The sequence below is a fragment of the Eptesicus fuscus genome, chromosome 21, assembly GCF_027574615.1.
Source record: "Eptesicus fuscus isolate TK198812 chromosome 21, DD_ASM_mEF_20220401, whole genome shotgun sequence".
Classification (NCBI taxonomy): domain Eukaryota; kingdom Metazoa; phylum Chordata; class Mammalia; order Chiroptera; family Vespertilionidae; genus Eptesicus; species Eptesicus fuscus.
Window position 1 is genome coordinate 5890145 of NC_072493.1, and position 61090 is coordinate 5951234.

General features: G+C 56.5%; 2 protein-coding genes across 3 annotated transcripts; one reads left to right on the forward strand and one right to left on the reverse strand.

The window, feature by feature from the left end:
* Positions 1-16344: 16344 nt before the first annotated feature.
* DNAJA2 (DnaJ heat shock protein family (Hsp40) member A2) lies at positions 16345-29749 on the forward strand. Its single transcript, XM_054710494.1, has 9 exons — positions 16345-16530; positions 17963-18022; positions 18315-18538; positions 21238-21318; positions 21555-21688; positions 23699-23895; positions 28027-28171; positions 28315-28442; positions 28977-29749. The coding sequence occupies exons 1-9, from the start codon at positions 16453-16455 to the stop codon at positions 29166-29168; spliced, it is 1239 nt and encodes a 412-aa protein (XP_054566469.1). The 5' UTR covers positions 16345-16452; the 3' UTR covers positions 29169-29749.
* A 7476-nt stretch (positions 29750-37225) lies between these two features.
* GPT2 (glutamic--pyruvic transaminase 2) lies at positions 37226-58784 on the reverse strand. Of its 2 annotated transcripts, XM_008152351.3 has the most exons (12): positions 58694-58784; positions 58214-58477; positions 52368-52457; positions 50573-50681; positions 47875-48008; positions 47088-47331; positions 45104-45183; positions 43415-43551; positions 42023-42197; positions 41237-41392; positions 40569-40681; positions 37226-39321 (listed from the first exon to the last, which is right to left on the reverse strand). In XM_008152351.3, exons 2-12 carry the CDS (start codon positions 58454-58456, stop codon positions 39231-39233), a joined length of 1572 nt encoding a protein of 523 aa, XP_008150573.2. In that variant the 5' UTR covers positions 58457-58477; positions 58694-58784; the 3' UTR covers positions 37226-39230. The 2 variants fall into 2 exon arrangements, with proteins under 2 accessions (XP_008150573.2, XP_054566466.1); XM_054710491.1 differs by lacking the exons at positions 58214-58477; positions 58694-58784 and adding an exon at positions 56570-56612.
* Positions 58785-61090: the final 2306 nt, after the last annotated feature.

Below are 61090 nucleotides of genomic sequence, written 5' to 3' on the forward strand. Positions count from 1 at the left end.
TTTCTCAGAACTGTGATCTTACGTGACACCTATGTAATGCACCTTCATAATAAGTCTTGTATCGCTTTTTTTTAAGTATGTAACATGTAGAAGATAGAAGAACCTGCACATGGTATATACTCATGATGTCACTGCTGTAAGTCAGCGTAAGTCCCTGTCTTACAAATGCAGCCCGGGCCCTGGCCGCTGTGGCTTAGCTCGTTGGAGCGTCGTCCCCCAAGGTGGTGGGTTTGATTCCTGGTCGGGGCGCGCACCCAGGCTGCAGGATCGATCCCCAGTTGGGCAGGTTCAGGAGGCAACTGATGGGTGATTCTCTCTCTCTCTCTCTCTCTCTCTCTCTCTTTTTCTCTCTCTCCATCCCTCCCTCTCTCTCCCTTCCTCTCTCTAAAATCAGTTTTTAAAAAAATGCAACTGGGGAAAGTAAGAAGACCTAGTGAATGTAGTACTCCGTGAACTAAGGAACCGGAGCCAGACCGAATGGCTCAATTCTTTCCATCGCGATGTTGAATACGCCTCTCCACGGGTCACTTTGCAGCCAGCGTTTGAACAACACAGAAACCGCTTCGTGTCATAAACGCTGGTCTCGGTCTTGACGATGCTGAAAGGAAAGCCTGCGTTTTCCGTGTGAAATCCTGCCCTTGAGGAGGCGGCGTTGGCGTCGTTGACGTCTGAGCGGTAGTGGAAGCAGTACGGGTGCTGGGCCACACTGGCCGCTGTCCCTCTTACTTGTGAAACGTGTCCTTCTCGAAGGGCAGGAGGGGCCGGTAAGGTACAATCTGTGAAGAGCACAGCGGCCGTTAAACAGCACAGCGCAGCCCGGACAGCAGGCTGGCTTCTGATTGGCTGGCTGCTGGGGCCCCTGAAACCATGTTTGTGTTTCACAGTGAAAAACCCAACACCTGTAGGGTCTGGTTTTCTCTCTTCTTCTTTTTTAATTTACCTTTATGTTGAAAGGATGACAGGGCCCCAGGCTGACGTTCTTCCCGTCTAAAGAAAGGGGTGCCTGTCCAGGGTGGCATTTCCTCAACTTCAAAAAGCATCGTCGCGCGTGGCGGCTCCGGCTTGTGGTCAGTCTGTCTTCAGGGACAGAACTGGGGGGCCAGGTGGCTGACCACTGAGCCAGCTTGAGACCCCACCCCCACCCCCTTGTTCGTTGAACTACAGACAGGTATTTTTTTTATTTTTTTAAATATATTTTTATTGATTTCAGAAAGGAAGGGAGAGGGAGAGAGAGAAACATCAATGAGGAGAGAATCATTGATTGGCTGCCTCTTGCACGCCCCCCACAGGGATCATGCCCACAACCCAGGCATGGGCCCTGACCGGGAATCGAACCGGTGACCTCTTGGTTCATAGGTTCAGTGCTCAATGACTGAGCCAAGCCAGCTGGGCGAGACAGATGTTTTTTGGTTTTTTTTTAGACAGAGAGAGAGAGAGACAGAGGGAGAAACATCCATGATGAGAGAGAATCATGGATCGGCTGCCTCCTGCACGCCCCCCACTGGGGACGTGCCCGCAACCCAGGTTCGATTCCCTTGACCGGGAATCGAACCCGGGACCCTTCAGTCCGCAGGCCGACGCTCTATCCACTGAGCCACACCGGCCAGGGCGAGACAGATGTTTTTAATAATTCCTTATTGTTGAAAGTATTACATATGCCCCCTTTCTCCCCCATTGACCCCCTCCAGCGGCCCCGGCCCTCCCCGCCCCGCCATCTGGCCATGGGCCATGCATATACGCATAGGAGGCTCTCGGTCCCTTCCCTCCGAGCCCCGCACTCTGTTCCGTGCCTCCACGTAGAGACGGGATCCGACATCACTCACTCCTCAGCCACCTGGCAGTCCGCGGGGAGGGAGGGGACAGATGTAACCAGTTAAGGATTCTTACAGCCAAGGCCAATCACTGCAGGTGGAGTCTCATCGCTGAGGTCAGTGAGAAACGTTACAGATTCTTCACTCAAGTCAAAGCCATACACGTTAGTGTGGGAGACGGAATGCAGCCCCCTGGGGGTTACTGGCCCTTCGCAGAGAACACAGTACCCAGAGAAGATGCGGGGCGGGGGTAGGGGGAACCCTTCCGTGCGGGAGCTGCGGGAACAGCCACACGGCGGTGCCCTCACGTCTTCCTGTGGGACATGTGGACCCCACGTCGTCGCAGGCGACAGCCATCCCGGCACCCAGTGTGGACGCAGCGGGAGGGGCCTCTTGTGGGAACATCAACCTAACGGGTCAACGGAAAGCAGAGGCTCCCCCGTTTCCCGTCCCGAAAGGCTCCGTGGGCGTGTCTCCGGCTCTGTGGCGGGTCTGTCCTGTGTCACATGGTTATGGCAGTGAGGGGGCCTCCGTGTCTGCTGAGCAGGGACCGCCCGTCTTGGGATGAGTCGGAGGAGCGGGAGAGGACCAGCCCCGGGGGAGTGAGTCCCGTCGCAGGAAGGACGCGCTCTCGCCAGATGGTGTCTGCCGGCTCCGTGTTCCTGTATTTCAAGTATTAAACACAATACGCCGTGAATCCGACGCAGGAGACTGGTCAGAAGGAACCTGGAGTTCTCGGATTTTTTTTTAAGACTCAGAAAGGTGATGTGGTCCAACTTCATTCATGAGAAAACCGAAGGCAGAGAAGAGAAGCGAGCGCCGCGCCTCGGAGCGCGTCCCGGGCGGGTGCGCTCTGTGGTCCCGGCCCTCAGCTCTGAGCCGGGCGGTTGGGCACAGCATCCCGTGGTCCAGGAAGCTGGGCCGTGATCCTGGCTGTAAATGCGATGGATCTTGTAACCGTTTTTTCCTTCAAAGCATTACGTTTTACTCTTTTGTCTCTAACTATGTTAACTATGTCATTCCACAACTTTGTTGCCATCATTTCTTGGCAAGACAATTACTGTGAATTCTCAATAAACAATATTTGTTAACAATGTGTAGGCTTGACGGAAAGCTTCAGTGTTTTGCTTTTGTGATTTTTTAAAATATATATTTTATTGATTTTTTTACAGAGAGGAAGGGAGAGGGATAGAGAGTTAGAAACATCGATGAGAGAAACATCGATCAGCTGCCTCCTGCACACCTCCCACTGGGGATGTGCCCGCAACCAAGGTACATGCCCTTGACCATAATCAAACCTGGGACCCTTCAGTCCGCAGGCCGACGCTCTATCCACTGAGCCAAACCGGCCAGGGCGATTGTGATTTTTTTTTTAATCACCCGAAGATATGTTTCCATTATTATTTTTTTTTTTTTTTTAGAGAGAGGGAAAGACAGAAATACTGATGTGAGAGAAACACATCGATTGGCTGCCTCCTGCATGAGCCCCGGCCGGTTTGGCTCAGTGGATAGAGCATCGGCCTGCAGACTGAAGGGTCCCAGGTTCAATTCCAGTCAAGGACACATGCCTGGGTCACAGGCTCGATCCCCAGTGTGGGGCGTGCAGGAGGCAGCCGATCAGTGATTCTCATCATTGGTGTTTCTCTCCCTTCCTCTCTGAACTCAATAAAATGTATACATACTAGTACATATATATTCTTTTAAAGTGTCCACTGAGGAGGAAGCAAAGGAAGGCAAGCGCCCCACCCCCGAGACTTAGACTCATAGACACGGTCACGGGGCAAAGGAAGAAGGAAAAGGCAGCGAGCACGGGTCTGTCTGAAAAGGTTGCAGAGCGGTTGGACCTGGCGTGACTTCGGATGAAGACAGAGCTCTCTCCCAGCGAGTTCCCGCCATCCGCCGTGTCAGACAGGCCTGGCGCCCATGGGCCGCTGAGCCCGCGCTGTCCTCACCGAAACATCCGAGGAGCTGTGGCTGCGGGAAGGATCAGCTCCTTCCTTCCATCGGCCACTGGCTCTGGTGAACTGGGTGGCGTAGCTCAGAAGAGTCTCAAATTCTGAACCAAGACATACTCGTGTGAATCGTGGGGGAGGGAGTTGTTGCTGTACCCGAGTGGTTTCTCCCTGTTCCGGGTAAGGTCTCCCAGGACCATTCAGCTCAGAAGCCGCGCACAAGTAACAGACCTGCGCCTGCTGCCGGGGCCGGCCTGTCCTCAGGACAAGCCTCTGCCTCCTCACAGCCACTGGCAACCTCACCTCCTCAGGCGGTAAATTTTTAAAAAATATATTTTTACTGATTTCAGAGAAGAAGGGAGAGGGAGAGAGAGAGAAACATCCGTGATGAGCGAGAAGCATGGATCGCTGCCTCCTGCACGCCCCACACTGGGGATCGAGCCCACACCCCAGCATGTGCCCTGACTGGGAATTGAACCCTAACCTCCTGGTTCATAGGTCGGCACTCAAGCACTGAGCCACGCTGGCTGGGCCTCGTTGGTTAATTTTCAATATAAAAGAAAGACTAAAGCTGTGGCATGAGGCTCCTGCAATGGTCCCCTACTCCTGCCGCCTCCTCGTCACAATCCTGGGTCCGGCCCTCCCCCTGGACCTAGTGACCTGCGTCTAATGAGTGGAAATACGGCCAGAATGTCCCGTCACTTCCCCGGGGAGGTGACGAAGGCCCAGCTGCCGTCCGGCCTGCCCGCTGGTCCCCACGCTTTCCTGGGAGGGAAACCAACCACGGGTCTGAGATGCACGGGTCTGAGATGCTCCGCGGACAGCCCCGAGCGACAAGACACGGACGTTCCCACCCAGCAGGCAACGTGGCCCCGGGCGCTCGGCCCACCAGACAGACTTGTTTTTCCTTTTCCTCTTAACTTGTTTTGAAAAGCTTCACAACTGCAGTAAGTTGAAGGAATAGAAGGAGCACCTGTAAACATCTCACCTAGATTCACACACATTGCGTCATTTTGCAGGTTTATTTTGTCTGCCGCCAACACACGTGGATTTCTGTTCACAGACGGAGACACGTCGTAGCTGCCTGCAGACACGGGGTCTATGGAGAGGCGCACAGACACACAGCAACAATGTTACCTCATGAAGTGCCCTCACTGTCCTTCACGGGCTGCGGCGGCTAGGGGAGCACGCGTGGAGGTGGGGCGCATCTGCCCCTGGGAACCGGGAACGTGAGGGGAACCGTGGTCTGGTCCCGGCATTGCTGCTGCTGGGAGTCCTCGCGGGACGCCGCTGGCCGCCAGCCCGCGTTTGCCTCGCGTTTTCTCTAACGGCCGTCGCAGCGAGCGATGCCAAGCAGACTTCCTCTGCTGATGCCAGAGACTCAATTAGGCAAAGCAGAGCCGCTAATGACTGTCTCCCTCTGGCTGCGGGCGATGATCAGTTTCCCGGGGGCCCGGGAGGGACAGGGAAGGCGCCTGGGTGCTCCCGGTCCCCCACACCCCACCATCCTGAGAGGCATCGAGTCCGGACTGAAATAGGGCTGGGACCCGGCTGGCGTGGCTCAGGGGTTGAGCATTGACCTATGAACCAGGAGGGCACAGTTTGATTCCCAGGTGCAGGCTCCATCCCCAGTGTGGGGCGTGCAGGAGGCAGCCAATCATGATTCTCTCTCATCATCGATGTTTCTCTCTCCCTCTCCCTTCCTCTCTGACATCAATAAAAATATATATGTTTGTTTTTAAAATAGGGCAGGGGAAGAGGTTTGCCTGCCAGTCCCACCCACGGCCCGTGAGACTGTCGTCAAAGGCACAGGGAGGAGGGGGGTCAGCAGTGCCCGCATCCCAGCGCCACCCCAGGGGACCGGGTGGTGGGCCGCTGTGGCCCCACTAGGACGTCCCCTCCCCTCCGGGCGGGGAGGGACTGGGGGCTCGGGTTACCTGTGGGATAATGAATAAACCCTCTCACCTGAAAATGAGAACATCAAAGCCCCAGGGTCTCCAGAGAGTTTAACAAGGGGAGAGGGCAGTGCTTGCTCCCCTGACTTCAGGCAGAACCCCACCCTCCGGGAGGAGGGGTGCCCGGGTGTCTCTCCTCTTTGACTTGGTTTCAGAGCAAAGAGGAAGGGGACCTCGCTCCAGCCCTCCTGAATCTCCCTCGGCCTCCTCCCCAGGAAGGAGAAAAACCATCCCACAGGCCCGCGCGCCCCCTGGCGGCCAGAGTTGGGGACCAGTTGCGTTGATTTCCACTCAAAACCCTTCCTGCCCAGCCCGGCCCAGGAATGAGCTGCTCAGGAGGCTGTGACTCTTTTTTTTTTTTTTTAATTGATTTCAGAGAGGAAGGGAGAGGGAGAGAGAAACAGAAACATCAATGATGAGAGAATCACTGATTGGCTGCCTCCTGCACACCCCCTGCCAGCATCAGACTGTGGACTGAAAGGTCCCAGGTTCAATTCTGGGCAAGGGTACATGCTCGGATTGGGGGCTCAATGATCCCCAGTGTGGGGCGTGCAGAAGGCAGATGATCAATGGTTCTCATCACTGATATTTCTATCTCTCTCCTTCTCCCTTTCTCTCTGAAATCAATAAAAATATATTTAAAAATATAAAAATAAATTAAGAAAAGCATGACCTCCTGGTTCATGGGTAGATGATGCTCAACCACTGAGCAACTGGCCGGGCTCAAAGCAATACATTTTTTAAAATATGCTTTTGTTGATTTCAGAGAGGAAGGGAGAGGGAGAGGGAGAGAGAGAGATACATCAATGGTGAGAGAGAATCACTGATCGGCTGCCTCCCGCACGCCCCCCACGGGGAAGCGAGCCCATAACCCGGGCATCACACCATGACCTCCTGGTTCATAGGTCGTCGCTCAACCCCTGAGCCACACGGGCTGGGCGAAGCCATACATTTTTTAAAATAAATCTTTAGCCGAAACTGGTTTGGCTTAGTGGATAGAGTGTTGGCCTGTGGACTGAAAGGTCCCAGGTTCGATTCCGGTCAAGGGCATGTACATTGGTTGCGGGCACATCCCCTGTGAGGGGTGTGCAGGAGGCAGCTGGTCGATGTTTCTCTCTCATCGATGTTTCTAGCTCTCTATCCCTCTCCCTTCCTCTCTGTAAAAAATCAATAAAATATATTTAAAAAAAAGAATGTATTTAAAATAAATCTTTATTGTCGAAAGTGTGACGTATGTTCCCATCCTCCCCCCCATTGCCCTCTCCCTGCAGTACATTGTTTAAATGTTTTTAAAAATAGAATCTCTCTATCTGTGACTTCACCGTGCCCAACAGCTGGGTGGCACATGTGACCATGGAGTGAAGGGCCAGACGTGTCATTTCCCAGGATGACGAGAGCACTTCCAGCTGCGTCCCTCCCTCTCTGCCGCCGGCTGCTCTCCCCCTCCCCCACGCCGACCCCACCCCGGAGAGGCTCCGAGGGGCCCTCCTGGTGCCCACAGAAAAGCAGGGAGATCCTACCCAGCAAGGCCTGGAGCCAGGCCACAGCCGGGCAACGTCGACCTGCCTGGGCCTGAGCCTGGGCGGCCTCCACCGTCCCCAGAGCCCTTCGGGGGGAGGGGGGTCCTCCCTCGGCAGCCGGCACGGTGGGTGCCACGTGCTCCCTGGCCCTCGGTGTTAACCAGTGAGCACAATAGGAAGCTGGTGGCTGAGGAGCCAGGGCTGGGGCCTGGCAGGTCCGATCCCCTGCCCCGCGTCTGTGCTGGAAGCGTGGCTGGGCAGTGACAGCAGGAAGGACACGTCTCCCCGCGGTGTCTCCACGCCAATGGAGCCCAGGGACTCGCTCTGAGTGGACGCCGAAATGGGCACGAACGGCCGAGTCGGCGGGCGCCCACCGCCAGCGGGTAAGCTCCTGGAACAGAGGCTAGCGCTCCAGCCCCTCGCTGCCTCCAGCTGGGAAACACTGTTCCCATAGCCCCCGGGAGCCCAGGGGTGCATCTGCACAGAGGAAACCCGGAAAGACAAACTGGAGGCAAGGCTGAAAAACGATCTCAGGTGCTTTTATCTTATTGCATTTTTTAATCCTCGACTGAGGATATTTTTCCATTGATTTTTAGAAAGAGGGAAAGACAGAGAGAAACATCGATGTGACAGAAACACAATGATGGGTTGCCTCCTGCATGTGCCCAACCAGGGCCCCGGGCCAGGGAGGAGCCTGCAACCGAGGTCCGTGCCCTTGACTGGAATCGAACCCGGGCCCTTTGGTCCACAGGCTGATGCTCTATCCACTGAGCCAAACCGGCCAGAGCTTAGGTGATTTTATTTTATTTTTTTTTTATTTTTTAAAAATATATTTTATTGCCCTAACCGGTTTGGCTCAGTGGATAGAGCGTCGGCCTGCGGACTCAAGGGTCCCAGGTTCGATTCCGGTCAAGGGTATGTACCTTGGTTGTGGGCACATCCCCAGTGGGGAGTGTGCAGGAGGCAGCTGATCGATGTTTCTCTCTCATCGATGTTTCTAACTCTCTATCCCTCTTCCCTTCCTCTCTGTAAAAAATCAATAAAATATATATATATTTTAAAATATATATAATCAATAAATCAATAAATTTATCAATAAATCAATATGTATAATCAATATATAATCAATAAAATATATATATACAGAGAGGAAGGGAGAGGATAGAGAGTTAGAAACATAGATGAAAGAGAAACATCGATCAGCTGCCTCCTGCACCCCCCCCCACTGGGGATGTGCCCGCAACCAAGGTACATGCCCTTGACCGGAATCGAACCTGGGACCCTTCAGTCCGCAGGCCGACGCTCTATCCACTGAGCAACACCAGCCAGAGCTGGGCTTTGGTGATTTTAGACTGTCCTTCTCCCTCTTTCCCTGCTTCGGATGGGGCTGGGGAGTGGGCTGGGGGAGTGTGCGGGAGGGTGTCAGGGGTCAGCCTGACATTGGGGTTTCAGACCATCTGCTGTCTGTTTCCTTCCCATCATGGCCAGGGCAGGGCGCTGGTCACTGAGCCCAGGAGGGGAGACGGCTCCTGCCTTCCCCCAGAGAGAAGGGGAGCCTTGGGCGGGGGGCGAGGGAGGGGCACCTGACTCCCCTGGTCCTGAGGCTGGGCCTGAGGAGCAGGGGGAGGGAGCAGCCATCTGCGTTGGTGAACTGAGTGGCCGGTGCTGGCCCATGGCCTGGCCCTGCCCTGGACGGGGCTTCCGGCATCCCAGAGCCTCCGCCCCCTCGGGGCTCTCCCATCCACACCCGGAGCCGGAGCCGGACAACTCCGAGCCTCGGAGCCAGAACTCCCACTGCTCTGGCTGTTCCCGGGGATGAGTCACGCTCAACACATCCAACCAGATCCCCCCGCGTCCCTCTCAGGGCGCCCTGTCCCGAGGGGGAACCCTCTGACCCTCCGATGCACCAGCCAGAAGCCTCCCCGTCCCCTGCGTCTCCTGGGACACACCCCTCACCCTCGGCCCTTCAGCGGGTGCTGCTGGTGTCCAGCTCATCCCCGCAGCTGCTCACAGCTGGCCAGGGGCACAGGGGCACGGCCAGCGGCCAGCATCTGCATGAAGCAGCGCGGGAGTCGCCTTCTGGCCAGGGCAGGAGCTCGGACTCTCCGGGGGCAGCCTGTGCGGGCAGCGCCTCCCTCGTCGCGGGACGTGGGATGCGTGTTTTACTCCATTTCACGGTTTCCTGCAGGGTCACGCCCAAGGGCAGGATGAGCTTCCTGGGCCTGCAGCCTGTGAGCAGCCGGGCGCCTGAGCTGAAGGGCTGAGCGAGGTGAGGAGAGGCCAACACTTTGAAATCCCTAATAATCTGTGAGCAAAGGCCCTCAGGGCGGCCTCGTGGGCGGGATGGGTGCCCCCTAACGGACGCCGGGACAGCTCCCCGGGCCCTTTGGCCCATGTGAGGGCACAGCAAGGAGACGACCGTCCATAAGCCAGGAAGAGGGCTCTCACCAAAAACCAAATCAGTGGTGAGCGTCGACCTATGACCCAGGAGGTCAGGGTTCAATTCCCAGTCAGGGCACAGGCCTGGGTTGAGGGCTCCATCCCCGGGGGGGGGGGGGGGGGGGTTGGGGGGGGGCGGGGGAGGGTACAGGAGGCAGCCGATCCATGATTCTCTCTCATCACTGATGTTTCTCTCTCTCTCCCTCTCCCTTCCTCTCTGAAGTCAATAAAAATAGAGTGATTAAAATTTTTAAAAATAAAGAAAGGAGATAAAAGAACTCAGGAAATGCCTGCAGGAGTTGAGAGCTGTGGCGCTGGCCCTCAGGTCACCATGGAAACGGTGGCTGTCCCATCAGGAGGGCCATGCATTCATGACGCTCCTTGGTCTGCCAGTCCACTCATCTGTCAGGGGACAAATACTTCCGTGGCTTGTGGGCTTTTTGGTGTGTTTTTGTCAATGTTTTTATTGATTTTTAGAGAGGAAGGGAGAGGGAGAGGGAGATAGAATCGTGGATCAGCTCCTGCACGCCCCACACTGGGGATGGAGCCCGCAACCCGGGCCTGTGCCCTGACCAGGAATCGCACCATGACCTCCTGATTCCTGGGTCGACGCTCAACCCCTGAGCCCCGCCGGCCGGGCCAGGGGCTTGCATTTGGTTTGCTGAAAGAAACGTTCAGAAGGGGACGCCTGCCCCAGGAGGCTGCCTCGAACGCCAGTCATTTTAGTGAACTTCCTCTCTCACGGAGATCCGACTGACTCCCCAGCGAGCATTTCACGGCCGTTTCCTCTAGAGGAGAAGAGGGCTTTGCGGCCCAGGCCAGCGGTCCTGCAAAAGTCTCCTGTTTTTCCGGCGGCCCGAGTAGCTTGTTTCTGTCGTGGGGAAGATCTGCTAGCCAAGTGCACAGCCAAACCGCCCGAGAGTAACGTCTCCATTACATTGACCTAGAAACCGTAATTCAAAGCTACTGTCCCTGGTGCCATTGGGAGGTATTGTCCCCTGGATCACAGGGAGAGCTCACGACTTCGTACTCAAGTGGTAAGTGCTGATGCTGATGGCTGCTGGCTTTCTTCTTTTCTTTTTCTTTATTGATTTCAGAGAGGAAGGGAGAGGGGGAGAGGGAGAAACATCCATGATGAGAGAGGATCCTTGATCGGCTGCCTCCTACACGCCCCACACGGGGGGATCAAACCCTCAACCCCGGCGTGTGCCCTGACCGGGAATTGAACCTTGACCTCCTGGTTCATAGGTCGATACTCAAAACACTGAGCCACGCCGGCTGGGCTGGCTGCTGGCTTTCTATAGTCCCCGGGGAGCTGTTTAATGTTAGGGAACGTAAAATGAATGCCCTCTGTGCTACAGAAAACGTAAATTTTTCTCTTGATTAAAGCAATATTCTTCAAAATTAAACTATCAAAAATAAATTCAGAACTTGACTCAGCCTTGTACAATGCCCTGAAGAATTAGGTCCTATTTCCTCATGGTTGGAAGTAAAGAATAATTTCTAAGGCATTTTCATTTCTGGCATAGATGCATATCTTATTGAGCAGATAACAAGTCAACTGCCCATCAAGAGAGAACTGATTCAATGAATTATGATGTATGTTGCTATATTTCAATAAAACTTTTACCAAGAGAGAGAGAGAGAGAGAGAGAGAGAGAGAGAGAAAAGAATGAGGAAAATCTATGTACTGATGCGGATTTTCAGGATTTATTAGATGACCAACGCCAGTACAGAGCAGTACATAGCGTATCCTACTTTTTCTATTAACAGAAAGTGGAGATAAGAATATAAATTTGGGGGACCCTTTTCCCCCTCCCTACTTGGGAGTCAGTTCTGTGGGACTCTTCCCTCTCTCCACGTGGGAGTCTGCACTTGTTCTTCAATAAATCTCGACCTTTGCTATACCAAATATATATATATATATATATATATATATATATATATAAATTTGGGGCCCGGCCAGCGTGGCTCAGGGGTTGAGCGCTGACCTATGAACCAGGAGGTCATGGTTCAATTCCTGGTCAGGCACATGCCTGGGTTGCGGGCTCGATCCCCAGTAGGGGGCATGCAGGAGGCAGTGGGTCCATGATTCTCTCTCATCATTGATGTTTCTCTTTCTCCCTCTCCCTTCCTCTCTGAAATCAATTTAAAAAAATAATATATATATATATATATATATGCATATATATAAATTTGTATTTGCATGACTTGCATAGAAAAAGAAAAGGGTAATAAAGAAATATGGGCAATGGAGTGAGGTAGGGAGGATGGGGTGGGAGCAAGATTTCTTTGTATAATTTTTAAATAAGTTAGACTTTTGAATAACATAAATGCATTAATAAAATTATTTTTCATCTTAGTTTCCTTGTAAGATGTCTAAAGTTCTCACAAACGTTCAGGAGAGATCGGTACAACCGTGAACAATAAGTTGCTGGTGAGTCACTTAGTGACATTTTTCTACGGTAGATTAAGCCACGTTCCTTTTCCCCTTTTTCATTTAGGAAACTGGTCAGCCCTGCCCAGCCGGTGTTGCTCAGTGGTTGAGCATCAACCCGTGAATCAGGAGGTCACGGTTCAATTCCCAGCGAGGGCACATGGGAACGCGCCGGAGGCAGCTGGCCAACGTGTCTATCTCTCTAGCTCTCTCCCTTTCTCTCTCTCTAAAATCAATAAAAAACGTATTTTAAAAAGTTTAGCGATATTAAAGGCAGGAAGCAAAACGCCTCTCTGACCCACCTGAGCCATACACACATGGCTGGCTAACGTGATGGGTCGCAGGGGTCTGTGTTGTTCCTGGTGAGCAGTAGCAACGTCCTTGACAATATTATTGTTCATCCACTCCCTCCCCAGTCCTTACCCCCCTCCTCCCCCCTCCCCCCCACCCCGCAGTTGCACAAGTACACCAAGCCGCTGAAGTACACCAAGCCGCTGAAGTACACCAAGGGGAATCGAACGCGGGAAGCCGGGCAGGAAGCTGACATCTCCCCAGCCTTGATTGCAGTCCCTGGCCTGCTGAGAGTAGCCGCGGACGCACTGACTCAGCACTTCTCGGTGCCTGACCACGCAAGGAGGTGCGGGGCTGGCCCCCTTCAAGGCCTGAGCTAAATCCGGAGCTCGGGACATGAGCTCCCTGCAGAACACCAAGTGGGTGGCTCAAGTATGGCAGGGCTCACACGGACATGGGTGTGACTCAGCATGTGAGGACGGGGAGCCGGCGTGTGTCACGGGAGTGCATGGAACTGTTCTGCAATCACTTGTTGACCTACGAGATCAGCCGGTAACAATGCTGATCACAGCAGCACTCGGAAATGGAGACCGTGTTGTAAATAAAGGAAAACACACACAAAATATGAGCTAGAATCAGGTCACAAATAACAGAGGGAGAGAGGAATTTAGGCTAGCAGAAGCCAAACATGAACCACCAGAGGGCCTTTCCCTTGAAAAAGAAAAAAGAAAAAAGAAGAAAAGAAGAAGAAAACTGAAACAAATTAGAAAAGTCCAGCTCTTCTGGACTCTTTAGAGCAGAAAGAAAATAAGATAAACGATGTGGCCCTAACTGGTTTGGCTCAGTGGATAGAGCGTCGGCCTGCGGACTGAAGGGTCCCAGGTTTGATTCCAGTCAAGGGCATGTACCTTGGTTGCGGGCACATCCCCAGTAGGAGGTGTGCAGGAGGCGGCTGATCGATGTTTCTCTCTCATCGATATTTCTAACTGTCTATCTCTCTCCCTCTCCCTTTCTCTCTGTAAAAAATCAGTAAAATATATTAAAATAAATAAATAAATAATAAATAAAAGAAAAAGAAAAAAACACAAAAAATTTTTTTAAAAAAACAATGTGAAGGCCACTGAAAGCCAGCGTGGTGGGAGAGGCTCTGAGGACCTGGCAGAGGAGGAGAACATGGTCATTGCTGAGCACGGAGGCCTGGAGAGGGGACACCATGAAAAAGGAACGGAGGGAGGGCAGTCCTCAGCCCACAGAGGGAAACCCCACTGGGGGGCCGGGGGCTGAAAGGGACAAAGACAAGGAGCAGAGAGGTGGAGACAGCCTGTAGGCAAATGGACCAAACATAACATTGCTCACGGCTGTTTGTTTTAGCTCCTGTTCCAAGTGCCCTCTCTGTGTTATTCGAACCCTCAAAACAAGCCAATGATCTAAATTCTGTGAAATCCCACTCGACACAGGAGGAACCCGCCTGGGAAACGTCGCTTGCTCACAGCCACGTTGTTAGTACACGGCTGAGCCAGGCCGCCACCCACACCCTCTGACTCCACCACGGCTTCATACCGCCTCTTGGGAACGTCTCAAAATGTGAAAAGGAAGTGGGGAAACGGAAATGATGGAGGCCTCCCCTGCATTCAGAGCCAGACCTTGTGGGGCACAGAATTTCCCCTAAGAAACCTGCAGCCTATTCGTGGAGCTCAGACTCACGCCAAAATCCCACTGAAATCCCACATCAGACCTTTCTCCAAAAGGCCCAGCCCAGGGCCGTGGGGCCTCCACGGAGACAGCCTGCCCCCAGGCTGTGGGATCCAGGAAGAGCAACGTTTTTATAGGATTTGTGGGAAAGGGGAGAGGTAGGTGGAAGGAGTGTCCGGGTTTCCAGGGATACGTTTGCAAATCCCTTGGCATGTACTCCAGGCCCTCCACAGCTAGGTCTTTAAAATGTGTGTATTTTTTGTTTGTTTAATATGTTATTATTCTTGATTTGAGAGAGAGAGGAAGGGAGAGGGGAAGAGAACCATAATGTGAGAAAGTAAGAAAGTAACATTGATGAGCCACCTCCTGCCTCCTGCACCCGGGCATGTGCCCTTGACCTGGAATCAAACCTGCGACCTTTCTGTGCAGGGAGAACGCCCAACCGCCTGGGCCACAGCGGCCATGGCCACGGCCACACTGGGTCTTAAGGAATGCCAAGGAAGAGAGATTATCTGGAGATGCGGATGCTGGGTCTTTACCAACTACCAGGGCGGGCTCCAAAGGAACAGACATCCTGTTTGTCTGTGTTCATAAATATGGCTTATTCTTTTGTAACATTTTTTCCCCAAATTTTATTTTTCTTTTTTTATCTTATTTTTAAAATTATTTTTTCATTTTTAATTTCTTTATTGATTGAGGTATTACATATTTGTCCTCATCCCCCCATTGCCCCCCCCCCTCACCCCCAATCATGCCCTCACCCCCCTGGTGTCTGTGTCCATTGGTTAGACTTACATGCATGCGTACAAGTCTTTTGGTTGATCTCTCCCCCTTAACCCCACCCTCCCCTACCTTCCTTCTGAGGTTTGACAGTCTGATCGATGCTTCCCTGTCTCTGGATCTGCTTTTGTTCATCAGTTTATGTTGTTCATTATTTCCAATAGATGAGTGAGATCATGTGGTATTTATCTTTCTCTGACTGGCTTATTTCACTTAGCATAATGCTCTCCAGTTCCATCCATGTTGCTGCAAATGATAAGAATTCCTTCTTTTTTAGTGCAGCATAGTATTCCATTGTGTAGATGTACCACAGTTTTCTAATCCACTCATCTGCTGACGGGCACCTAGGCTGTTTCCAAATCTTAGCTATGGTGAATTGTGCTGCTATGAACATAGGGGTGCATATGTCCTTTCTGATTGGTGTTTCTAGTTTCTTGGGATATATTCCTAGAAGTGGTATCACTGGGTCAAATGGGAGTTCCATTTTTAGTTTTTTGCGGAAACTCCATACTGTTCTCCACAGAGGCTGCACCAGTCTGCATTCCCACCAGCAGTGCACGAGGGTTCCTTTCTTTTGTAACACGTTTGTCTACACACCTTAAAACGTGGTAGGAGCACAGCAAAACATCTGATGCCAACTGTGTGCCCAGCCAGGCTGCCTCCTACAACCAAAACCTCCCCGTGTTAGACTGAAACACATGATCCCCACGGTTTGGATCTCGAGGCCGCAAACCAATCGTGGACAGGAGACAGTTGTGAAAATCTAAGTGTGGACTAAGGATTCGTTAAGTGTGATGCCGCCCTACAAAGTCATCTTTTATTATTATTATTATTATTGATCTCCAGAGATAGAAACAGCAATGATGAGAGAGCATCATGGATTGGCTGCCTCCTGCACGCCCGCCACTGGGGATCCAGCCCGCAACCCGGGCCTGTGCCCTGACTAGGAATCGAACCCGGGACCCTTCAGTCCGCAGGCCGCTGCTCTATCCACTGAGCAAGGCGGCCAGGGCCACAGTCGCCTATGAGATGCGCACGTGTTTAGGAAGCAGGGTGTTAGGAAATAAGTGGTTTCCCTTAAAACGCTGGAGGTTAGGAAATAGGGGGTGACACGTGACTGCGGTGCTCGTGGGTGTAATCTGCTACTTCTGGCGAACGTTTGGACAGGCCCGGAAGTGCAACACGCGAGACGCGCACCCCCAGGGGCCGTTTTCACCGTCAGCCCCGAGGGAGCCAGCCCCAGGGCAGTCGGCATCTGGGACGGAGGCTCCCAGCGCCCGGCTCGATGCTGACCGCCGGGCCGGCTCCGTGACCGCCTCTAACAGGGCGCCCCGGAGGCCGCGCGGGCCCCGGACACGGAGGAGGCAAGCGCACGCGCGCTGCGTTACACCCCCGACCCCAGCGGCCGCCGGCGCCGGGGACGGCTGCGCGCGGTGACGTCACGGCACGCCGTGCGCCGGGTCAAAGTGCAGCCCCGCCTCCGCTTTCCCCTCGCTGTCTCCTCGGCCTGCGCCGCCGCTCCGCCGCTCCGCCCGCTCGCCGCCTTCCTGCCCGAGCGCCGCCCGGCCGGCCGCCATGGCGAACGTGGTCGACACGAAGCTGTACGACATCCTGGGCGTGCCGCCCGGCGCCAGCGAGAACGAGCTGAAGAAGGTACCGGGAGCGGCCGGCGGCGGGGGTGGGGGCGCGGGCCTGCGCGGCGCCGGGGAGGCCAGGCCGCGCTCCCGGACGGCCCGCGAGCCGGTGCCGGGCCCAGGCCGGGGGGCGGCGCGGCGAGACCGGCCAGACGCGGGCCGCGGGCCGCGCGCTTCGGCCTCGCCTGACCTTGGCCGCCGGCCCCGCCCGCCCGCAGCTGCAGCAAACACAACCCACCGCTGCGCGCACGCCGGGCGCTTCCTTCCTCCCTCCCGCGGCGGGCGCCGGGGTCACCAGCCTGGAAAAACAGGTTGGACCGAGGCTCCCGGCCCCGGGAGAGACGTCCACGCCGCGGACGCCGGCGCCGCGTCGGGCGGGGCCCCGGACCCAGCGGGAGGGAGGGTCGCGGCCGCCGGCCGGTGCGGCGGGGCAGGTGGGCTGTTTCCTGGGGGCCGCGGCCGCTCCGCCCTTCCTTCCGCCCTTTCTCCCTCCCGCGTGGACTCGCGCGGCGGGGGCCTGTGTCTGGGCGCATGGTCCGGGCAGGTAACCTGGCGGTTCTGCCCCCGCTTCGGGAGGCAGCGTGGGTCCCAGCCAAACACCTGAGTGTCCACCGACTAAAAATAAATGGGAGGCCTCATTATCGCGCCGCGCAGGGCCGCGAGGCTGACAGCGCAGGATTGCACAGCACCCGAGGCGTCTGATGACACCCCACGGCATCTCCACGGGGCCCGCAGTCTCCGCACCCGCGAGCGGAGAAAACCCGCATCTGCTCCTTAGGCGGCGGGACGGGGACAGTTTGGAGGCAAAGGGACTTCCTGTTACCTTACCGGAAATGCCGGCCCATTATGTAATTCATGGGCCTGTGAATGAAGACTAAGGTGCAGGGGACCTCAGCCGCCTCCATCTAGTATGTACCTTCACTTAGACCGAGGCTCGCTCAGGTCCTAAGACCCCAGGTTAGTCCCCGGATGAAAATAAAACACGACCCGGAGCTCCTCTTGGTTTGCCCGGATGTTACAATTAGAGGATCCATCGTGAGCAGGAATTCTCACCTTGGCTTGGTTTTTAGTGACAATGTCTTGCAGTTTGTAAAGCTTTACAAACACTTCTTATCGAAGTCTTCTTGACCCTGACCCGGTTACTGCCCATCAAAGACATTGGGCAACAGCGAAGATAAGGAGTGTTTCAGTGTTTTGGGTTTTTTTTCCTGTGGCATTGTTTCATTGTTTGCATCTGGCTTCAAGCATAATTGCTGTCTGCTTTATTGTGTTAAATCAGTGAGTAAACAGTGTTAAGATGGAAAGCTGCAATGATACCAGTGAACACAAGCTCTTTTTGAAAGGTTATGATGCTTCTCAGGAAAGTGGTTAAGTTAGTACTCGCAAATCTTTAAACTGGTCTTTGTATATAACCCTCCCTTTTTTTGTTTGTTTTCTACCCCTTATTGAAGGCGTACAGAAAATTAGCCAAGGAATACCACCCTGATAAGAATCCAAATGCTGGTGACAAAGTAAGTAATTTGAGACTTTTCCCCCAAGGTTTCAGTCTTAAACTTAAGTTGCCCTCCTTGTAAAAGGAACGTAAGAAAAGTCCATTTATGCCCATGAGCCCAGTTTTTAGGTTCAGAGTATTTTGGTTTTGTAACAGGAATACTAACATTCTGGGCAGTGGTAGGTAATAAATAGGGCCAGGATCAAACCAAAGGCAGCTTGTACCTTCCAGAATTAAGTGGATTCTGGATTCCTGTAGCCTTTCTCCGCTCTTGTATTTAAAAATCTGATTGTTTTCCTTTTTCTTGATAGTTCAAAGAAATAAGCTTTGCGTATGAAGTACTATCAAACCCTGAGAAACGAGAGTTATATGACCGATATGGAGAACAAGGCCTTCGGGAAGGCAGCGGCGGCGGCGGTGGCATGGACGATATCTTCTCGCACATTTTCGGTGGGGGACTGTTCGGCTTCATGGGCAATCAGAGTAGAAGTCGGAATGGCAGAAGAAGAGGAGAAGATATGATGCATCCACTCAAGTGAATATCTCTTTTTCCTTTAAAAAAAAAAAAAGTGCTTTCCTCAAATAGTAATAGTAGAAGAGAACAGGTATCAAAAGTGTTTCATCTTTCATCAGAAAACAAACTTGTCCGTGGGCCTTACTGTCCGTATTGGGTGACAAGTTGAATTTGGTAACCTGGCTGTGTGCGTTTTGCTGCAAATCTTAAAGGGTGGTTGGTGTTGGCACTGAGTGGGAAGATGGTTTTGTTCATGTGCTCCCCAGGCAGAGTATATGATTGGCATTTCCAATGATGGAGGGTCTCCTTTTTGAAGTATTTAAATCTTCCAAGTCACTTTTTATTACAAACATCTAGCTGAGTGCCTGCCCGCCTAGTTTGTTTGCATGGTGTAGTCACTCATTGCTTGATCCTCAGTGAGAACTCTCCGAAATCGGTTTCCATGGAGCTTGCTGGCTTCAAGCCTGGCGTTAACCTGCCAACATATGAACGGGTCTGACCTTGATCTTAGACTCTGAGCTCATGAACCTGCTACAATTTGAAGCTAGCTTTTTTACTTTGCAAAATTTGTGAGGCCTTGGGTCCTGTCAGCTTTTCAAACTAATAATGGTTTTACAAGGAAATGCCAGGGACTGAATTTCCAGCACTTAAAATATTTCATATTATCTATTCATTTGAATAGATGAGAGGAAGTAAAATATAACCTGTTACATTGTTTGACTCTCATTCTTAAATTTGTATGTTGAAAGAATTTGTCCTTAGAAATGTTATCATTTGGATATTTTTCCAAGAGTAACACTTGTGCAGTATTGGTTAGTTGTTGTTTTTTCCCCCACATTTTTCTTTGACAAAGAAATGGTCTAAGGCCTGGCCAGTATGGCGCAGTGGTTGAGCATCAACCTATGAACCAGGAGGTCAGGGTTTGATTCCCAGTCAGGGCACATGCCTGGGTTGCGGGCTCTATCCCCAGTGGGGGGCATATAGGAGGCATCCGATCCATGATTCTCTCTCATCATTGATGTTTCTCTATCCCTCTCCCTTCTTCTTTGAAATCAGTAAAAACATTAAAAAAAGAAAAGAAAGAAATGGTCTGAGAAGTAAGTAAAATCAAGAGTGCTCGATTTCATGGTTCTTCAGACCTTTAAATTTTGGTTCCTAGTATGCAGCACATGCAGTTTTATTTCCTGCTGCGTTCTTTTCGCATTATTGAACATTTCCCTGTTGTGACGGCATTTCGTGTTGGGTGGCTTGATGCTCCCGCCGTGGCATTTAGTCGCTCCCCTTTCCCTGGAGGCTGCCAGTGTCTCCTGTGATCGCAGTGCTGTTGAGTATCTGTGCGCAGCGCTCCTCCTTGGCAGAGATTCCCAGGCAGGCGGCCGTGTTTGAGGCCGATAAATGCAGCCCCGTTTCCTGGTAGAAACTGCCGGTTTAGTCCCACTGGCGAGGAAGTCCAGCTTCGCAGACCATTGTCCACATTTTTCCTTTCTTGGCCACGTTTGTTGAAACGAGGACTTGTCTGGCCTCTTGGTGTGGTTTTGTGTGCTGACTGTAATGTAATAGCCACGGAGAAGCCCTACCTGTTGGTTTTCTGTCAGTGATTTGGTTCAAGGTTCTTAGGAAAAGTAAAAGGCGGATACAACCAGGGGCTTTTGTCCAGGTTGACGCTGTGGACATGGCATTACTCCGGTGCTGGGGATGTTCGGCCATCAGTGTTTCATTCTCATACTGCCTGGAACATGTCAAGTCTTAGCTTCAGATAGCAATTTTGGGAAAGTTTGAGTCCTGCAAGAGACTTACGTTCTTTGCAACATACTTCCAACTATTTTTTTGTTCCTCTATTTTATTTTTATTTTTAAAATATTTTTATTGATTTGGGAGAGGGGAAGAGATAGAAACATCAGTGATGAGAGAGAATCATTGATCAGCTGCCTCCTGCACGCCCCCCACTGGGGATTGAGCCTCCAACCCAGGCACATGCCCTGGACTGGAATCAAACCCAGGCCCCTTCAGTCCGCAGGCCGACGCTCTATCCACTGAGCCAAACCAGCTAGGGCTAAGTCATATATTTTTAATAGACTTTTTAACTCCACCCTTTTTCTGTCTTAAAACTCTGAAAATTTGGTAAAAGTTGATGCAGTTTTGCTTAGAATTCGCTGGGTTCTTTAGAGCTTTAAGACTTGTAGGCTCTCTGTTAAAAACCTGTTCCTCTCCTCCTCTCTGTCACTGTCACACGGTAGATAAGGCCACTTTTTTTCCCTTTCTCTTTTGAGACATGCACTCCGAGTGCCACCCTCAAGTTAAAATAGGACTTTATAGTCTTTCTGAATTGTCCTTGGAGGGTGCAGAGCCTTGTAGTGAAGTGAGGACTGACTGAGCCTCGCCGTGCCCGGTCTGTCCTAGAAAAGGGGGTTCCTGCCTGAGGCCAGGGGAAGGTTGTGCACTTGAGTTTGCGGTTATCAGCTTTATCAGAAAATGCAAGAGCACGCTGCTGGCCTGACCCTGGTGCTGGCTTTAGGCATATCTGTACTGTCTAGGACCATAAGACCTTTCTGATAATTCAGGCCTCCAAATAAAACCTCAGTCGGTGGCTTCATGAAAGATGTTTTTTAATTCTTTGTTTGAGAAGGTTATAGTGAAATTTGCTGTTTCGGCTGTCATTTATGCCTGTAATTTAAGAGAACTTGGCAACATTTGATTGAACCCAATTCTTTCCTCCCCAGAGTGTCTTTAGAAGATCTGTATAATGGCAAGACCACCAAACTACAGCTTAGCAAGAATGTGCTCTGCAGTGCGTGCAGTGGGTAAGTGTGTCCTGGCTTATGGCATCACTTTCATCTGTGCTCCATGGCACCCTGAGTGTCTGCCAGGTAAAAGTTGTTCTTGGTTTAAAACTCACCACCCAACACAGAACATTTCCTGATCCCTCTGAAGTCAGTTTAATTAGTCATTGAGGGGTTGGAGAGGAAGGTGAAAAGCACAGTTCCTACCTGTCTTGGTCTGTGGGCAAACATCTAATGGATGCCTTTGCTTGCTTTAGCCAAGGTGGAAAGTCAGGGGCTGTTCAGAAGTGCGCTGCCTGCCGGGGTCGCGGCGTCCGCATCATGATCCGACAGCTGGCCCCGGGGATGGTGCAGCAGATGCAGTCCGTGTGCTCCGACTGCAACGGAGAAGGTGCGTGCTGGGCTCTGCCTCCAGGCGGGGATGGGTGCGCAGCAATGGGGAGGCGCGCACTTTTTCTTTCTCAGCGTGGTTGTATCTTCCTGTTCAATAACGGAAAGCCACGGAGAGTTCTGGAAGGAAAATGTGAAAAGAATTATTCCTTCAGGCCTAGGCCCAGTGAACCCAGATGAACCATAAATGTGTATTCTGTTCAGTGAAACGTTCCTCTTTTCTAATAGCAAGAAGATGGACAAGAGGTTTTGTCCCTTCAGATTTGTAAGGTAATGTTTGATAGAGGGGGAAACAGCCAGTGTTTAGTTATCATTCTGAGAAGAGGAGGCTTACTGTGACACAACATGGAAGCCGCTGGCGTGGCTGCCTTCCGGTAGACATGACTTACAGACAGGCCTGCGGCCTTAGAGCGGTGCTGGCCAAAAGGATTTTTCTGCGATGACCAGAATGCTCTGTGTATGCCACGTCCAGAGCAGTAACCACCAGCTTCCTGTGGCTGCTGAGTTCCTGAAATGTGACTGAGGGACTGCATCTTTAAACTTACAGCCATGGCTGGTAGTGGCTCTCAGTGGCTAGCACGGGTTTAGAGCATCCTTTTCCCAGTGCTCCTGGGAGGGACGAGGTCACTTGGGGAAGCTGTCTGTTACCTTCCCCTGCGGGAGGGGCTCGGTGCGTTTCCCTGTCACAGTGGCTGACAATCCGCTGTCGAGAAGCCAAAGTTGGCAGACCTGCCCGGGTGCCATTGCTACTTGGAGAAATGGTATTTTGCAGAACATGGTTTGCAAAGTGTTCGAGAAACAGACTCAGAAGTTACTGATTATACATGTCCTCTAAGCATTGAAAGGGCCAGTCAGCCATTAGAAATGGACACTTTTTTCACAGTGTATGTACAACTTCCATTTTACTCCATTAGACACTAATCAAATGTTTCAAAGAGTGCGAGGGGAGGAAGAGAAGCTGTGCGTCCTGAGTGTGGTGTGGAGGGACTCGGGCCACTAAATGCAGCATCTAGCGGATTCCCGCAGTTGTCCTTGATCATGAACTACATAAGGGAGATCCATAGTAGGGTGCCAGTGCAGCTTTGGTCTGTGAAGTAAATGAAACTGCCAACTGTACAGTGTAATGATGAGCCATGAGGACACTTAGGTTTTTATTTGGGTTGTAAACGCATGGCACTAAGGCTGAACACAAAATGAAGACACGTTTATAGAGTCCAGCACCTGACACCCCTTGTTTGTGTGTGTGTGTGTGTGTGTGTGTGTGTGTGTTTGTGTGTTTGGAAGGGAGAGGGATAGAGGGCTGGAAACATTGAGGAGAGAGAAACATCGGCCAGCTGCCTCCTGCACACCCCCTACCGGGGATTTGCCCGCAACCAATGTACATGCCCTGGACCGGAATTGACCCTGGGACCTTTCAGTCCGCAGACCTACGCTCTATCCACTGAGCCAAACCGGTTTCGGCACACCCCTTGTTTTTTGTTTTTGTTTTTTAAATATATTTTTATTGATTTCAGAGAGGAAAGAAGAGGAGGGGGGAGAGAGAGAAACATCCATGATGAGAGAGAATCGTGGATTGGCTACCTCTTGCACGCCCGATTGAGCCCGCAACCTGGGCATGTGCCCGTGACAGAAATTGAGTCAGGGACCCTTTAGTCCACAGGCTGACGCTCTCTCCGCTGAGCCAAACCAGCCAGGGCACCTGACACCCCTTTTGTTCCCAGGCCCTCGGCTTTGTTTTCACTCCAGGAAGAGAGTCAGAACCTGGAAGGGCTTAAGGCACATTATGCTCGGAAATGGAGGAGGCCTGGGTAGCTTGGCCCTCGGGGAACCAGCAGTGAGGTGTGAGCTTTTGAGATTAAGAATGATTCTTTAGGTGGCCTTTGCTTTTGAGATTAAGAATGATTCTTTAGGTGGCCGTTGAAGGAGTTCAGAAAATGTCTTTAATGAATAAAGGTCTTAGCAAGAACAGCTGAGTCATCTCACTGGAAGCTTGAATGGCCTCTCTTCCCAGGAGAGGTCATTAATGAGAAGGACCGCTGTAAAAAGTGCGAAGGGAAGAAGGTGATTAAAGAAGTCAAGATTCTCGAGGTCCACGTGGACAAGGGCATGAAGCACGGCCAGAGGATCACGTTCGCGGGGGAAGCAGACCAGGCCCCCGGCGTGGAGCCGGGCGACATCGTGCTCTTGCTGCAAGAGAAGGAGCATGAGGTAACTGCCTTGGTGTTCTCCTTATTCAGGGCGGGTGTGGCGTGCAAGGTGCCGGTCAGGTGCAAGGTCCTTTCCTGGAGCACCCTGCGCACCGTGAAGCACCCACTGGTCTGGCTGAGGTGTGGGGCTGGCCCGGTTAGCCGGCCGGAGCCAGGTGTGGCCCCACCTTGGTGTTGACTAGCACTGTGACTTATCATCTGGTGGTCTCTGTCCCGTCCCCCCCCCCCCCCATGTCTGAAAGCGAGGGCCCGGACCAGAAGGCTGAAGGCAGCTCCCTTTCCCTGTGGAGGGTGAGGGGTGAGGGGTGGGGGGTGGACAAGGCTTCAGTCCTCAGTGCTACTCTGTTGACTGGTTTTACACACTGGTGCCAGGTGAGATTCTCTGGAAAGAAAAGGTTCTGCAGTTGAGCAGTTTTTTACTTTAAGTTTCTGATTGAAGTGTATTGTATGTTATGTACAAGGCAAAATTAACTGGTCCACACTGTGGTCTAGTGTGTGGTACTTGGGTTGTGCCATTGCGCCTGTATTTAAGGTGCTGTGTGGTGTACTGTAGACCTTTATTCGTGAAGAATAGATCAAGCTATTTGTGCAACAGCCCTTTAGTAATCACCCAGGTTCTTTAAAAAAAATTTAATGTTTTTTTAATTGATTTCAGCGAGGGAGAGGGGAAAGATAGAAACATCAGTGATGAGAGAGAATCACTGATCCGCTGCCTCCTGCACGCCCACACTGGGGATCGAGTGCGAAACCCGGGAATTGAACTGTTCATAGGTTGGTGCTCACCCCTGAGCCACAATGGCCGGGCCCCAAATGCTTGGCTGTAGAAGCATTTGACAGGGCTCTGGCTTTGTCCTTGGTCACATTGACTCAGTTCCAATGGAAGTCTTCACAGGTCAACCACCTTCTTAGTTTGCACGAAATTTTTCTCCCATTTGATGGTGATTTCTATCGATAAAGTTTTTTAAATCATTTCATCAACCCAGTAGAGGGTGAAGCCGCATGGCGATGCAGATTCTGGGATGTGACTGGGTTCCTTCCCTCGCTGGGGGAGTTGCTACCCAGCCTTTCTCAGGGGTGTCGGTCAGGCTTCTAGCCTCGGCGAAGCTGTGGATTGCTCTCTACATCTCGGCCCTTTGTCGATATTGCCAAGCTCACAAAAAGCGAGGATCTCTCAGGTTGCTGAGAAATAGTAATTTCTAGAGTTCTGCCTTAGGGTCTCGTAGGTGGTGGGAATATTTGTAGCTCTTTTACGAGATTCTCTGTTCACTGGCACTGTGTTCAACCTTGCCTTCCTTGCACAGCACCATACAAGGCATTAAAGGCACAAAGATAGAAAGATGGCCAAGGAGTTGAGATGGTCAGAGTCCGCTTGGGCACAGAGCAAAACCAAGGAGGTTGTAAGATGGTGCAGCTGTGTGTGGTGCACGGGAGAGTGGGGGCAGTTAGCATGTGGTGTCTGTGCTGCGGCAGGAGGGTGGCGAGGAAGTCGGAGGGGAGTAGGAATGGTGGTTTGGTGTTCTGGCATGTCGGACTGACATGAGACCTTGTTCCCTAAGTTCAGCCTTTACTGTGGCATATAATTCAATGGGGATTTAAAATGGAGGTCAGTGGACTTGGAGACAAAGGACTTCAGTCAGTTCTGACTCCCGTGTACCAGCGTGGGCCTCCCTGGGCTTGGCTCTACTGGACTCACAGCCTGTCCTCCCTCAGGGCGGTCATCGGGCTCAGGAAGGCGATGCCTGAGCTGCCTCCCTGTCGGGGCCGCGGGGAGGTGTCTGAAGTCATCGCTGTGGCTCGTTGGCAGCTGTGCAGTGCGTGGCTTTCCAGCAGACGGCGGGCGGTCCCAGTGGCTGCTGACGGGAGATGGCCAGGCCAGCGTGGGAGCTCATCTGGGGAGGGCAGGCGGGTCCTCCTTGGTTTTGTGACAATAAATTTGAGCCCAAGGTGAGGTGTGGGCAATTGTTTTTGTTTTTAATGTTTTTTATTGATTTCAGAGAGGAATGACAGGGAGAAAGGGAGAGAGAAACATCAATGATGACAGAGAATCATGGATGGGCTGCCTCCTGCATGCCCCACGCTGGGGATGGAGCCCACAACCCGGGCCTGTGCCCTGACCGGGAATCGAACCTTGATCTCCTGGTTCATAGGTCGACGCTCAACCCCTGAGCCACGCCAGCCGCACTGGGCAATTGTTTAATTTCTACCACTGAAAACGTTCTGAACCTTCTGAAGAAAACTTGACTTGTTTGAACTAGTTCATGAAAAATCTTGTACTTTGTTTTTCTTTTGTGTTCTTCACTCCCAACTCCCGTGCTGAAGTAATGGTGAGGCCATGCGGTTAGGGTGGGTGTGTATCTGAAGCAGTATGTAAATCTCCTGAGGAAAGCACTTGCTGCTGGGAGTGCTGCACATCGTGTGTGTTCGTCTTTGTGTGTGTGTGTGTGTGTGTGTACACATGTGTGCACATGTGTGCACGTGCGTGTGCTGGTGGCCTAGCTGCCAAGGTGCATTTGCACAAAGGACCGTAGGATCTGGTGATGCTAGCCCTCCTCTGTGTTCATTTTTTAGACGTGATTGTCGTTTTAAGTGCGTTGCTATCTTGTTCTTGGTAGTTTCTCTTCATTAATCCTGTTTTTCAAAAATTTCCTAATTCTTGCTTGTGTATTCTCTGAGTTTTAGCATCAAATTGGCTAGCCTAACCACCCCCACCACCACCCCAAAAAAGCCAAAAAACTCTGAGACCATTTTTTAAAAAATATTTTATTGATTTTTTACAGAGAGGAAGAGAGAGAGGGATAGATAGTTAGAAACATCGATCAGCTGCCTCTTGCACACCCCCTACTGGGGATGTGCCCGCAACCAAGGTATATGCCCTTGACCGGAATCGAACCTGGGACCCTTGAGTCCACAGGCCGACGCTCTATCCACTGAGCCACACCGGTTTCGGCTGAGACCATTTTTTATTGGAATCACATCAAGGTGAGCCCTCCCGTCCAAGACACCCAAGAGCAGCGCCCCCTTCTTGTCCCTCCTAGCATAGCTGCTTTTTTTTAAAGAAGTGCCCTCAGGTGGGCTGCTTTGGCTCACTGGGAACGCAGAGAAAAGGGGGCCTTGAAAGCAGGTTCAGGGGGTGAGCCTAGAATGCGCTGCCGCTGCCCACTGGCTCTAAGTCTCGGATGGGGAGAAAGGAGGGAGAGTGCGCCGACGCAGCCTTAACTGAAGGCTATGTCGTTCAGAATGGTCCGTTCCCGGCTGCGGGCCTGGACCACTAGTCGGGGGGATGGGGGATGGGGTGAGGTCAGCTTTCCTTCTCGGGCAGCTTTGGGAGGAGGGTTTGGGGCAGGGGCTGTCTTGCAGGTTCCTCTCTTCTCTGAACTGTCCGGCATTCTTTGGAAGAGAGACTAGTATTGAAAAAAATCTAGGCGACCTTTTACTGCAGTTAATTTTATTAAATTAAATTTCAAAAGTTAAGCGTCTAGATATTTGTGAACTCTCGTAAATAAAGCTGCAAGGCAGGCATGTGTGCAGTTGGATGGGTTTTCCTACCGTTGAAGCTTGGAGACATTATTGATGTTGATGGAGTGACCTTTGCACTCGTTGCTGAGTCCACGGGTTTATTGTTGATTTGCATTCCTCTAAACAGGATTGGAGTTTTAGGTGAGAGGAAACTTGTTCATACATGTGCGAAGTGATGCATGGTATTTAAGCGCCTTCATTGGCTGAGCATTGCTGGTGGAACTGTTTATGTTGAACTTGGCCCTCCCTTGCCCTTGTTTGGATCGTATCTGGGGAGCACTCCGGGGGCGAACCTGCTCACAGAATCCCGCTGGGCCCTCTGCACCCTTAGCTCGGAGCCGGGCCAAGAAAGGGGCCTCAGGGCACGCCTGCTTGTTTCTGTGGCCTCGGCTGTGACTTAGGTTTGAGCCATTCCTCCCAATTCTAGGGCTTGCCTGGTAGGAGTTTCTGGCATGTTACTTGAGAATGGCTAAGTCTTCCTACATAAATAAATGTAGGTAGGGGTTGGGGATGGGCTTTTGCACTGGATGGTAAAAGGGAAGTTTTGAAGTGGCTTCGTGGCACAGAGCACAGCAGGTGGCTACGTCCTGAGATGTGTGCGCGGCTCTCCCCGCAGGTGTTCCAGCGAGATGGCAACGACCTGCACATGACGTACAAGATCGGCCTGGTGGAGGCCCTCTGCGGCTTCCAGTTCACATTCAAGCACCTCGATGCCCGTCAGATCGTGGTGAAGTACCCGCCCGGCAAGGTCATCGAGCCGGGTGAGTCTCCGCCCTGAGGCGGCTCCCTGTGCTCTGGGAAGTCGTGGTTTCCAATAGTAGGGACTCTGGAAAAGAACATTACTGAGCACTCTTCTTCTCAGATAAAGTTCTTACACTTTCCCCACGGCTTGCTCAAATAATAGGGTGCGTCCGGGTGGTTCGAGGGGAAGGAATGCCGCAGTATCGTAACCCCTTTGAGAAAGGCGACCTGTACATCAAGTTCGACGTGCAGTTTCCTGAGAACAACTGGGTCAGCCCCGACAAGCTCTCTGTAAGTGTCCCTGGCTTCAGAACAGGTGCTGCCTTCCAGGCCGATACTAGTTGAGTTTCTTTGTCACCTTCCATTTATTTGTGGTGCCAATATGAGGTCACCAGATGCAAGCGCTTCTTAAGTCTGAGATCAGTGGCTGTCCGGTTGTTACTGAAATGAGGATTGCTGCTGTCCGTATCCAGGGGCCGGGGTTGGTGGTAAAGTAGAGGCACTGGGTGTTTTGTGCTGGTGGGAGGGGGGAGTCGGGGAGGGGAAATTCCCTGCCTGAAGGAGGCACCCCCAGCCCAGCCGGCTGGCTCTTCGTGCTGGAAGGCGTGTCTGCGTGTCCCGTGTTTCAGAGTGGGCAGATGCTGGCTTGTTTTCTGAGCAGCAGAGGTCGCACAAAAGATGTCTGCAGGTGTGGCCTGCGGTCTTGGCTGCTCACCGGGCAGCGCTGCTCACCGGAAAGAAGCCCGCCCCTTGGGCTGTGTGTGGGCAGGGGGTTCCTGCCGACGTTGACAGCCGACCTTTTTTGTTTGTTTCGTTTTAACGAAGGAACTAGAAGACCTTCTGCCATCCCGACCCGAAGTCCCGAACATCATCGGAGACACAGAGGAGGTGGAGCTTCAGGAATTCGACAGCACTCGGGGCTCGGGAGGCGGGCAGCGGCGCGAGGCCTACAACGACAGCTCCGACGAGGAGAGCAGCAGCCACCACGGCCCAGGCGTGCAGTGTGCCCACCAGTGAGCCGCACGGCGCCGGCGGGTCTCCTCCGCGTGCCCGGTTGGTCGTCAGCGGCCCAGCCAGAGGGTCTGTCGATCCGAATGAACTGATGGATATTTCCTGGTCTATGTGTAACTTTAAAGTCGGTATAGTATCTACAGAGTGTATAATTTAACTAACCACAGAGCTCTGCATCTTCGTCTGACTGGTCTGTGGAGAGGAGAGCACTCGAGGAGGCAGGACTGACACGTGTTCCCAGGCCGCCTGGTCTGTGCACGGTTTCTATCAGTTCCGAATAGATTTTTGTTCCATGTTTGCACCTCGAAGCCCACGTTGTAAAGTCTGTCCAGTGTGTCCTGGAGCTTGTGTTTGGCTGCACCTGCATCCTAAGCTGCTACAACCAGAATAAAGAGTTTCCGAGCCTGCGTCTCGCTTAGGTGCATGGGCGTGGGCTTGGCACACAGAGGGCGTGGAGCTGACTGGGAACAGTGGGAATGACATCAGCGGTGGTTGTCATGTTGTTGGTTTTTTTCCTCTTTTTCTTGTTTTTATCATCTTGTGAAAGGTTTTGAAACTCGGTAATAAAAAGCAGTTGGTGTAAATTATTTTTGTGTCACATTTTTAGGAGGAAGAACACATTTTTTAAAATTTATTTTAGAGAGAGAAAGGGAGAGAGAAACATCAATGTGAGAGAGAGAGAGAGACATTGATGGGTTGCCTTCCATGCCAGCCCTGACTCTGACTGGGGGTGGAGCCCACAACCTGGTATGTGCCCTGACCAGGAATTGAAGGTGCCACCCTTCAGTGCATGGAATGAAGCTCCGAGCTACCCTGGCCGGGGCAGCAGGAAGAGCGTATCTTGAACTGTCAAATGGATCCTTGAACTGGAGAATGTATTCTTGGTTCTGGCTCTTAAGCAGCCCTTAAAACCTAGGCCTGACGCAGATGCTCAGGCGCACGCCCATTTGATCGTTTTACACCATGAATGGAAGTTTGTGACTTTGGTAGAAACAGGCTTTATTGGCTTCCCTTGATGCTTTGTAGAATCCAGGACATCGGAGTTACCCAACTCCTCAGTTAGGGCCCTGCGCATTGGGGCGACATAGCCTCTGTACCCCACCATCGCCCCCTTTTAAAAGCAAGGAAACTGCAAATCAATATTAGAACCATGTCCGCATAGAACCTGATTTCATTAAATGTTAAGTTAAAGATTCTGTCTTCATCAGGCTGAGTATTGAGATGGGGGGATTGATGAGATGGAGGATGGACCTCCCTGCTGTTTCACAGAAAAGCAGGCCCGGATCGGTGTGAGAACAGCCGGGCCAAACCACTGTGTGAAGGGCGCCGTGTTGCCCTTCCCACCTTTCTCACGAGGACCTTTCCCTTCCCAGGACACACTTGAATTTGAAGGAGGAGAGCCCTCCGCTGTACACTTCACATGTGTGAGAGAACAGAGGAGGGAAACGGAAAGGGAAGTTTTTCACGTGATGCCACCCCTGACCTAAATCTAACGCGCGCGCAGTCTGTCCTAGGTCCGCCAGAACCTGAACAGGCAGCAAGGTGTCCCGGCGTTACGGTCCTCTCCACTCTACCTCCGTTGTACAAAAACGATTTCACAGCCGGCCTGGCGAGACAGCAGCACAGTTTTGTATCTGAGTTACTTCCCCACGCACCACTTGAAGAGTAAGAAACGCAGTGGCAATATGCGGTTTTCGCCTTTCCAATAAAGGTTTATAAACTGGTTCGTGTGGTCTTCCTTTCTGCGCAGGTGTTTCTGACCGAACCACACGGAAGCGGGTGGTAGGCCGCGTTCGGATCTTATTTCCCGCGGTCTCGTTGCACTTCGCAGAGCTGTCCAGAGGAGGGGCCTTGAGAGCGTCACCCGCACAGTGACTCTCCCGTCAGAAGTAGTATCACATATTCCGTCCAATAGGCCTTTAAAGGGGTGCACCTCGGGGCGGGGGCCTTCTCACGAGGACCTTGCCCTTCCCAGGACACTTGAGTTTGAAGGAGGACATTCAGAACCTGGCAGCCTTCACCACTCTCCCTCTCCAGAACATTCCACCTCGAAAAGGGACCCGTTAGCATTCGTGCTCTGGCCCCTTCCCCGGTGCAGTCGCTCATCTGGTGTCTGTCTCTCAGGCCGGGCTGATTTTGGACTGTTGGTATAAAATGGGGTTCTTTTCTTATTTTTTAAGTCCATCTAAGAGTATGTTTTCCATTAATCTTTAGAGAGAGGGAGGGAGGAGAGGAAGAGGAACACTGATGTGATCGCCCTCCCCACACGCCCAACGGGCCGGGGGTCGAACCTGTGACCCATCAGTCCACAGGCTGACGCGCTGACCACAGTGAAACCGGCCGGGGCTCCAGTGGGATTCTAACTTAGTCCATGTCCAGGGCTCGTCCCTGACAGCACAGTTCTGACTTTGTATTGCCAGGTCACACTCGGGCACAGGCACGCGCACGCCTGCTCACCGCTCGGCGCCGGTGGACAAGAGTTTTCCATTTGGGATCACGCTATGAACATTCAGAGTTTTGTGTGGGCGTCTGTCCAGTTCTGGGTAGATGCCGAGGAGTGCAGTGACTGGCTCCCCTGGTAACCGTCTAATCCTTTGCCAAACTTCTAAAAGGCCGCCCCATCGGACAATCCTACCAGCGGTGGAGGAGAGAATTCGTTCTCAACTGCCCGCGTGGACCCTCCTGAGGACAGCCTTTGCGGTGGGGGAGGGGTTGAGATCTGCATCTGCCTAATGACGAATGACACGCATCCGCCATGTGCTCACTGGCCACGTGTGTACCTTGGGAGCAGCGTCTGTTCACAGCCTCCGCCGTGTCACTCAGGCTGTCTCCGTGTCCACCTCCCTCTGCTGCAGGTGCCGTGTTACGTCGAGCCTTCCCTGCGTGGGCGCCGCCTGGCTGGCATGGCCCTCAGGCCGTGCGGGGTGACCTAGACAAGGCTGAGGACGACTGTCAGGTATGGCGTGGAATGCTCCCGCTAATGTCCACGTGGGAGTGGCTTCTAACCGCCCCACCTGCCAGACTCAGCGCAGCTGTTTCAGTGAAACATCCAGAAACCTTGCCCAGCACCTGCCAATCATTCTTTTAGTTCAGGTCCAGTAAGAGAATTGGTGGCCCCACCACGTGGGGAACAACCGTGGACTAGTGTGCAGTGCTGAGTATCGTCTTTCTCACCTTTTTAAATGTTATTGTTATTAGTTGTTAGTCCTCAGCCTAGGATATTTTTCCTGTTGGTTTTTACAGAGAATGGAAGGGGGAGGGAGAGAGACGCATCGATTGGTTGCCTCCCGCACACACCCCGACTGGGACCGGGGTCGAGCCTGCAACCCAGGTACATGCCCTTGACCAGAACAACCCACAACCCTTCAGTCTGCAGGCCAACACTGTCCACTGAGCCACACTGGCCAGGGCTGTATATATTCCCTAATTTTCATCACCATTCTTGTCATGTTTTTTTTATATATATATATATTTTTATTGGTTTCAGAGGAAGGGAGATAGAAACATCCATGATGAGAGAGAATCATTGATCGGTTGCCTCCTGCACGTCCCCACCTAGGGATCCAGCCCACAACCCAGGCATGTGCCCTTGGCTGGAATCGAACCTGGGATCCTTCAGTCCGCAGGCCGACGCTCTATCCACCGAGCCAAACCGGCCAGCGCAGCATATGTTTGATTTGCAAATATTTCTCCCATTCTGTGGGTTGCCTTTCTTAATGGTCTTTTAAAGCACAAATGTTTTTAAAATTTTTGAGAACGTCTAATTTATCAATTTTATTTCTTTTGCTCCTTGTGCTTTTGGCACTACATAAAGCATTTTACCCTAAAGCCGTGGCCCGGAGCAGGCCTGTGCTCACTGGAGTAGCTTTTTGTTGTTGGTGCTTTCCTGGGGGCACAGCCCTGTCCCCGGGGAGGGGCTGGGCCCTACAGCCCCGTCTGCTGACGCCACAGGAAGCCCCTGTTCAACAACTACCCATCGGGCTCAGGGTTCGGTCCCAGGTGCTGATCACACCCACCCGGTGATGTGAGACAGCCACGCCGCTGCGTCCGGCCGCGCGGCAGGACGAAGTGCCGCCTCCACCTCCGCAGCCGCAGCACCGAGGAGTGGCCGGCCCGGCGGCTGAGTGCTCCGTGTTCCGTGTCACCTCCCCGCCCTGCCAGTGCCCGGTTCACAGGCAAGTATTCGGTAAGAAGGCTTCCAGAGAAGCCACAGGCCAGGAAGCGAGGGAGAAAGTGTCCCAGATCAAGTCCAACCCCAAGGCCCACACTTCGAGGACGTCAGCAGCCCCAGGAGAGCTGCTCCCTTCTCCACGCTTCCAGCACAAGGCCCGGGGGAGCTCAGTGGCCCGGTGTCCGTCGGCCATCCTAGAACCCGTCACCAGGGTCAGGCTCACCAGGCCTGGATCCCACATCCAACCGTTCTCACCTCAGTGCCCGCGTTTACATGAAGAGCAAGCATGTCAAACTCAAAGGCTAACCCAGGCCAAGTAAATAAGGCATGTGGCCCGTGGTCCGCGAGTTTGACATGCTTGATGCAGAGGGGCCTTGCTTTGGAAGGGGACACACCTTAGGTGTTTGAGAGAGATCCATTGTCAGCATGGGGGGAGCAGGGAGTGGGGCCTCTCCTTTCCCACTGCCATCTTTATATCTACCCTGAGTGGCCAGATTATGATGATCTCTGAACGCATAATAATCTGGCCACTCAGTGTGTGTGTGTGTGTGTGTATATATATATACATATTAGAGGCCCAGTGCATGAATTCGTGCATGGGTGGGCTCCGGCCAGCCTGGCCAGGGGGAGGGGACATGGACAGTTGGCCAGCCTGCCTGCTGGTCGAACTCCTGGTCGAGGGGACAATTTGCATATTAGCCTTTTATTATATAGGATATACACTGAGTGGCCAGATTATTATGCGTTTAGAGATCATAATAATCTGGCCACTGTGTGTGTGTGTGTGTGTGTATTACCTAATAAAAAGATAATATGCAAATTGACCGTACCATTGACACACCCACAAGCCACACCCATAAGCCAATCAGAGCAAGTATGCAAATTAACCCAATCAAGATGGCTACAGCCACAAAGAGCAAGGTTTCCCAGGTAACAGAGGAAGCCAAGCTTTCCACGAGCTGTTGCAGGCCTAAGCCTCCACTCAAGCTACAAAGTTTCAATTATAGAAGGTAAACAAATTCAAACAGAAATGGCGGCAGAATGGAGCTTGAGAGAGCAGGCCAGGGTTGCCGGTGGCAACAGGGGAAGCAAAGCTTTCCACACACCCTGTCCGGGCCCAGCCTCCGCTTAAGGCTACAAAGTTTCAATTATAGAAGGTGAATTAACTGCCACAGAAATGGCTGCTGGTGGCGGAGGGAGCAGCAGGCTTGGCTCCACTGCAGGCTACAAAGTCTCAATTGTAGAAGGAAAATAAATTCCAGATACCAGGGCCTCCGCTTAGGTTGCCAGGGGGCGTGGCTGGCCTGCAAACCACCACAGGCCCCTCGCTCAGGCCGCCCCACGCCCCAAGGGAATCCCCACCCTGATCTGGGACACCCTTCAGGGCAAATCAGCTGGCCCCCACTCCTGCACCAGGCCTCTAATAAAAGAGTAATATGCAGATTGATCATCACTGCAACACACAATATGTCTGCCCCCATGTGGTCAAAGATCCTGCCCCCATGTGGACACAAGATGGCCAGCAGGGGAGGGCAGTTGGGAGGCACCCGGCCTGCAAGGGAGGGCAGTTGAGAGGGACCAGGCTTGCAAGGGAGGGCAGTTGGAGGTGATCAACCCTGCAGGAGAGGGCAGTTAGGGGTGACCAGGCCAGCAGAGGAAGGAAGTTGGGGGCAAACAGGCTGGCAGGGGAGCAGTTAAGCATCAACCAGGCTGGCAGCGGAGTGGTTAGGGGGTGATCAGGCTGGCAGGCAGAAGCGGTTAGGGGCAATCAGGAAGGCAGGCAGGCAAGCAGTTGGGAGCCAGCAGTCCTGGATTGTGAGAGGGATGTCTGACGGCCCGTTTAGGCCCGGGATTGGGCCTAAACAGGCAGTCGACATCCCTCGAGGGGGTCCCAGATTGGAGAGGGTACAGGCTGGGCTGAGGGACAACCCCCCTCCGTGCACGAATTTCGTGCACCAGGGCTTCTAGTGTGTGTGTGTGTGTGTGTGTGTGTGTGTGTGTATGTGTGTATATATATATATATTTTTTAACTATTTCAGAGAGGAAGGGAGAGAGAGAGAAACATCAATGATAAGAGAGGACCATTGATCGGCTGCCTCCTGCACGTCCCCCACTGGGGATGGAGCCCGCAACCTGGGCCTGTGCCTTGACTGGGAATTGAACCGTGACCTCCTGGTTCATGGGTCCACCCGCAACCACTGAGCCTCCCCGGCCGGGCTCCACTGCCATCTCTGAGCAGCAGGAATGTTGGGAGGCTGTCCCGAGAGCCCCCTTCCTGACAAATGCGGGGCAGCAGCAGGCCTGAGGCCACCTCTGGGGCAAGTCAGTTGTTCAGTATCTCCCTTTCCTTCCCTGCGCCCAGGGATGGAGTCACGGCCAAAATAACCACCAGGCTGCATGCAAAGCGAGAGCGTACCAGGAAGCATGGCTTGACCGCGGAAACCTGCCCAGCCAGTAACACAGCCAGTAAGGCCGACGGAAGTAGGTTCTCCCAACAGCACCCGTGTGCACATCCACCCTCCCCCACCCACCGCAGCGCAGTCTGGACTCACATAATTGGCATCCGTGCATGCCTAGTTAGCCCACACTGCCTGTCTTAGCAAGAGGCATGGGTGCCAGGCATCGCTTAGGAGCTGTGTGTCCAGGTCTCATGACAAAGCTGAACTACCACAGTGCAGATGGGCCCGGCTGCTGAGCTAGATGGCATGTGTTTGCTTTTCAATGAAACCCTGCCACGCCCTGGCCAGGTAGCTCAGTTGGTTAGACCAGTGGTCGGCAAACTCATTAGTCAACAGAGCCAAATATCAACAGTACAACGATTGAAATTTCTTTTGAGAGCCAAATTTTTTAAACTTCTTCTAACGCTACTTCTTCAAAATAGACTCGCCCAAGCCATGGTATTTTGTGGAAGAGCCACACTCAAGGGGCCAAAGAGCCGCATGTGGCTCACGAGCCACCGTTTGCCAACCACTAGGTTACAGCATCAAACCAATACACCAAGGTTGCAGGTTCAATCCCCGGTCAGGGCAGACAATCGAGTGTGTAAATAAGGGGATCGGTAAGTCAATGTTTCTCTCCCTCTCCCTTCCTCTCTCTAAAATCAATAGAGGAAACAAAATCAAAATAAATGAATAAATTACTGCTGCTGGGGATCCCATTGGTGCTTGAACATTTTTTTCAATCTGGAAACTTCCTTTCTCGTAGGGATAGGATGGCTGTGCACAAGATCAACACAAGGATGTTCGTGGAGAGAGGGACGGTGACTGTGAGGAAGGGGACGTTACCCGGACACCCCCCATACATCTCATCGTATCCCTCCGATGCCCGGTATGTAGCTGTTAAAGAACAATGTTGTGAAGTGCTTTATGGCATGTTACATAGAGCATGCATCCGTGTGCTGCTGCTTTTAAGACACATGCCTCCCTCGCGGTGCTGAGAGCGAGCGGGCACGCGGAGTCGAAAATAATGATGTCCTCTGCGTTCGAGGCTTACGGTTGTTTAAATGTTTTTAGGACGAGCCCTACCGGTTTGGCTCAGTGGATAGAGCGTCAGCCTGCGGACTGAAAGGACCCAGGTTTGATTTGGGTGAAGGGCGTGTGCCTTGGTTGCGGGCACATCCCCAGTAGGTGTGCAGGAGGCAGCTGATCGATGTTTCTCTCTCATCAATGTTTCTATCCCTCTCCCTTCCCCTCTGTAAAAAAAAATCAATAAAATATATTAAATGTTTTTATGACAAAAATATACGCAAAAGTCAAATAACAGAAGGAACCTCTATACGCCCATGGCCACGGCATCTGGGGGAAACGCTCACGGTGCTACAAATACGTTGCAGAGCGAGGGTGTGCGCTGGAGTGTGAAATCTAAACAAGGACAGTGAGGCCCGGGGACCGTTTTTGACACAAAGTGTTTTATTTTGAAATTCCCAGCAGAGCTCATCCTCAGTGCCTTCTCGGGAGCTGCCTGTGAGAATCCCGACTGGAACCGGGGCAGACAGGCCTGCCTGCCGCCCGGCCCGCACATCCATGCCTGGGGTCGCGCAGCCGGCCCCCAGGCCCCCCACTGGCGGGTCTAAATGGACAGAAACCCTCACGGGTGTGATTTACAGAGTGGCCCCAAGTGGCCAAGGTCTCCCTCCAGTGGTGCCCAAACAAGACCCCGGAATGGAAGCTGTAGGAGAGGGGATCTCGTGTGACCAGCGCTCCCACACGCGCTCGTCGCTGGGTCTGCAGTCACCGCTGTAAAGGCAAACCCAGTGTGTGCGGCGGCAACGTTGTAAACACCATGTAAACATTGCAAGGACTTTAGGTTATTTAGCATCCGAAGAGATATTTATAAAAAACTACTGGACTTGTTAAGACTACAAATACCAGCCCACCCTCCGCCCATGAAAAAAGCAGTTGTTACAAAAATATAAAAAATAGACTCGCCTCTGCTTTGCAACCATCCCGGCAGCCGCTCCCCGCGGCGGCGCATCCCGCTGACGGACCACGCCAGAGCCCAGCACCACGTCCCAGACAGCGCTCCTCGAGGCTGTGGCTGCCTTTTTCTTGGGGACCGTGACGCCGGCGAGGGGGCTGTGGGGAGTTCGCCGGCGCATCTCCTGCCCGGAAACTGGAGCCCGGGAGGCTGCTTTCCACGCTCACTGCTTCTCAATCCAGCTCCTTCCTTTCTAGTTTGGGACTTGCTGGGTCCCCAGACCCCTGTGCTGGCCTTGGGCTCCCTAACTGCCCGCTGGGGAGGCGGGGGGCACGCCTGCTCCCACTCTCTGGAGGGTGGGTGGGCCGCGGCCAGGTGTGCTAAGCCGGGGAAGCTGCGGTGAAGGGGGTGAAGGGGGATGCCCGCCCCGGCCTGGGCAGGTGCAGATGCTGCGGGAGCCCTGGGTCTGGGAGGGCAGCCAGCAGCAGGTGTGGAGGCAAACACCGCGCGAAGTGAAACACGTTTAAGCACTTCCGATCGACGGCACGTGCGCCACAGAAGCTGGGCTGCCAGGCGCGTTGGCCAGTTCATGGGCCAAACGCAGTTTGCAAGGACTCAGCTGACACTGTGGAGACGGGGTGACTGTCCAGTCCTCGGGGAGGCCCCTCGGGCTTTAGGACCCTGTCAGTGTCGCACTGTTCCTGCTCTCGCCAGCAGAGGGCGATGTGTGTCAAGGCTCAACCCAGCCCTGGGCGAGAACCATTGTTGGGGAAAAGCAGGATGGATCCCCTCGCCACCAGGCAGACGCCCCACACACGACTGGCCCAGGTCCCAGCCAACCCGTCACCCCCAAAGCTTTGTGGGTGCACGGAGTCCTTGCTGCCTGGTAGCCTGGTCACCTGGCTCACACCCCCTCGTCCCCTGCAGGACACAAAGAAAACAGTATCTACCACCAGGGTCTGGCATCCCCTGAGACCCATGCTCTGCATGCACCGAGATGCGCTGTCTGCCTCCGGCCAGAAGGGGGCGCCCCCTGAGCCTGCAGTGGACTCCGGGCCCCGAGCTGGGAGGCTGGGTTCTGCACCAAAGGTTTTATTTCACAGATCGTGTGGCGGTCGGGCATGTCCAGTCCTCTCCGGGTGAAGCCCTGCATTTCCAGCCTCTTGTTCCTCAGAGCAGCCTCTGACCCAGCCCGCGTGTGCTTCTCACCCCGACGAGCCCCAGGAGCAGCAGAGGCAGGTCCAGACAGCGCCCCCCACAGGCGGGCCACGTCCCCTCGACTTTGGTTGCATCAAAAAACAAGAAGAAAAACAGGGTTTCTGGGACATCCCCATTCACATCGGCTGGGAGAGACGTGCTCCCCACGTCAAGGCACAAAGGAGGCTCCTGGGGCAGGATGGCGAGGAAAGCGACGGTGGCCCTGGCGGGCCTGAGGCAGGTCGCTGGGAGGGGCTCAGTGGGGGGGAGGCGGGCCCGGGGCCTCAGGCGAACTCCCCGAGGAACTGGATGTGGAAGTCCTTCACCCTCTGCAGCACCGTCTTCAGCTTCTCCACGGGCGGCAGGATGGTCATCCTGGGGAAAGAGCAGCGTCAGCCCGGCCGCCCGCAGAGGGCAGAGGGCAGAGGCGCGAACCCTGCCGCTCGGGGCCCCCCACCTGCTGTCGGGGGCACGGAGGCACGAGGAGGAGCGGGCCAGCTGCCCTGGCCACAGCCACGGCTCCAGCCCCGACCGACAGCAGCTGGCATGGCACCCGGCACCTGTCGAACCACTACCCCCCCATTCATGTACTGTTTTTACTTTTCAAGCTATTTTTATAGATTTCATAGAGAAGCATCCATGATGAGAGAGAATCATGGACTGGCTGCCTCCTGCACACCCCACCCTGGGGATCGAGCCCGCAACCCAGGCACATGCCCTGACCGGGAATCGAACCCTGACCTCCTGGTCCATCAGTCAACCCACAGCCACGGAGCCCCGCCGGCCGGGCGCACACCTTGTTTACCCGAGTGACACATGCAAACAAAGCCACAGCCAGGGCAGCATTAGGCCCAGCAGCCCGGCCACCACGGCAGGTGGTCTGCGGCCACGGGCGGCGCCCAGACCTCCCAGAGCGGACTCCCATTTCCTACAGACACAGACACAGGCTCCCGCTGGAGGGGCCTCTCCATCTCCCCCCGCGGTCTCGTCCAGCGAGAACTCCCACGTCCTCGGCCCTGAAGGCAGGCAGCTCTCTGGGTGAGCCCTGGCTGCCCAGGTGAGCCCAGCATGAAGGGGAATGGCCAGCCATCGCGTGTGTCCACGGGGTGGAGACTGGGCCCAGGTGCTACCTGAGCTCATGACGGCTCTTATTTAGCATCTGCCCAGGGGCATCTGAGGGCCCTGCGCGGAGCAGACGCCGTCCCGGATGGGTCTGGCCTCTGGGGAACCCTGGGGAGGGGAGGGGCTCCAGCTCGCTCAGCTCGAGGGCCCATCACGTGGGGGCACGTTGGGAACTTTGTGTTTGAATGGGGGACATCCGCAGGCCTGTGGGACAGCGGACGGCACTGCTGAGCCCCAATGCCAGATGCGGCCGTCGTGGGGTGAACGGACTAAAGTCAGCACACCAGCGGGAGCTTCCCAGGTGGCAGGTGATGGATGGAGGCAGCGAGGGTGGGAAGGTCCGGGAGCGACCGAGGGGGCATGGGGCTCAGGGGGCTCTGCAGGACAGTGGGGGTGCAGGGGGGTAGCCCAGGGAGGCCGGGCTGCACGCGTCTCAGTCCCCGCAGCCAGACCCTGCTGGGCAGCCGGAGCCCAGGTTCCCAAGACAAGCCAGGTGGTACCTGAAGTGGTAGGTGCCTTCCCGCTGCCCGAAGCCGCTGCCGGGCACCACGCAGATGCCCGTCTCCTCCAGGAGCTTCATGCAGTAGAACATGTCGGGGGCCATGTTGTGGGCCTGCAGGGACAGGCGGCCTCGGTTCACACGGCTTTGCACAAGCACGCCACCGACAACTCCAGCAAACAGTAGAATCAGAGGTTCCTTCCCGTGGCCAGGCCCGCCCCCACCCTCTCCAAGGACCGGCCAGACGCTGGGTGCTGCGTGGCTGGCGCAGGGAGCAAGGGCCTGGGGAAGTGTGAGGGTGGAAATAATTGATCCTCAACGTAGGGTCCGTGGCACCGCCTGAGAAACTGTTAAAGCGGGTCTCGGACCCTCCAGCCTTCCTGAACCCCAAGTTCGCGGAGGGAAGCTCTGGGGCAGATGGCCGGGGAGAGGGGACGAGAGAGGGCTCTCCTGCTCCTCGAGCCCGGTCACCGCATCCCCTGGGCCCTGCCTCAGGCCCCAGCGCCCACAGGGCCCAGATCAGCACGCCGCCAGCCAGCACAGTAAGTGGGGGCTGGGCCTCGGGGGATCGCCTTCACCCCAAGGGCCCACGGAGCGCAGAGCCCGGGCGAGAAGCAGCCCCAGCCCCGCAATCCCGGGAGCCAGAGAGAGCCCCCGCCCGGTGCCCACCTGAGCTGCCTCCACGGCTCTGGGGGGGAGGAAGATCCGGGGGAAGGCGTACATGGCCCCCTGCAGGGGGTTGCAGCGGATTCCCGGGACTTGGTTGAACAGGTCTTCCGTCAGCTTCGCTTTCTCGGCCAGATTGCTCAGCACGGACTCCTTCTCCTGACGGGACAGAGCGAGTCAGCACCCGATGTCACCGCGAGGCTGCCGCCACCGGAAACGGCCCTTCCACGCCAGGACCGGGCGGACGTGAGGGCGAGCCTGCGCGAGTGAGTCCTGCCGGGTGTTGTCACTTGCTATCGAAAGGGTCTGAATGGCCTGGCCGGCGTGGCTCAGTGGTTCGATTCCCGGTCAGGCACATGCCTGGGATGTGGGCTCAATCCCCAGTGCGGGGCGTGCAGGAGGCAGCCGATCAATGATTCTCTCTCATCACTGATGTTTCTGTGCTGTTTCTGTCTCTCTCTCCCTCTCCCTTCCTCTCTGAAATCAATGAAAATATGTATTTTTAAAAAGGGTCTGGATGGACCGCTTTAAGAGCTGAGGATGTCTGCTAAGGCCAGAGGCAGGTCCATGGTCCTTCTCTCTGGGTGCCCATCCGTGGGGGCCCACAGGGAAGGGAGAGGAAAGAGGTGGCCACATCCACCCTAACACTCGCCCCGCCGCACCCTCAGACTTCGCCTCCTGCGGTGCTCCCGCGCCCGGAGGAGCCACGCGTGCCTCCGAGAACATGCCCTGGGCCCCGGGGCCCTGGCTGGGGCGGGGTGGCGACGGGCCCCGGGCCCTGGGACTCACCCTGATGAACTGCTCGAACGACTCCTCCCCGGGCCTCGGCGGGTTCACCACGATGTCCATGGCGGCCTGCCCCGACACGGGCGGGCACAGGCGGACTGAGAGCAGCTTCACCAGCTGGCCTTTGATCTCGGGGTGCAGGTTGATCACCTCCATGTAGCCTCCCCGGTAGCCGCACCTGCAGGGAGGAGGGGCAGGAGACGCACTGAGTGCCGTCTGCCAGCCGGAAGCTTCTGGGGCCGTCCCCACGCTCGACACAGAGGGGAGGGCCTGCTGAGCTCCTACCCGGGGAGCGTGACGGAAAGGGACATGTGCACACGCATGTCTGCTTACGAGGAACAAGCACGCTCCCTCTCCTCTTTCTCCCCGAGGTGGGGGCGCTGGGGCAGCAGCCTCAGAGCCAGAGAGGGACCCACATGCCAGGAGGGCAGGGCCGGCCCCCCCCCCACCCCCCGCAGCCTGCCCTGGACGTCCCCCGCCTTGGGACTGTTATGTCACAGACACACGCTTTATCTTGGTTGAGCTGCTGTATTTTGGGACCTCTTTGTTACAGCAGCTGAGCCTGAACCCCAATTCATACGCTAGCCTCGTTCCAGAGGGGCCCGAATCAGGCCTGGCACCCCCTGCACAGGGGAAAGGTCATTGCCGGGGCATCGGCCTGAGCATGTCCGCTGGGTGTTTTGCTGCCTGAAACAGTGTCAGCCACGGGAGCGCAGCGCTGAGAGCCAGGGAGGGAGGGAGGGAGGGAGGGAGGGAGGGAGGCAGCTCACACCCCCCAGACGACCTCCAGCAGCCAGCTCCCCCCGGGCTCCCCCTGGGCTCGTGCTGACGGGGAGCAGGTTCTGTGACTTAGCGCCGAGCGGAGCCAAGACTCACACAGGGTCGAATCCTATGCGGACAAGCTGAGATGTGCGAGTTTAAAAAAAACACAACCTTTCAGAACGAGACCTGCCCCATCAGGGCATCTTCTGGGGCCCTTCCCCCACCCCCGCCTGGGGACTGACTGACAAATGCAGACTAATGACCAAATGCAGGCACCGAGGCAGGAACCGGGCCCCCTTCCTCGCTGCACCCGCACCCTCAACCTCAGAGCAGGGCGTGACGACACGCCGCCAAACGCTCTCAGAATCCCTGGCAGACGGCTTCCCGCCTGACCCCTGGACCGGGCTCCCCACGCGAGCACACGGGCCGGCCTCCCAGCAAGGCTTCCTTCCCTGCCTCAGGCCGGGCCCGGCTGCGGACACACCCGCACCAGGCTGTCCCCCGACCAGGCTCCGGGGGACGTGCGGCCTGTCTGGCGTCTCAGAGCGGCAGAGGCCACGGTGAGGGAGGCCCTCGCTGTCGGGGGGGCCTGACGGGGGGCGGGCAGTGGGGGGCGGGGTGGGGGGCACGTACTCGCCCATGTAGCCCTTGGAGGTGGAGTGGAAGGAGGCGAGCTCCACGTTGCTGGAGTACTCGGGGCCCAGCTCCGCGAGCACCTTCTTGAAGGAGTGGAACCTGCAGTCGGCGGAGTACACGTTGTCCTGGTACACCTGCGGGACAGGGGCTCGGCTCGGGCTGCTTCCGGGGACCAGCCGCACGGGCCCCAGGAACCTTCCAGAAGGAGGAGAGGCCTGGCCGGACGCAGACGAGTCCTCCCACACGAACCCCACCCGATCTCCAGACCTCCTTCCCACCGCGTGTGACCAGCGACGAGACGGAGGACCCCCGGCCTGGCAGGGGCTCCCGGGAGCGCGAGGTTCCTTCCTTCCAAGGTCAGTGACGCGAGCAGTTCCCGGCCTGTCCCGCCCCACACCTGCCCCGGCTGGACCTGCTGACGGTCTGTCCCTGTCCACTCCACGTGCGCCCCCCAGACCACCCGCCCCCCACCAGACCATCCGTCCCCCCCAGACCATCCGCCCCCCACCAGACCACCCGCCCCCCAACTAGACCACCAGCCCCCCACCAGACCATCCGTCCCCCCCCAGACCATCCACCCCCCCACCAGACCATCCACCCCCCACCAGACCACGCGCCCCCACCAGACCACCAGCCCCCCAACTAGACCATCCGCCCTCCACCAGACCCCCACCAGACCATCCACCCCCCACCAGACCACGCGCCCCCACCAGACCACCAGCCCCCCAACTAGACCATCCGCCCTCCACCAGACCCCCACCAGACCATCCACCCCCCACCAGACCACGCGCCCCCACCAGACCACCAGCCCCCCCCCCAGACCACCCGCCCCCCACCCGCCCCCCACCAGACCATGCGTCCACCCCCAGACCATGGATAGGAGCAGCTCCCACGCCTGTCGGTTCTCTCCTGTCCTTGTGGCTGCAGCACCCACCAGCACGGCCCCCAGCACCCACTCTCCCCGCTCGATTTGCCACGGGGAGCACCTTCCCTGCTCTCGCTCTGCAGGTTTGGGGGGCAGGGCCTGGTCACTTTGCAGCCTGCCACCCCCGCCCACAGGGAGCGGTTCAGCAGTGGGGGTGCCCGCCGCCCCAGGGGGTGCAGTCCTGTCGCCTGTGCTGGAACCGCAGGGAAGAAATGGCTTTCTAGGCAGGACGTTAGCGGGCCTGCGTGCGGGACCCACAGGCAGGGACAACGGGAGAGAATCCAGTTTGAGAGGCGTTTTGAGTCCCTGGATCCGCCCCACACCTGTACGTCCAATGCCTTTTTTCCTTTTTAAGTGGTTTGGGTTAGGGCAGTGGTCGGCAAGCTCATTAGTCCACAGAGCCAAATATCAACAGTACAACGATTGAAATTTCTTTGGAGAGCCAAATTTTTTAAACTTAAACTTCTTCTAACGCCACTTCCTCAAAATAGACTCGCCCAGGCCATGGGATTTTGTGGAAGAGCCACACTCAAGGGGCCAAAGAGCCGCATGCGGCTCGCGAGCCGAAGTTTGCCGACCACGGGGTTAGAGTTCTGGGATTATAACCGAGAGTCTAAACCAGTTTGGGATGATTCAGGTCACAGTCTCCGAGGTGGAGGCCCCCACCCAACACACAAGAAGCTGGGTCAGGCCTGGATGCGCCCCCAGAAGAGCAAGACACGCCTCCCCCACCCCCCACCCCGAGGGGCAGCTGCTCGTACCTCGTCCGCCAGGAGGAAGAGCTTCTCCTCCCACGCGAAGTGGATCACGTCTTCGATGCACTTCCTGCTCTGCACTTGGCCTGGGAACCAACAAACCGAATGCAGGCCGTGCTGGTTAGTGTCCCCGGTAAGAACCCCCCACAGGGACGCGGGCGTCACCCCTGCTCCCTGTGACCACGAGGGACCACTTCCCCCGTGCTGTGCCTGATGGGGTACAACACACAGATACATAGTAAGTGGCCAGATTATGATGATCTCTGAACGCATAATAACTGGCCACTCAGTGTACACCTATATAATAAAAGGCTAATATGCAAATTGTCCCCTCAACCAGGAGTTTGACCAGCAGGCAGGCCGGCCATCTGCCCATGTCCCCTCCCTCTGGCCAGGCTGGCTGGATATATATATATATAATATATGCATATATATATATATATATAAATCATAATAATCTGGCCACTCAGTGTACATGCACATACATTACTTGTATGTACATACGTATCTGATGCAAAGCAGTACGTCGATTAGTTACCCTTTTGTCACAAATAAAAACACCTCTACTCTTGTCTATGCAAGAACATGTCTGAAGAAGCAGAGCGGAACGCGTGGTGACCAGCTGGTATCTGGCCGTGAACTGCCTGAGCGATGAAGCAGCTCCTCAGCTAAGGGACCAAGCAGTGTCCCCGCCTAGCAAGGCCGACCAGGCTGCCTTGAAGCAAGCCCAGGGTTCTGGATTCGGGGGGCGGGTGGGCAGCACCCCTGGGGCTCCAGGTGAGTTTCTAGCTGCCACGCCCCGTCTCCCAGCAGCTGACCGCGCTTCACACACTCAGAGCCCAGCGAGCACGGGGGCCTGACCGTACTCCTGTAAGACCTACGCATGCGCTCCCTTAGGAGACGGTCGGTCATTTCTTCCCCGGCAGCCGGGTGGGTGGCTGTCCACACCCGGCCTGGAAGTCACGGCCCTCTCACCTCCACAGGGAGGCAGGCACTCCTGGGATGCAGGACTTGCTGCTCCAAGGGAGGCACCAGCAGCCTGGCTGGGAGCTTGTGGGAAATGCAAATTAGCCCAGCCCAGCCAATCATAGCAGAGCGTCTGGAGTGGGGGCCCGTGGCTGGTTTCCTTGAGTCGGCTGCTCAGAATACTGATGCCCCCAAGACTCTGGGGTGCAGCCTGGCCTGGCATTTCTAAAAAGCTCCCTTTGTGATTCTAAGGTACAGCCAGGACGGAGGGGCTGCTCGGGCCGCCTGGCCAGAACATTCATCCCCACTCCCGGAGCCGGTGCACACACACCAGGACAGCCAGCAGCCCGGTGCAGCTGATGTCCCCAAGCGGCAGGTTCCACAGCGACCTCCAGCGCGTCCTCGGCCCTGACCCAACTCCTCTCCACCCAGGAGAGGGAGCCCTCGCTCTCGGCACCCGGGCGGCATCCTAATGCACCAGGGCCTGCGAAGCCAGCAGCCCAGAGAGACAAAACGGGCGGGACTGTGCTTTTTGCTTTTTAAGAAAAATATGCAAAATTAGGAGTGATTTTCAGCTTATGGAAACAGTTTCTGCTTTTGTTTTTATGTGGCATTTCCTGTTCAGGCCTCCAGGCAATAGCTCCTCCAAGAAGCACAAAACACCCTCCCCCCGCCCCCGCCCCCCCCCCCCCCCCCCCCCCCGTTTTATCAGAAAAACAGACCGAGGCCCAGGGTGAATGGGAACCTCGAGGAGGAGATTGCAAATGCAAGAACAGGAGAAAAACTGTCCTGAGCAATAGCACAGCCCTGCCCAGGAGAAGGCCACGCCGACTCACGCCTGCGGCAAATTGTCTGCGTTTATATTGCGAATCTGGAACTGGAACGGGGTTGGGAAAGCAGATTGGGAAAGGGGAGCAAAGGAGACTTCACGTCATTCCTTAACTCTTCAGCGCCCAGACGCGGGTGCACCAGCCCCCGCCCCCCCGCCCCCCCGGCCCCGGGGAGGAAGGAGGAGCAGCCACACCTGTGGGGTTCCCGGGGTTGATGATGCACAGCACCTTGGGGTCACAGTGCTCCTTGGCCTCCCGCACGGCCCGCCGGAGCTCCTGCACGTTCAGGGCCCAGCAGTTCTCCTCGTCCAGGTAGTAGTTCACCTGCACGGCGCCCAGCTCCGAGATGACCGCCGAGTAGAGGGGGTACTGGGGGATCGGGATCAGCACCCCCGTCCGCGACTTGCCGCCCCCGGAAACCAGGATCTTCAGGATCGTCTGCAACGGAGGCAAATCACTTCGTCCAGGGCCACCGCCGCTGACAGCAGATGAGCCAGAGGCCCCAAGCCCAGCCTCGCCCCAGCCGCCCCGGGCCAGCCTCCAGTGCAACCCGGCGGGGTGCGGGGGGTGGGGGGCTGCCTCACTTCCTGAGCCTCACTGTCATCTGTAAAACGGGTCTGCCGTCGGAATGAGCAAGGTCAAATGCTTTCATGTTCCCAGCACCGTGCCGGCAGAGGAGGCACACGGTGCGAGCCGAGTCAGAGAAAGGGCCGTGTCGCCAGAAACGTGGGCTCCCCGAGGGCCTAGGGCGCCTCCCCCACTGCACCTGCTGCTGTGCGCTCTGCGGGAAACCGAGGCTGCAGCACCTCGGGCTCCAGAAGACGGAACCAGGTAAGGCCCGCAGCTCCCGGGGTGGGGGAGACAGCAGGGACCGCGGGGGCCAACTCCCTCCCAGGCCTGCCTCCCGGCCGGGAGGCTCACGCACTGCCCCTAACATGCAAGGCTGCCCTGCACGGGCCAACCACGAGCCCTCCCACGTACAGTAATGCCGTCGCTCGCGCCGGTGGTCAGGTAGATGTTGTCGGGGTCCGCAGGCACGCCACCGTCTCGCCGGGTGATGTAGGCAGCCACGTCCTCCCGGATGCAATTAACGCCCTGGCTGGCGCTGTAAGAGCCTGTGAGACACCCAGCGACAGTGACCAGGGCCAGTCGGCCATATCCCAACACGCAACTAACAGAGGAGGGAGGTTTGGGGGGGCTCAGTGGGGCCCGACTCCCACTGCTCTAAGCTCTGGGATCATGGCGAGCTGTTGAACCACCTAACTGGGCCTCATCCACCCACCCTCTCATGCATCCAGCCACCCACTAACCTACCCACCCACCATCTGTTCTCCCAGCCACCCAGCCACCCACGCATCCACCCAATATTCGCTGAATCCTCGGCTTCTAACCAGTGAGATGGTACCCATACCTGGGTCACCTGCCCCCTGAGACTTATACGCAGCCTGTGACAGTATCAGTCATGACAGCTGGGATGGCTTTTTAAAAAAAATATATTTGTATTGATTTCAGAGAGGAAGGGAGAGGGAGAAGCATCCGTGATGAGAGAGAAACATTGATGGCTGCCTCCTGCACGCCCCACACTGGGGACCAAGCCTACAACCCGGGCCTGTGCCCTGACCGGGAATCAAACCCGTGACCTCTGGTTCATAGGTCAACGCTCAACCACGGAGCCACCCCGGCCAGGCTGGGATTGCTGTTTTATCACCAGTGCCTACCGTGGTCCACCGAGCTGGACAATGTGCCACCCACAATGCACTGCCTGCCCACTCAGGGGTCCGCAGTCCTGACCAAAACCAAGCCCAGATCCCGGGGGCTGCTGGGCACCCCCCCTCATCCCACCCGTTTAGGGTTAGAATTGGGGCCGCCATCTACAAGCAGTGCAGACACAGGCAAAGCCAGTTTCCGATGCCGGGCGTGAAGCGACAGAAGGTTGCTGTCTTCCTGCCCCTGGCTCACCCGCCCCCCGGAATTCCCAGGCCCTCGCCCGCTGGCCGCCCCAGCTCCTGCCTTTGCCTTTAGATCTCATCATGCTCCAACCCACACGGAGCCCCCAGAGCTCACATCTAGTCCCTGCCGGGTCTGTCCTGGAGCCACGGCCTCCCCAGCCTCTGTCCTGCCTCTAATTCCTCTGTGGCCTCACTTTGTGCCGGTGAGCCTGGGCCGCTCCCGTGCTGGCTGAGAGTCCTGGCGGGCGGGGACCACGGCCCAGCCAGAGCACCTGCCCCCGCTGGGCCCGGCCCACACCCCCAGGGGCCACCTCTCAGGACAGCCAGGAAGGGAAGCGCAGGGCTCTTCCTAAGGGACAGAGCCCAGGGGGAGCGGAGGGGCGGGCAGATGACAGAGGCCAAGGGTAGCTGAGCCCCTGCGGGGCGAGCATGAGCATCCCGGCCCCACTTTCCGGAACATTCGGGCACTCGGCCTACAAAAGCTCTAAGAGCAACTGTGTCGTCTCCCTCCACCCCACCCCACCCCCCGCCCCCGCTGGGGTCTACAGAGGGAAGCCGATCCCTGCGCAGGCGCTGGGCAAGGAACAGGGCAAAATAAACAGAAAAACCAACAGGAGATGGGAACAGAAAGCAGAGGCCCAAAGGGCTGAGTCCCGTCTCCGCAGGGAAGGGAGAGAGAATGTCATTTTCACATCACGGGGGCCTGGCTCTGGGGAGGAGGCTGGGCTGGGCAGGGCTGGGCTGGGCTGGGCAGGGCTGGGCAGGGCTGGGCAGGGCTGGGCAGGGCAGGGCAGGGCTGGGCTGGGCAGGGCTGGGCAGGGCTGGGCTGGGCTGGGCTGGGCTGGGCTGGGCTGGGCAGGGCTGGGCCGGGCTCCCAGCAGAGAGGCCCTTAGGCCAGGTATTGGGAACAATGAAGGGGCAGGGACTGTCAGACCCATGGAAGCTGCCAAAAGGGGGCCGAGGCCTGTGATAGGCAATTGAGGCCTGTGATAGGCAATCGCAATCAGGACTGCCAGTCCCCAGGCCATGCCAACCCCCAGGCCATGCCAGCCCCCAGGCCATGCTGGGAGAGCTGGGGGCATGGAGCCTCCTGTGACTGAAGCCAGGCCCTGATTTAAACCGGCTGATGGAGGGCTGTGTCCACCTGGGCTCCCAAGGCTAACCCCAAATCCAGCCGAGGCGGGTGGGGGACCTGTGCTGGTGGAAGCCACCCATTGTCTTCATGGTCAGAAAAGTGTAAACATGAGCTGGGCTGGTGAGCCAAGGGCCAGAGCGATGCACCGATTGTTTAGTGGAGACAATGGTGGCTCAAGCAATTTCCTGACCAAATAGCCTCAGAGTAAATCTTTACTAATATTTACTGACCTTTAAGACAGTCTGTCTGCTACCGGAATTGCCTGCCTGACTAAGGGCTAGATGTGCTTCCAAAATTGAATAAAAGGCTGGCAGGGCCTGGGCACCAGCAAAGTCCTCCCCTTGCATTGCACTCTCCGCCTAGCTCCCAATTTCCAAATTATTATTTCTTGTCTCGTCATTTGCCCGCGGCCCTTCTCCAGATCCCGAACCCTGAACCACCACAATGTACCCCATCGGCCCGCAAACAGGAGGCTCACAGCCGGAGGCTCACAGCCAGAGGACAAGAGGACCCAGCCACCCGCCATGCTCACTCCCGCGCACACCCATCGGCTCGTTCACTCCCCTCCGCCCTCCCGGACGGCAGGCGGCCTCACCCAGGCTGTTCCCGCCGCAGGCCTGCAGGATCCGCCGGGCTCGCTTCTTGGCATCTTCCGGGAAGCTGGGGCTGTCCAGCAGGTTTGGGTAGGTGCACAGTGCCATCACCTGGGAGACAGAGGCGCGGGCTAGGCTCCCGGCCCCCCCCTCCCCCGCCCCAGAGCGCCAGGAGGGGCACGAACAACCTCGGGCAGGACAACTCTGAGGCCCGTGGGCTCCGGGGGAGGGGGCGCTTGTGACCTGGGCCGCCAGGGGAGGAGCCGGGGACAGGAGGCTGCTGCCCAGCCAGCCCCCAGCCCCGACGCTGCCATACAGGCCAGCGGCTCACGCACCCCCGGCCACAAGAACCAGGGGTTTCCTGGGCAGGAGGCCAGGGCTGGGCGGGCAGCACAGACCTCTTCCTGACGCCCAGCCTGAGCCCCCATCCCTGCCCCGGGTCACCCCCCTCCTCACTATCACCCCTTTCCTGGCCAGAACGGAAGACCAGCTCAGCTTTCTGTCTCTGGAACAGAAACCCACCCTCACCTCACAAATTAAGAGGATGGAGGAGGGACATGTTCGCCAAAGTGCCAGTAAACCAGCTCTGGGGCAGGTCCCAGCGGCAGCTGAGGAGCCGTGTCAGGTGCGCTGAGGGGTTGCTCGGCTCTGACGGGCTGGGTGACTTGGAGCCCGGCTTCTCTTCCTTTGCACGGGGAGGGGGGGGGGGCCGTGACCCAGCCTACCCCTCCCAGGGCCCTGCGGGGAGGAGGGGGCTGGGGGGCCAGCACCGGTGGGAGAGGCCGGGCCTCCACGGGCCCTGGCGGGCCGGGGTTTGGACACGCCAGCCAGCCCCAAAGGCTGAGGCAACAGGAGCCTATGCTGCCGGAGCCCCAGGGGGCATTCCCCAGTGGGGACCTCTGCTGGGCCCACCCTCCAAACTCCCTGCTTCCAGGGCAACCAGGACCCCGACCTCCCAGCCTCCACCTCCCGGGGGAGCCAGCCAGCTTGGTCTGATCCATTTCCCTGTCCTGGCCCAGCTGATGTGCACGGGCAGCCTCGTGTGAGCTCCCTGCAGGCTGAGCCCGCGGCCCCCACCCCCCACCCAGACAGCAGGGCAGGGGCAGGGGAACCGGGGTGTCCAGCCCCCCGCCTGCCCCACCTGGACCAGGAGCCACACGAGGAGCATGCCTTGCTCCCAAACGGGCCCCGATTCCTTGTGGGAAAATCCAGCCCCAGCTGGTCTCCGGCCTGTCTGGGAGACCCTATGGCTTCTCCCTGTCCCACCCATCCCACCGCTCTGGCCCACGCAGCATCTCTGTGGCTGGCGCTTAAGCCTTCCTCCTGGAAACCCAGGCTCTGTCTGGGCGGGGCCAGGGGCCAGGCCTCCATGCCCAACATGCCATCGAGGCCAGCAGCCCTCCCAGGCAGAGCGGGGTGAGCTTGCCAAAGCCACCTGGAGCCAGCACTCACCTGGGAAGCCTCGCTACCCCTCAATGCCCTCACCAGCCAAGCCCCAAACTCAGCAACCGGGACCCCACCCTGAGGCAGAGCCTCCCTGGACCTGGTCCACTGGGGAAACCCCACCCCACCCCCCATGGACTCGGGAATTTCAGCCGACTTTGCAAGAGGCCGGCCTGAGGGAGACAGCGGGCGCTGGAGGGGCCGCTACTTCACGGCACCCCCGTGGGATTCTGGTGCCCGCCTCGTTCTGAGGGGCTGGCCAGGCAGGGAGGGAGGCAGAGGTGAGAGGAGACGGCCGGCCCTCCCAACCCGTTCCCGCCCTCCCCGTGCCTCGGCCTCCGAGGGCCCGCTCACCTGGCGGAGGAAGGTGATCGGCTGCTGGCCCATGGCCTGGGCGTCCCCGATGTTGGCACGGATGACCTCGGTGAACGGCTTTTTGATGCCCTGAGCAGACAGAAGGCGACAGCTGGTTTCGAGAGCCTCTCGGACGCTGGATTCCTGAGGCCGAGTGAGGGTCCCACGGAGAGTAACCAGCAGTCCTACGCCAGCCTCACCTGGTGTCCGGCAGTGTCATGCCTGGGACCCGCCGGGTCCCACTGACCCGTCATCCAGCCCATGAGGCAGAATTAGCATTAATCTCACTTTACGATGTGGACACGTCCCCAAGGCCACAAAAAAGCACACACAGCGCTGGGGCCTGCAGCCAGACCCACGAGCATTCTTCTTACCCACAAGCTCCCCCATCCCGCCTTCCTCCCGCCTTCCTCCCGCCTCCCCCAAAGGCCACAAGGACCATCCTGTTCCTCCAGGGCCCCCAGGCGGCAGCTGCAGGCCACAGACCTGGGCGGCCTCAGAGCCGCATCTGAATGAGGGTCCTGGACACACGTGGTGGAGGGAGGCCAAGGTCACGGGGAGAGGCCCCCACAGCCCCTGCTCCCGCCCCCAGCTCCGCCTGGACAGCCCCAGTAACCAGCGGGACTGCGGACGCCCCTCCCACCCCTCCCAGAAGACGCCCGTCAGCAGGGAGCACTCAGGGTCATTCCCTCCAACCTTGGCTTTGCAGGATGAAGAACGTGGGCTGATTTTCACATTAGAAACACAAAAAAACATCAGGAACAAAAGACCAGCTGAGGAGCAAAATCAGGGCCACGGCCAGAGCACAGAAAACAGATCCCAGAGCGGAGGAGCCCGCCGGCCGCTCAGGGGTTGGGCAACGACCTGCGAACCAGGGGTTGGAGGTTCGATTCCCAGGGTGAAGCGTGCAGGAGGCTGCCAATCCATGATTCTCTCTCATCATTGATATATATCTCTCTCTCTCCCCCTCTCCCTTCCTCTCTGACATCAATAAAAATATATTTTAAAAAGAGAGAGAGAGAGAACGAGCGCGAAGGAATCAGAGACCCCAGTGAGGACACCACTGGGGGTGACAAGAACACGGGGTCTGGAGGGAGGGCAGCGGGGATCTGGAACCGGGCGGCGGGGGCGGGGGGCGTGCCACCCAGCTGCCTGGAACTGCAGGCTCAGCCTGGAAGAGTGAGAAGCAACAACAGGTTCAAGGGCCTCCCAGGGCAGCTGCAAAGATCACCTGAGACAAGCAGGGTGAAGATCTCCCACGTCATCATCTTACAGAGCTGCCAGGAGCGAGGTCACCAGGCCCTGGTGGAGGGAGAAGGCCGTGGGGCAAGGCGGTGGCAGTGCCCAGGGGTGACCAGGTGGGAGGCCTGAGGCACCCTCAACACCCCTGCTAAAGGCTAACACTGGCCTTTCCCCCCTTTCTCACAACGTGTGAACAAAAGCAACTTGAGGGAACTTACCCTTAAAAAATATATTATTATTTTTTTTATTGATTTCAGAGGGGAAGGGAGAGGAAGATAGAAACTTCCATGATGAGAATCATGGATCAGCTGCCTCCTGCACGCCCCCCACTGCGGATGGAGCCCGCAACCCGGGCCTGTGCCCTGACCAGGAATCGAACCCTGACCTCCTGGTTCCTAGGTCCACACTCAACCCCTGAGCCACGCCGGCCGGGCAAAGCTTTCCCTTTTTTAATCAGTAATATACACCTTACGCAAAAACACTTGGGCTCACGGTCAAGTGTTCCCAACCCCCCTTCCCACCCCTCAGCCCCTCCCCCATAGAAATTCTCCAGGGGCTTCTGGAGGAGGCCTCGGGGGGCGTGAGGAGGGCACCCCAGAAATGACCTTCGCAAGCAGGGCCTGACAAGTCTCCAAAAGCCATGTTTCTGGGGGGAAAGAGGCCTCTTCATCCTCGGGGCTGGCCAACCCGGAAAGCTGCCCTGGGGGCATGGAGGAGGAGGCAAAGTGTCCCGAAGGCCAGCGGGGCGGGGCGCTGCCCCCTGCTCCGGGACTGGGCCACGGGTGAGAGGAGGCGCCCGGAGACAGGCTGTGGGCGTGTGGCCTCAGGGAGCCCAGAAGGCTGGGGACAGGAGTGGCCGAGGCCCCGGTGCAAAGGGGCGGGCCTGACACACCCCCGGGCGCAGGCCTGGGCTCTTGGCACAGCCCCTCTGTCAGCACTGAATCGCCCAGCCCCCCAGGTCCAGCCCCCTGAACGCAGGTGATCCCCACGGCGGGGGCACAGCCCATTCTCCCGTAGGGAGTCACGTTCTGGGCCGGGAACCAGCACAGCCGTGGGCGCTCCGCCAGCCCGTGCAGGGGAGAATAACGCCTGGAACCGGGGCTGGGCCTGCCCTGCACGCCTCAGCCAATTACGGGCCTGGGAACACTGAGCACCTCCTTTCTCGGTCCGGGGACTACGATGGATGAGCTGGGGTGGGAGCCAGCCTGCCCAGCCAAGGGCCGCCACACAGGACACTGTTCTGGGCTGACTCCTGCCCACACGCCTCATCCAGGCCCGGCTGGCACTCCAAGGCGACCGGGCCTCAGCCTCGCCCCCGGGGCCTGCCAGGCCAGCAGGTAGCATTCCTTCCCCTTGAGCCCCTGTTACCCACCTGCACCCACCCTGCCCACTGCCTCGCTGTGGGCTCAGGTGAGTTCTACCCATGGGGCTCCCTTCCCACCCCTTGGCCTGAGCAGAGATGGGGAGCAGGCTGCCGGTGCCGTGTCGGTGGGGAGGAGGTTAAGAGGTGTCACGGCCTTCTGTGAGTCCTACACTACAAATTTCTTTCTTTTCTTTCTTTTTTGTTAATCCTCACCTGAGGGCATTTTCCACTGGCTTTTAGATAGGGTGGAAGGGAGGGAGGGAGGGAGGGAGAGAGAAAGAGAGAGAAACATTGATATGAGAGACACATCGATTAGTTGCCTCCCACAGGTGCCCCAACTGGGACCGGGGATTGAGCCTGGAATTGAACCCAGGACCCTTCAGTCCACAGGCCAATGTTCTATCCACTGAGCCAAACCGGCCACGGCCAAATTTCTTTCTTTTAAAGTAGCCGCTAACTGGAAAGGGTTGCTAACCGGAAAGGAAGTAACCCGTCAATTTCACCACCTGTGCAAGGGCCCCAGCTTCCCCTCTCAGCTGCCACAGGCACAGCCTGGGGGCCTCCGAGGTTACCTGCTCACACCCTGATGTTGACAGCAGTGACCCGCTTCCCTCCAGCTAGGGATGTTCTGCCCCAGCTATGGACTTAACAAACAACTCCCCCGCTCTCCACGCCCAATACAAAGCAGGAAGGACAGGAAGGCAAGGGACTGACAGATCTTCAAACTCCGCTCCCTGCAGCTTCTTTTAAAGTGCCGCTCCCAGTGAACACGGACCCGAGACGCTGATGGGTCCGACGGGTCCTTCCCTCGGAGGTCCCGTCAGGAGGAAGGAAAAACAGCCCCACATAGACGGGCAGGAGGAGAATGCTCCCTTTCACACGCATGGCACCCCAACCCCACCCCCGCCCGCGGCCCTCCAGAGCGCTCTCCACGAAGGACAAGGACGGGACTCGCCAGGGGAGCCACCCCAAAGCCAAACACTGAAGCCACGTGGCCAGCCAGAAGCCGTCACTGTTTGCCGAGCACCTGGAGACAGAGGCGGGGAAAGGCCTGGGTAGACAAAGCCGTGAGGCTCACCCCAAGCCACCCTCCTCCCTACACATCCCTGCCCGTCCCGTCTAGAACCGAGTGGGACCACTTATAACAAGTCCAGCTTTCATCACTGCAGTTCAACACAGAGCTGCAGAAGCCAAAGCTGGGCCAAGCCAAAAGAAAAAAAGGACGGGGAATCCAGGGCTCTCTGAGGGCGCCGCTGAAGCCAGCACAGTGCAGAGACTGTCTCCGGAATGAGGGGTTGACGGGGGAGGGGGGGGGGGGGCGGTGCTCGCCTGGCCGGGCTCTCTCGCCAGCACCAACAGCCAGGCGCCTGGGACCCAACAAAGAGAAGAGGTGAGCGCGAGGGCACTAGAAACTGTGGGTGGACAAAAAGAACGGCTCAGTTCACGCAGCGGTAGGGCGTGGGGTGTGGGGCGTCTGTCCCAGAAATCAGTGTGTTTCTGGCTCAAGTGACCAAGAAATGTGTTCACCTGCAACCATCGCGCCATACCCCGCTGGAAACCCTTCCTGGTCCCGCACCTTCACACCCAAACTTCGCACCTTGAAAGCCTGAGCCCAGCACACACGTGTCTCATCCATCTTTCCCGTCTCATCCGTCTCGTCTCCCTCTGCCCAGCAACTCTCCAAACAGCACCACCTGCTCCCCAAGTGCCCAGACCACCCCACCTCCTCCAGGCTTTGCTCACAGCCCCGCTCTCACATCTTCTCTGTCTGCTGAGAAGTCCCACCGACCCTTAAAGGACTGGGGGAGGGGCTCAGGCCCAGAGAACAGAGCAGCCAGCCATCGGGAGGCAAAGGCAGAGTCCCTGCCAGTCCTCGTGCTCGGGCACTTCCTTCAAGGAGCCAACACCCAGGTTGATATTTAGCAAAATGCAGCGATAACCCCTGACCCCCAGCCAGCTCTGGAAGCAGATAAACCTTGAACAAGGTAACCTCTGCTTTGTGTGACAGGGAGATTGTTATCACTCCAGCCTGCCAGGTATCAGCCAGGGGCAGGGCAGCCTTAACCTGCGTGCCCCGCCCGGCCCGGCCGGCCCATTGCGGGGCCAGGGAGGGCCAGAAATCAGACCCAGCCAGCCTAGGAGCCAGCTTCAAACTTGGCCCTGCAGAGAGCCAGAGGGAGTCGCTGACGCTGGCTGGTCCAGCTCACGGTTTTGAGTCAGCAGAACTGGGTGTCCCGAGCGAGGTGTCTGCAGGCCACGAGCTCATCCAGCCCCCAAGGGCCCCGTCGGAATGGGGACCGAGTGCCACGGCCTCCTGCCTTGGGACAGTAAGTGATCCGGTGCCTCTGAGAGCAAGATCCAGGAACCTCCCCACCCCCATTCCGGGTCAGAACTATCTTGTTCAACTCTCAAACTCTTTTCCTGCAAACCCTGGCGCGTTTACCCTGTGACATGCCCCTCCAGACGCCACTTCACGAAGTCCACCCAGGATTGAAGTCCTACAGGGGCACCCTCACACCCCTGCCAGCCACCTGGCTGTTCCGGGGCAGAAAATCACTCCTGGGTGTGTGTCACTTGACACGCAGCTATGAACTCCGCTATGAACTAGGCCAAGATCCCGGCCAGCTGGCCACCAAGAGGAAGCAAGTCCCTACCAAGGCCCGCAGGCCCATCTCCGACTACCCGACAACTCACTGGGGGGCGGCTGTGTCCTCAGAGAACAACATGTGGCTGCAGATCAAGGTCCCACAGGGGGCCTGGACGGGGGACCTAGGCAGGGCCCCCTCCGGCCCCTGCTCTGAGTTCATGGAGAGAGCAGGCTTGGGCATAAGCCCTCTCCTCCTCCCTAGCCATCGCCTTCCCCCACCACCACCCACACCCCATCCGGCCCCTCCATTGCCCTTTCTCCAAAGGACTGATTCAGGCCCTGCACTTCTGACCTCTCCGCTGCTGCTGGTTGTCTCTCTCTCCCCGCCCCCCAAGGATCTGGATTCCAGGCCAGGAAGACAGCCCCCCAACTTGCAGCGCCAGGCACGACGCGGCTCAACAAGTGACCCGCACCCGAGGGCCTGGCTGTGCCGAGTGCGGGGCACTGGTGGGTGAAGGGGTGGGAGAAGGGCATTGTTTTGTTCCAGTCAAGCCTGGTCGAAAGCAGAAGCCGCCGCGGGGGAGGAAAGGAGGGCGCGCGGACCCCGGCGGAGGACAGCTGCTCTGCGCCCCCCAGCCCCGCGCCCGCGCTCACCCTCTGCAGCTCCAGCTCGATCTCGCCCGCCTTGAGCACGATGGGTCCCCGCACCGCATACTCCACCGCCTTCACCTGCGGGTTCATGGACTCGAGCGTCAGGATGCGCTCGCGCCGGCTCCGCTCGGGCCGCACTTGGAGCACAGCTGGGGCCTCGGCGGCCGCGCTGCTCCGACATCGGCGCCAGGGGCCCAGGGTCCCGGGGCAGCAGCCCCGCCGGACCAACGCTGCCGCTCGCTGCATCGCGCACCCGCACAGAGAAACCTTGGCACAAAACAAAAAAGAAAAAAACACGTCGCTCACAGCCCAAGGCGGGCACCCAGGCTCCTGCCCCCAAGCCCGGCCAAGCGATCGCCAGCCAGGCTCGGGGACCGTGTGCCCATCCCCCGGCGATCGGACCCTCCACGCGCCACTGCGGAGCCAAAGCGCTGCACAATCGGGGACTGCAAAGGCTGTGCCCAGTGCATGCCTGCAACGTGCCTGTCGCCGCCCGGCCACCCCTCGCCAGCCCCGCTAGCGCGCGAGTCTCCAGCTGCTCTCAGGCTCCGGCGTCCGCTCCCGCATCCTAGCGCCTGGCGTCCGCACCGCCAGGTCCCCTGCGCTCGCACACCCACAGCCCGCGAGTCCGCCCCGGGCTTCTCGAAGGCCCCTGGGTTTTGTAGTTCTTCAGAGCATTTCTGGAGCATGTGTGGATGGCTGTCTGAACTACAAGTCCCATAGTGCCCCGCGCTGGTCTGTCTGATGGGGCGGGGCCGAGGCGGGCGCTGGAATCTGGCTCAATCCCGGGCTGAGCGGGCGGGAGTGGGGGTCTGGCTCAGCCCCCGCGGGGGCCTAGCAGGGGCTCGGCACGCCTCAAGCTTCTGTGAATGTAAAGCTGTTTGCAGATTCTCCCTGGAGGCGCGTCTCCCCCAAAGCCCCAACCCCTGCAAGGACGCCCGCTGAAAGGTGGTGCAGCCCTCCACCGGGGTTTCATCATCCAGGTGGCAGCGGCTGGTGGGAAGTGGTGGGTAGGAGTTTGGGACTGGACTGCCACTCTTACTCCTGAACGTGGAGTTCCTTGTTGGCAAAACGGAGATGTGCCACAGCCCGTAAGGGTGGGTGGGAGGATGGGAGGTCCCGCACCTGGCATAGCACGTGGTCGGGCTTCTCCTGGCCCCTGAGTCGGAGCTCTCCCCCACCTCCTTGACCCCTTTTTATCTCTTTCCAAGCATCGGACATGATCTTGCTCAGATACTTTTTTCTGGTTTACGGTCCTCCTCCATGGAAGCTCCAGAATGGCTGGGGCAACGCGTTTCCTGGTATGACCGCCCCTCTAAGGGTTTCCAACACTAAATGTTGGCTGAAGAATGAATGCTTAACACAGGATGGATTATTTTTACATTGACTTCAGAGAGGAAGGGAGAGAGAGATAGAAACATCAATGATGAGACTCATTGATCCATTGATTGACTGCCTCCTGCACACTCCACACTGGGGATCTGAGCGAGCCCACAACCCGGGCGTGTGCCCTGATCCGGAATCAAACCGTGACCTCCTGGTTCATAGGTCGATACCCAACCACTGAGCTATGCGGGCCTGGCGGGTGGCTGTTGTTTTTGGCAAAGGTCCCACAGGTAAAGGCTCCCTGGCTCACCCGGAGCCCGTGCAGAGCAGGAGACACCAGGTCTGAGACACCAGGTCCCACAGTGAGGATGTGGGAGAACTCGCTCACCTGCCCGAGCCTCAGCTTCTCTACCCGCAAGTAGATTGCGTAAGTGACCTTCAGGCCCTTTCCCCTCTGGAAATTCTGGGCCTACACCAGCTCCTTCCCAGCCTCTGTCTCAGAGGCCAGCCTCCCAGTGACTCGCCGGGGAGCTTAGCTTTTCTAAGAACTTCCTGTCTCCCACGTCATGTTCTCACCCGCTCTGCCCACTTAGGGAGATGCACATCTAGACACTCCCCGTGCCCCCACCTCCACCCCCAAAACACACGTAACTTTGACCTGCTTATGACCAAAACGCAGGCCCTCGCTGCTCACCCGAGGGTCAGTGCACTTCCTGCTGCTCTACCCCCACCAGAAGGGACAAGGGAGCTGGGCGGCTGGGCGGGCTCAGAGAGTGAGTACACATTCATTTGCACAACCGAGCACACCCATGTGCAGCACACAGCCCATGACCGCGGCTCCCACGTCATCACTGTGGGAAACAAGTCTGTGTCCCCATAATGTCCTCTGCCCACAGGTCATGGACGCGTGAGAAGAGAGTTTCCTTGCCTTCTCGTGAGCCACACGTGCCAATCTGCAAAGCACGGTCTGGCCGCCCCTGCATTTGAACCTGGTGGACCTCCGTGAGGAAGAAAAGGCAGGCGTCACCCATCTCACAGGCGAGGCTCAACGAGGTGGAGCGACTTGCCCGGGTGGCATTTAAGTGTGGAGCGGGGAGTGTGGTCCTGTCCCAGGGCTGCAGCCCCTACGTGCAAGGACCAGCTCCCGGGTTTGGGCATTTGAGTTGCCCGTTACAACGCACTGCGCCCTTAAAGGCTTGGAGGTGGTAGCTGTGGTGATGGGTGGGGTAATAAACGGGCAGTCCAGTCCCGTTTTTGCCCTCCAGAGCAGGTAGGGGCGGGGCAGGAGGAGGCTCCTAAATACATATACTTTTTAATATATTTTTATTGATTTCAGAGAGGAAGGGAGGGAGAGAGACAGAGAGCGAGAAAGAGAGAAACATCAAAAATGGAATCATGAAAAAAAAAATGGAATCATGGATCAGCTGCCTCCTGCACACCTCACACCGGGGTCTGAGCCTGCAACCCGAGCATGTGCCCTGACTTGAATCAAACTGTGACCTCCTGGTTCAGAGGTCAATGCTCAACCACTGCGCCACGCCGGCCTGGTGAGGC

What these genes read in the sequence shown, in the direction of transcription:
- DNAJA2 (XM_054710494.1), top strand. Translation starts at nt 16,453, where the DNA reads ATGGCGAACGTGGTCGACACGAAGCTGTACGACATCCTGGGCGTGCCG. An exon ending in ATCCAAATGCTGGTGACAAA is followed by an intron (nt 18,023 to 18,314) that starts GTAAGTAATTTG and finishes TTTTCTTGATAG; the next exon opens with TTCAAAGAAATAAGCTTTGC. An exon ending in CGGCAAGGTCATCGAGCCGG is followed by an intron (nt 28,172 to 28,314) that starts GTGAGTCTCCGC and finishes CTCAAATAATAG; the next exon opens with GGTGCGTCCGGGTGGTTCGA.
- GPT2 (XM_008152351.3), bottom strand. Translation starts at nt 58,456, where the DNA reads ATGCAGCGAGCGGCAGCGTTGGTCCGGCGGGGCTGCTGCCCCGGGACC. An exon ending in CTGCGGCGGGAACAGCCTGG is followed by an intron (nt 48,009 to 50,572) that starts GTGAGGCCGCCT and finishes GGTGTCTCACAG; the next exon opens with GCTCTTACAGCGCCAGCCAG. An exon ending in GCGCGAGCGACGGCATTACT is followed by an intron (nt 47,332 to 47,874) that starts GTACGTGGGAGG and finishes CCTCCGTTGCAG; the next exon opens with ACGATCCTGAAGATCCTGGT.